This window comes from Magnolia sinica, chromosome 15 (assembly GCF_029962835.1).
Source record: "Magnolia sinica isolate HGM2019 chromosome 15, MsV1, whole genome shotgun sequence".
NCBI lineage: Eukaryota > Viridiplantae > Streptophyta > Magnoliopsida > Magnoliales > Magnoliaceae > Magnolia > Magnolia sinica.
In genome coordinates this window covers 57,806,676-57,878,764 of record NC_080587.1, presented here as the reverse complement: position 1 = coordinate 57,878,764, position 72,089 = coordinate 57,806,676, and positions in this window count along the sequence as shown.

Genomic DNA, 72,089 nt, shown 5'->3' with positions numbered 1-72,089 from the left:
CACCCACTGTTGATATTTGTGCCCACACGAGCTCTTGTTTAGGCTAATATTTGGGTCCTAGCCCTGATATGACATGGTAAAAAGGATGGCGGCATGGATATTCACATACATTAATGTAGGCCCCACTAGTTGGTCCTTGTCAAGGCCTTTAAAATAAAGACTACGACCCTATAGCATGACAACCACAACCCTTACCTCATGACGACCACGACCTTTACCTCATGAAAACCACGACCCATATAATATGACAACCACGACCCATACCCGGGTTGTGGTTGTAATGTGGTAAGGGCTGTGGTTATAATATGGTAAGGTTCGTAGTTGTCATGGGTCGTGGTTGTCATGGGTCGTAGTTATCATGTTATATGGGTCGTGGTTGTCATGTTATATGGGTCACGGTTGTTACATGTTCACTTCCTTTACTACCAAATAAAAGGATAATCATTGGTACAATAGCCTAGGGCTCAGAATGGAGTGATCCATTCTGTCCACCTTGTTTGTTAGCTCATCGTGAGCCCAAAAAGTCATGACTTGGGCAGTGTCCACTTCTAACAAACATCACAGTGAGCTTGAAAAGTTTTAACAATGGGTGTCATTTTCACCATTATTTTCTATTACGTGACCTACACGAGCTCTGGATCAGGCTAATATTTGGGCCTTAGCCCTAAAATGACACGGCAAAAAGGATGGGCAACATGGATTATACACATACATCAATGTGGGCCCCACGAGTTTGGTGCTTTCCCATGCATAAAAAAGGGTTCCGTACATATCACTTTCTTGGCATTAAATACGACGTAACTTCTTATTCCCTAAAAAAATGTACAACTACTAAAACAAGGACAAGGGCATTTTGGTCTGGGTAAATTTCGAAGGCGTGTTAGAAGGCCACCTACGGAATATTTGAAAGGTTAAATCTCTTTAGGGAATTTGACCATATATCGAGGTCAGTACCGTAAATTTCCCTTCTAAAAGAGAGAAATCCCTCTCTTCCTTCATTTTTGTTAGTGACGGACGGTGTCCGTTTGATTGAATTATGGCCCGCCATCATAGACCGTTGCTATGATCCGAACCGTCCATCTTGACAAGCTCTCAGAACTGAGCAAAACCTAGCTCTTCACACTGGTCGCTATGCACCCATGTGCACATGAGGTCCAGCGCAAGCTGAGTTGTGCACACGACTCATTTTCGAAAACGGAAACCTTCCATGACAGCCAAGCTGTCTAACCGCATGCAAAATTTTCTCTAAATCCCAGCCCTCCATTACCACTAATGCCAGCCCTCCATGCAGCCACGAAACAGTTTTCTTTAAGGCATGTATAAAGGCGTAAGGAATCCGGCCTTGCTACGAGCTAATGTGCTGGCATGATTCCATCTATTCATTTCACTTTTAGAAACCTTTTGGGGACATTTAGAACGTCGGATTTAGGGCTTCCTAGAGCCCTTTTAAAGTTGGTTAGGATATCTCGCATCCGCATGAGATATCGCCCGCGACCGAATTTCTCACACACCATCGAGTAATTCATCGCGCCCATTCAAACAGTGGGTCCCACAAGGTCTTTATGAGCCATCTGGACCATCCATCAAAGATAAATCGAAGAGCTAAATCTCATATCATGATCCACCATTGATTGGATGGGTTATCTTCTCTATTTGGCAAAAAACACCCACCAGCAGGTTTTATCGTAAATTACTGATCCAAGACGATAGATGGGTGGGTCAAGGACCCAGAAGTGCATCCATGACACTTGATCGAATCCATGCAACCAAAGCTCGAATATATTATCCCAAAATCTCATGATTTGGAGCTGAGAACTCGTAACTAATCGTTGATTAGTGTTGCATTTGAAACATCTAGAAACCGATTAATATACCCTATAAAAAGGGTTAATTTTAGGGCATCCCTTTCTAAAAATAGAAAGCCTAAGAGAGAGAGAAACGCCGCCATTCCACCACATCGAGTTGAGTTAACTCGGTCCGAGTGGCTGCAAGATTGGGTCGAGTCCAGGGCTTCACTGGTTGTTTCCAACAGAGAAAGAAGAAGGAGAGAAGAAGGAAATCTGAAAGGAGAAAGAAGGTAGAAGAAGAAGAGACAGAAAACAGAAAATAAGAGATGGAGACAGAGGGAACACGAGTCTAGTCGCACTAGGTTGACTCGTTTGAGTCACAGGTGTAATTCCACCCAAATTTGATGGATCTTTGTCGAGTTCAGACAATGTTGGAGCTGCTGGATAAGAAAGAAAGGAAGAAGAAAGGAGGAAGAAAAAAGAGGGAAGGAAGACCAAGTGACTCATCTGAGTCGACTCGTCGAGTCAACCAGGGATCGGGGCTCTGATCTGTCCATTTTGATTTGCCTAGTAAGGATTCCTATGTCCAGGCATGAATCTCTGTTCAAATCCATGGGCTGAACTCAGTTAGCACCAAGCTTAGCGAGTTACAAATAATAAAACAACCGAGTCGCTGACTCAGTAAGATGCAAGAATCTAAGGTTATTAATGAACTGAATTGGTTCTTCATCTTACTTTGTAGAACTGGCACTTCAGTTCAACTCATCAGATAATCTTTCCCGTAGTATGAACTAGATCAACCCTGAGATGTTTAGGATGGTAACTTGTGTTGAGTTGACTCAACAGAAGCACTGAGTCTTAGCTGGCCCATCTTTGGCTATTAATAATTGCCTAGGGACTTACTGTTAGATTATTGAATCATTTATACTCAGCTATAACTAACTCGATTATGAGCTGAGTTAGATAACTAGATTAATTCCCTTGTGTATGGGAGTCACCGAATTAACCAAGTTCTTGATGTTAAGATAATATAGTAAATTATCTTATAATACCTTTTGATTCAACAATGTAGCAAATGGGTCTTGATCATGCGGGATGATTTAGAACTGAGTCAATCTAAATAGGGTAAGTTAAAACTAAGAACTGTGGGAATTCTTATTTCGAGAAGATCGAAACATATATGTTAATCTCCATATAGATGTTCGATTCATTCTAAACCAAATATTAACTAATGTGCAATGATTCGATCTAGCTGGGTAATCAGGGTTGGATTCGATCTCGATCAAGTACTCACATCCTACAAACCACTTTTGGATGGAAATTCAACTTCAGAGGTGAGGATCACCCTTCAAGATTTTATACGTCTTGATAGTTTGCTTGTTTATTCATCTTTGTTCAGTTGTCTTATTAATTGCTTAATTTGATTCATTGCTCTTCTTGATTTGATTTCTTATAAACGATTGATGAATTGGAATTAAATTCAATATTTGAACATGCGATGAGATTTAAATACTTCTATTCTAATTTAAAATAAATGCTTCAAATATGCTTGTGCTATCGATATTACATGTAATTTAGTTTGTCATATGTGATTACTTGATGGAATGCTTGGAGGTCCTTGAATTAGTGGCCATTGTGTCTAATAGACTAAAAGGAATGTTTGTTGTGGATTTACCATCTTATGAATCATTTGGGCCCCTGTGGCTTTTAGGGAATAATCCCTTCTTATTCCCTTCTTATCGCATCAGAATAATGTAACACCCTGAAATTCGGGGGTCGAGCATAACTCAGCTCCCGAGTTTCAAAACATCACTTATGCAACATATTGAATGATGGATGTATGTTGTCTGTATGAGTGCATAAAACATGGAATAGATTAAGCCAAACTGCAAATATAATTCAGGGATAAGTGAAGAACGCAAGCGGAAGACTTAAAGAAATATATGTGTACATGTGCAAATCCCTGAAATACATATATATACCAGGTCATACTTACAAGTGTTACTATCAAAATATTACAAGTATCATATGACATCATCTATTCCCAAAAAGAAATCCCAGAATCCCACTCATAAGAACAAGGCTCACTAGAACCCGCCTGAAAACTGCATGAAAAAAATGCAGCCTCATCATCCTCGAACTCCTGCTCAGCCTTAGAGGTCGCATCAACATCTGCAACTAAGACAGAGTCTGGTGGGTGTTTAAACACCGCCCCAGAACGTGGGAGTGAGTGATCAACTCAGTGGAACAATAAAGCAAAGGTTAACATGTTATCAATTCAATCAAGTAGTAATGATAAAGCAGAACAATCAAACATGTCCTAAGTACTCTTGTTAGTGCAAGGATGTATGTAGAATGATGCGTGCACCTCGCCTGTACACCCTCATCGTCTTTATCTTACGTTATGCATGACATCACCTCAAGTGCTCCACCTCTTCCAGGCACATGCAATGTGATGCATGAACATGATTACCAAGTTGTTATTAGTCCTTTTCATATAGCAGGTTTGGGAAGCTAAGGTACCTTCCTCATATCAATTCCCAAACAGTGATCCATTCTAGGGTCGTCAGTCCTAGACAATCTCATACGATCATATGGTTTTAAGTCGTTATAAAGGGCTCGTCACCAATCAATGCACGCCTATCATACCTTCGTTACTACAATAAGGCTCGTCACCTCAATGCGGTATCCAGGTATGCTCAAGGTCACTACAAAGGGTTCGTCACCAATCAATGTAGGCCGACAGCACGAATATAGTGTCCCATACCACCATAATTGGCTCATGAGTTTGGTTACTCACTGGTCACTACGGGGAGGCTCGTCACCCCAGCGTAGGCCGACAGCTCGACGACGGTGTCCCATACCACCATGTCCGGCTCATGAGTCTTAGCGGATCAAGGTACCATGGTTAACAGGATTTCATCGGTAAGTTCGGTACCCTAGATTCAAGCAATAGCGTCCATATATGGTGAACATACATCGGACAATCGGGTTACTTGACGAACTCGACTAGCACGAGCGCACGTTTGGTTGAACGACATAGAGTGCGCAAACACTCCGTGTGGCCAAACCACTGCTGACAACTTTAATACGACTCGGGTTCGACAAATCGCATCCTACGTGGTGAAAGCAACCTCAGCCACGAACTCAAGGCCGATTACCGATTTCCTGGACTATTTCCTAGTCCCAAACACATTCCACTATAACAGATATTGATATCAACAATTTAGAATAGTAATAGAACAACAACTCAAATCATGTAGTATATGAGCATTTGAAGAATGTCAACTTAACATGGATTTAAATATAAGTAATACTTGAACTTAAACAACAAGGAATATGACTTGCATGTGGTAAATTATACACATCACTAGGAGTGTTGAGAATCGCTTCTCAACGCCCGCAATTAAGTTAATATGTTGCACTTTAGATCATTTAGACATTTCTACAAACACTTAGAATACATAATACAACATACATGATGTATGTTGAAATACACGCATTTGGACAATTCCTTTTGCCAAGGAGTTGACACACATACATCTAGCATAAATACACGACAAATAATCATGGCAAACACATGTGCATATTTTATACGTATACGGTAGTTCCTACATATACATAGAATACACAAATCTCAATATAACACATGCATATCAGGAACGTAAAATAAACATAGCATTTAGCATGTGAAATCTCATCCATAACAAGAATAAACCATTAACTGGCACTGAAAGCCTTGAAAATCATAACCTATACAATTAAAGTCCGCACCTTAAACCAGAAATAGAACACCGAACTGATTCAGACGATATGTCTTCGTCAACGGCGACAAGATAACCTAAAGCAAGAATAGAAATGAGCTACAACAACACATAGACTCTTCGAAGCTCTAAAACAGATTAGGGTTAGGTTAACTTACCCAAGGATGAACTTAGAATCACCGAAAGAACGATTCAAAAGTGATGGTTTAAGGATGAAGAAGAACAAGAAAGAATCTAAGATGATTCACCAACTTCTCTCTCACTTTCTCTCTCTTTTCCTCTCTCTTTCTTAGCTAGGGTTAGGAAATTCGTATGGAAAAGAGAGTTAGGGTTTTAAGGTCTCTATATAGGCCTAACATTGATGAAAATAACCCCAAGGCCAAGGTATACTTAGGTTATAACCAAAACAGGCCTCTCTCGATCCAACGGAGCACTTCCGGTGGGCCTTTTTCCACATGCGATCGGACTTAAGCTCACTGACCATGGATCTAGGTCAGGCTGAGTTTTCATACCGATCGGATCTACAGATCAGCCATGGCAGACCACACTCAATTCAACGGTCACCGAATCTCGATCAGGTCCACAAGCACAAGGACATGCCTGGGCCATCTTCCCTGATCCAAGGGTGAAATTGGGTCAGAATCCAACGGTCAGATTGCTTAAAATCGTCGCGCAAGCGACACGACTCAGATTTCATAAAATCACATTTAATTTCTCACCGTTCTCACACTCTTCACTCTGGACTTAATCAAATCGACCCAGGACATCATCTGGACTTGATTTTTGAGGTGATGGCCAAGTCCAACATGGTGACCATAACAGCCTAAGATCATCGCTATCAGACTTTCTACGCGCGGTTCAGGTCCGATCTAGAACTTCCAAAAATTCCCAAGAGCAATTGGATTTAGCGATGAATCCCAGATTTCAGAGTAACATAGCGCTAACTATTCTACAAGTTTTGAGTCATGCAGATCAAATTTAAAGTGATTGATACAAATTTTACAAGCAATCGAGTTAAGCGCTAATTACCCAAAAATAGCTTCTAAGGAAAAATAGAGGTAATACTCGGGTCTTGGCACAAAATTTTTTGGGTCATTACAAATAATCCCTTTTTATCGCATCATTAAATTGAATATTTGGCCCTTGCGGCTTTGATGGAATATTTGCCCTATGTGGCTTTAATGGATCGTCTTCGTATAACCTTACGACAGTAAGTTCTACTTGTAGAACTGTAATTTGTTAGTAGTTGATGGGATTACCTTTAAACATCCTATTTGTTAGAGTCTCATGAGCCAAGGATGGTGGTATGGGTGTAACAACTCATACTTAAAAAACCCTAAATGCTAACCTAATAATAGAATCAACACCACTAACCTTTATTATTAGTAAAAATCAGACCATCTAAACCATAGATCCAGTTAATCTTCTCACCAAAGGAAGTAGTGTAAACACTAAACAAAGGTGCAGCCCAGATCATGCTGATCATTGCATGGGCCCCACCTTTAGAACCGCACTAGCACTAGAACAACCATCAAGTCTACTATGATCTGCATTTTCAACGAAAATCCTCCTAGGATGGCCCACCTAACCATTTGAACATACGAATTCCTAATCAAGAGCGATTAGTGGGCCTTCCAAAACAAATGGATGATGTTGATTGGCTCCAATCATCATCTGGACCCCACGTTTGATCTATGCATGTGCACAGATAGCATGCACACGCCGTGCACGAGATCAAAGCATCAGGTTAAAGAAGCTTTGGCCCAGTAGAAATCCAAAAAAAAATTCAAAATCCTCAGCCATTCTCCCGCCCGACGTGGATTCAAACAAAGGCGTCCATCTGTTGCTGAGGCTGACACACCATCAGACCCCATCCTTGAAATCCAAATCGTCCATCTTCTAGATGCGGTCCCACTGACCCTAACCATGGCAAGATCCACAGTCGGAAGACCCTCAGTTAAGCTCGGTCAATGATTGATCAGGCATTGTAAAGGGGAGAGTGCTGACGAGGAGGAAAAATCCACGTCCGCTGGTGCGCTGAAAAATCCAGCCGTTGGAGAGCGTTGGACGATAGCCACGCATGCAGCAGCAGCCTCGTCACCCCTTCCATTTTCGGTTGTAGCTCCCTACTCAACAAAAAGCAAAAAGAATCATTTCCATTCTTAGCAACTACCAATCCTAGCCATCACTCGCCCTCTGGAAGCTTCATCCGAGTAATCTGAAGCATTCGGTTTAGGGCTGCCCTAAAATCTCGTAAGGAAAGACGGGATTTTGACGAGTTGCAGCTATAACTTATACCGACTCCACTTCAAGGCAGCTATTATCACCGCCGTCCATAATCACCGTGTGATGGACCCCACACACCTTTTGGGAAGGATCTGAGCCACCTAAACGGACTAGATCATTGGATTGTCCGGTCATCACAAAACTTCCATGACTAAGGTTTCAACTTCTCCATGTCAGCCAAGAACCTTTGAAGATGACCCATCCACTAATCCGAGCCGTTCATAGCATTGCTTATCCATCCTAAACGTATGACTAACCGTCACCCAGAACCATACAATAACCGAACTGAGCTTAAAGGCCTCTTAACAAGGATTCTCGATCCTTCCTTCTCTAACGATGTAATTAATCTTGTGATTAGTAACAGAAGCATCTCGAAACAGTAAGAAGCCTATTTAAAGCTTGGAAGTTTAGGGCAACTGCCAAGGAAGATCGACAAGAAAGGAAAGAGATAAGAGAGAGAGAGAGAGAGCAGCTTGAGCTAATTGCAGGCCTCTGTAGCAACTTGACTCAGCCCTCTAATGAGCAAGTTAGGGTCGTGTCTGACCCATTCATTTCCTTAGGAGATAGAGAGAGAAAGAAGGTGAGAGAGAGAGGAAGCTGATGGAACTAGTTTCCAGCTGATGTTACAACTCAACTCAGCCATTTAAGAAGGGAAATCAGAGATAGATCTAACTCGTTCCTTCGTTGAGAGGAAGAAAGTGGGAAAAGGAAATCCCCTTTTCATAGCAACAACGAACTTGGTCCGTGTTCTGGTTTTAGAACCACTGACTCAGCGTCGACTCGGCCATCCGGAGCACTAACCCGACTCGCGACAGATTCTAATCATTCCAGCTCGACTGGTAAACCCTAGCAACGTCTGTTTGCCATAGATCGAAAGGACTCAACTAGCCATGGAACAGTCCCAATCAGCAGACGAGTCCAGGTAACAGACCACTAACCCGACCAAGTTAATGATTTAGTCATTGTCGAGCCCTTAGTCTTTTGACCTGGGCAAACTCCATATTGTAGGTTCGACTTTGTAATGTCTGACTGAACCTACACCACACCATCGCCTATATTAGACGATTGCCAGGTATGGAACCCAAAATTTGTGCCTACGCTTAAAATTCCTTCTTAACTTGGTCCCGAGTTGACTCACTCGGTCTCTTAATGGGTTAAATCTAATCTAGTTCTAAGTGGACATTTACTGGAGATTTGAAATATCACCACAGATCTGGAACCCCAGTAGTCTATTACTGCAACAAATATTTTCCTAGATTGGAGACTTAACTAGTTGTGGGTTGAGGTGTCCAACTGAGTCAACTCAGTCATGACTCACTGTTATCTTGTAAACCTCTATTTAGGGACTACCTGAAATTGTCCACCTTGAAGGACACTCCTTCCTTCAACAAGTTTCAATGGGTGAGTAAAAACTAAGATTCACATTAATATTAGGCTATATGTGAGTTGGGATTAGAATTCTAGACTTACACATACTTGGTGTAAGACCCATATCCTAGACCGTACCATTCCATAGATTTCCATGGTCTTCTCGGTCGAATTTCGGCAACCTTCGACCCTTAATTAGTATTTGCTCGCGACCTTGATTCACATGCCGTCAACCCAAGTCGACTCAACCCAAGACCTTTACCATAGCAACCGTGCCGTCGCCGCGGTTCCGATGCTGCGACTCGCGTGTCGAGGCGATACCCTGGTTGGGAGATGTGGGCCAGCGTTTAGTGCGAGGAAAACGCCGTGCGTTGCAAAGCCCGAGAGAATCTCTACGACTTGTCACATTAATCAATCCCATCATATCAAGTACATGTTAAGTACACATCACCTTTCACCCTTTCCCAAGCAAGCCCCAAAAGTCAAAAAGTTCTTACAAAACCCATACTTTTCTTACAACATTTGTCACAAAAGTCAAAAAAGGGCTTTTACACCCATCACTCACCACATCAACACATCCATCACCCATCCCTCTCTCTTTATAAGTCTCTCTCTCTCATTTTCAAACTCACTCCCAAGCAAGAGAAAACCTTCATACGTCCAAGCCTCCTAAGCCCTCCAAGAGAGCCACAAGTGTGGCCCACCTTCCCACCCTCTCATCTCCCATCTCAACCATCCAAACCTCATCTCCTCCGTTGGAATCGAAGCTAAGAAGCTAAGGAAGCCAAGGGAGCAAGAAGATCAAGTGGTGAGTGCTTTGATAGGGTAGTTTTAATATTTTTAAGATGGGCTAAGTGAGGCCAACCGATCAATGATTTGGATCTCACTTTAGACCCTAAGATGTGGCCAATGGCCCACTTGGATCATCATGATCATTCCATGATGGGGCCATTCTCTATGGACCCCATCATGATGTTTATTTTTCTTGCATACCTAGGGTCATCTAGACCGTTTATTTTAGTGGAGAAGGGATCTCCACCGTTGGATTTCGATTTAATGGGCCCACATGTAATGGCCCACTTGATTTATGTTGTAGATCATTGAAGGGAGGGCCCATAGTGCCGGGGTCCCTCCATCACGCGTGTACCACTCTCTATCACTCTCTCTCCCTTTTATGTTTTTTTTGTGATGATAATGAGGTTGTGTGTGGCCCACTTGAATGGACCCCACCATGAAGTAAGTAATTTATCCAAGCCGTCTATGGGTGGGGCCCACCTTATATGTACTGTACCCACACCATCCTCCATGAGGTGGCCCACCTAAGCAGGGCCCACCTCTAATGTATTTGCTAAGTCCAGCGTCCAGGGATGCTGGACGTTTGTTGGAAAACACAAATATCAGCTTGTTTCCAAGCTTAAGGGTGGCCCACTTATTTTGGCCCCACCTTGATATATGTATTCAATCCACGCCGTCCATTCCTTTCCCAAGCTCGTTTTAGGCGTTGAGCCGAAAGATGGGACCAATCAGACTTTCAGGTGGGCCATAACATGGTAAACAGCGGGTTTACCGTTGAAATATCCCCTGTTGTTTCTATACATCGAAACAGGTCCAATATTGGACTTATTTTACTTGTTTTGAGCCATGGAGGGCCATTGGACGGGGTGGATTTACCTAATGTGGGCCCCACATGAGCAAAACCTTAAAAAAACCAGAAATTAAAAAAATAATAATAATAACAACAGCAGCAGCAGGCGCTGCTGATGTGTCAGAAGGTAGCAGGCGCTGCCTGCGAAGCTGCCAGCGGACGGGCGGACGGGCGGAGGGCAGCCACCCACGGCCCTTACCGTGGGCCCCACCATGATGTATATCTGTCATCTAACCCGTTCATTGGGTGGGCCACTCCCTAAAGTGCACCCACCCCAAAATTTAGCCTGATCCGGAGTTCAGGTGGCCCGCATCACAGGAATCAGTGATAATGAACGTCTGCTATTGAAACCCTTTTTTGGGTCCACAGAAGTTTTGGATCAGGATGAAATTTATTTTTACTCTTCATCTAGGTCTACGTGACCTTATTAACGGGTTAGATGGTGTATAAACATTATGGTGGGCCCCACGTGGGCCCACAGTGATATATGTGTTTCATTTCCACTGTCCGCCTGGACGGTGGAGCCCACTGTAATTTATGTGTTATATCCCCACCGTGGTGTGTGTGTGCGCGTGTGCGTGTGTATGTGTGTGTATATATATAATATTATATTATATGTATAATATTGTATATACTATATATAAAATATATATTATATTATATATAATATACTCGGTAGTGGGCCTTCATGTGGACCCCCATCATGAGGCAGGTGCTGCATCCAACCTGTCCATCCATTTTAAAAAGGTTATTTTATGGCATGGGCTTAGAGAATGGGCCAGATCCATAGTCCAAGTGGACCCCACCTTGGCATGTTATAAGGCCCATTAGATGAAATTGTGGCTCATTGGTTAAGGCCCATTTGATGTATTAGGGGCCCATGGGTTAAGGCCCATTAAGATGTATTGGGGCCTATGGGTTGAGGCCCATTTGATGTACATATGGGGCCCAATTGGTGTGGCCCATTTGATACACATAAGACCCATGAGATTAGGCCTATTTAATGCATTCTAAAGCCCACGGGTTATGGCCCATTGCAATGCACATAAGGCCCATTGGTGCGGCACATTGATGTGGCCCACTTGATGAATATAAGGCCCATGTGATTTGGCCCATTTGATGTATTTAAGGCCCAATGGGATGTACCTAAGGTTCATTGCAATGTGTGACCCTTGCAATGTGTGATCCCAATATGGTTTATGTAATGATGTTTATGACAGTTGTGCCTTAGGAGCAATGTTGGTTTGACGTCCACATTGCACGTTTAAATATTGGTTAAATGTCCATATTACGACTCTCCCTAGGGCCCATTGATAGGCCTATACTTGTTGTGTGTAGGTCGTCTAGGCCATCTGCGTTGTAAGGATAATGAATTACTTCATAACATGATTAGCATAGTTCCATGATTCATGATCATAGACATCATATGTATGCTTGATATGAGAAATGACTGATCATAGCATATGCCTTCGGGCAGATTGTTTGGGGGCTCCTGGATAGGCGGTGTTGCCCTACATGAGCGCACGACACGCGCAGGATTTCTGCATGACTAGATAGTGTGATTTATGCATTCGCATTGTATGACATGGTTACCGTATGCCCTAGCGACATCAGGGCCGTAGCCTCCACAGGTGTATCGTGGTTGGTAGGATTGGATACCGAAAATCTTGTTCTACATGGGGTGCTATAGATATATCTGGGTGAAAGTCCCTAAACCCTTATGGTACCAAGAGGTTGCTCCAACGTCCAGACCGAGTGGGTGCATGAGCGCTGAGTGCCCAGACGGTTGCGCTTTCCACTGTGTCGTGGTCAGTTGGAAGGGGGTGCGGCCTTACCCACCCGAGAGGGGGCAAAGCTAGGCTGAGTCTGACCAGCTCGAGGAATGGGTCCACTATTAACGAGCCGAGCCCGATATTGGCAGGCGGATAGTGAGGTCTCTTCCACTCACCTTATTGCGCGATGGGGCGGCAATCTGGTTGGGGTGTACTAGACTCCGGTGATGTTCCAGATTTTGAGTTGTATTGATATGTGGACTTAGATGAGGATTTGTATGCTTGAGTTGCATTTCACATTGCATGGCCTTGGTATGGCCGACATCATTCATGCTTTGCACCGCATGACCTTGGTACGGCTATGGTATTCTTGGCTTTCATCAGCATGTTTCGCATTACTCTGATACGGCATAACTGCATTACCACCTTGAGCACACACTTTCACCACCCTCTAAGCTTTCTATAAGCTTATGTACAATTATTGCGTACAGGTGACGTTGGATCGCAGCAGCGCTGAGGCTTGAGCACGTGGCAGATTATTTTGGAGTTTTGTTCATCATCATTGTATTTCCGTTTATGCTCATTGTACTTGTAAAGTTTTTGATCATAGTGGATATGTGATGGAGTTTTTGGTTGTTGTTTATGGGTTATGCCTTTGGTTATGCTTATTACGAATCAAACTGATGTTGAAAAAAATCCTACTCGTAGTATCCCAGGATCGGAACCTGGCAAATGGGCGCTGGGAGCCGAGAATGGGGTTCTACGGAGGCTGTCGGCGCCGGATTCGACGATCGATAATTTTGTGAGCCCGGTTTCTGAGTTTGGGGCGTGACACTTGGACTTCTAGGATCCTTGCTTTCACTCATAAGGACATTCCAACCAGCAAGAAGAATATTCATTCAAGGTGAGGAATGTCCGACATTGCTTCTTTCATTCATTTTAATCCAATTAGTTTTAAGCCTAAAGAGTAGTGAAATTTGGAATTGTGTAAATACTAATTTCACTTCCTTTTATGCTTAGTTAATATTGATAATCACTAATGGATGTTTAAAATCATATAACTCTAATTCAGTTTTATAAAATTTTGAAATATACTTCTCATGCCACATTTGAAATTGTTTGGTTATATGTACCTTCCTACTAGTTATAATATGAAGTAAGGAATCTTGTTTCCACCCATCTTATAAATTTTATTGTTGCCTCTTACATGCGCTAGACCCCATTTAGTTTAAATCTAATATGTATAGAAGAACATGAATGGTAATTGAACCCTTTCATTCTTATTTTGTATTAATGAACATGAGGAGATGCTTTATTCCTTATTACTCGAACCCCAAATTCAATGACTAGGTGGATAGAATTTAGTCTTGTATTCCATATGTCATGTTAGCAATTGCTTGATTATGTGCATATTCCCATGAGTAATGACAAGAGCTTTGAAGTTTCATTTCATTCTATTTCACATATTGTACAGTGAAGGTCATGTGTGGAATGTTATTTTACCAACAATTAGTCATACTTGACATGTTACATTTATGGGTGTTGAGGGTCAAATATTGCATATCAGACCCTATTTATTACTTGGTTTTATGCACATGACAATGCTTAATTTTCTATTTTAATCTTGTTTGCATTGTAAGGTGAATTTAAGAGCTTGGATTAAAAAGGGTACTAAAGGCACAAATTTGATGCTCAAGAATCACCAAGGCAAGGGATGGATCTTAGGAGACAAAGTTTGAAGAATTCACATACCAAAGATCTAAAGTAACCAAGTGATGAAAAAAAAAAGAATCGAAGAACGGAAGATAAGGAAGCCTGAAAATCATCATGAATTCAAGAACATAGGGTTCCTAGCATCCGTTTGGCACGAAACCCTATATCCAATCTAAGGAGTATAAAGTAACTGTACACGAAGAATTGCGGCCCTTAGATCTTTGTAAAAGTGGTCCGACAGAAAGATCAGCCATAAACCCTTGATCCTGGGGCCTATTTAATCCTTTGATATGCTTTAAATTCGGGCTTGAGTCCTTAAGTTAGATGGGAAGAGGATCGAATGGTGTGGATTTCCCGAAGACATCTCGGTGGGCCCCACATCAGAAGCACGTGCGCAGCTTGCACATGCTCTCACCTCACACCCAAAATAGGAAGTCGGTCAGCGCACGCTGACTCGACTTTCCATTGAAAATGGACACTTTCCGTTTTTCTTCCTTCTCGCGTTAACTGCGGACTGCCGTCCACTGGACGACTGGTAGGCCATCAAGATGGACCCACATGAATAATGTGGACCGTCCATTCGAATCGGACGATGGGACTGACTGAGACCTAGGTGTTTTTTTTATATCTAGGACACACCAAATAGTGATCGTTAACTTGCTGAACATCAGATTCTTCGCCGCATGATTGATCAGGTGGGCCTCATCAACAACGAGTTAAAATCATCCCTCCCGAACTGAAATTTCACCACGAACCTGATGGACGGAGTTGATTCTTCAAACTTCATAGAAAGTGGGCCCCACTATTAAAGCAACTTTCAGTTTCCGCATGTGTTACGCACGTAACAGCATCTGGAGAAATCCAGATGTTCCGGGCTGTTTGATGATCATGGTCAGGATCAGACCAATAATCCAAACCGTTCAGGCACTCCAGGAATGGATCCCGATCCTCCCCATGAAGTCAGATCAGAGAGATCTTCTCATTGGGTTCCTCCACAGCCGCCGCACGCAGGCCTGCCTTCTCAATCTCGTCACGCGGAAGACAGGAAGCTATGTTAAACACAAACCGACCTACGAACGACACGCCTATAAAGGGGTGGACGTGTGGACATGACCAGGGGACAAAACGTAGGAAGAGAGAGAGAGAGAGAGAGAGAGAGAGAGAGAGAGAGAGAGTGGAGCGGTCGTCATCTTCGAGAGTTTTTCTTTCTTCCCTTTCCTAGTTGTTTTTATTATGTTTTTTTTAGAGATTCCATTTCAATCATGTCTATGGTTAGCTAAACCTCTTAGATAGGGCTAAGAAGTGAAGCTTGTAGTGTGATGGGATGTTTTTTATGGATTTGATTCATGTTTAAGTTGAACTATCATTGATTTTATTTTGATTATAAGAAATACTTTTAGTTTTTAATGGTTTGTTGTGACTTAAATTACAATAGATTTGTGATAGCTTTGAGTATATTCTTTTCATTATTGAGATTATGAATTTAGAAAATTCTATTGTTCACCATCGTCCCCTGGGCATGGTTGGATGATGGAACCTTTCCTAACTCTCACAATTCTCTCAGATTGGTTGTGGATTGGTAAATTCTGTTGTTTGTTTTGTCTCATGGGCATGGTTTTGTGATGGAATCAATTCTTGTTCTCATACCTTTCATTCATTGAGAACTAGATCAAAAGAACTTCATATTCGATTTTTAATGAGATATCTTCCAATTGGATGAAGATAGGACTCTAATTCCAGTTGTGTTCGTGAATCAAGCATAGATCTCTCTGATCTCTACAAGTGGAACCTTGGAAACCCTAGTTTTCCACCTTTGAATTTACAAGTTTTAGTTAAATAATTCACAATTACACTCTTAAATTTTTCATATTTAGATTTTCATCTTCTTCTAGTTCTAGTTCTATTTACTCTTAGAAAACACACAAGTTCGTTCCCCATGGATTCGAACTCAATCTTACCAAGATTATTACTACATCGCGACCCTATACTTGGGGTTGTGAACAAGTTTTTAGCACCATTACTGAGGACTAACAGTTGTGTTTTTCTAAGATTAGCTAGTTTTGGGATTAGTTTAAGATTAGGTTTTTATATTTTCTAATTTTAAGATTAGGTTTTTCTTTTTTATTTTAGAAACTAACCTAACTTTCTTGTTTTATAGGAACTTGATATAGACTTTCTAAATTGGTAATCTCTTCCTAATTTTTCTGTTTTCTATTAGGGTTTGTTTTCTATTTTTAGATACTTTCTAATTTTAGGTCTTCTTTTATTTTTAGAAATTTTCCTTTTTAGAAACTAGTTTACTTTTCTAATTTGTTTTTAGAAACTTTCTAATTTTAGAATTTCTATTTTTTATTTTTAGAAATTGACTAATTTTGTTTTGTTTTGTAGGATTTTAATTAGGAACTTTTAATTTGGTAACTTCTTTCTAATTCCCTTTCTCTTTTTAGATTTCTATTTCCTTTCTCTCTTTTAGGTTTAGGTTAGAATCTGAATTGAGGGTTGATTGCCCAAGTGGGTCCGTGATAACACTCAACGTCTTTTGAGTGAAGGAGGATTGGTTGAGGGGTTATCTATCCATCATAGGATTAGACACCACTTGAGTTCCTCAGAATTAATTGAAGTGGTGGCTGCAAATCAACCGATAAATCAACATCCTTAACCTAGGGCTGAGGAAGTTCAGGATGAGAATGAGGTGCATCAAGCACCCCCGCCTCGTACTTTATGAGATTATTTACAACCGGCGGGGGTGAGTACACCCTCATGCATGGTTTTTTCAGAAAATACAGGACATATGGATATCAAGCCAAGGATAATCCAACTCCTTCCAAAATTCCATAGGCTTAAATATGAAAATTCGTATCTACACCTGAAAGAGTTTAATGAGATTATAATCACTCTATACTTTCCAAATGTGTCTGATGCCACGGTCAGGCTGAAACTCTTTCCTTTTTCTTTGAAAGAGAAAGCTAAGACGTGGTTGCATTCACTGCGTCCTTGATATATTGGCAGATGGAATGACATGACAAGGGAGTTTGTAAAGAAAATTTTCCCATACCATAAAACGAACACCCTTAGAAAGTTGATCATGAACTTCGCCTAAAAGGAAGATGAAACATTCTTCCAATGTTGAGAGTGGTTCAAGGATCTTGTCATTTCATGCGTACAAGATGGTTTTGAAACGTGGCGCATCACGAACTTTTTCTATGATGGAATGATATCTCCCATGCACCAATTAGTCGAGACAATGTGTAATGGGGAATTTATGAATAAAAGTGTCGATGATGTATGGGACTATTTTGATAAATTTGTTAAAAACACACAATCATGGGACATCTCCCCAAAATCAAGCACCATGTCTAGGCCGACTCAATCCAAAGAGAGGGGTGGAATGTATCTCCTGAAAGAGGACGATGATATAAATACTAAAGTGGCTAATCTCACCAGAAAACTCAAGGCTATGGAATTAAAGAAGGATAAGGTTAAGGAAACAGTTTGTGGTATTTGTGCTTGCAACGTTCACACAACTGAAAATTGTCCAACGATACCTGCCTTTAAAGAGGTGTTAAATGATTAATCCAATGCCGTGAACAATTACCAAAGACCTTTTAATGGACCTACCTCCAATACATACAATCCTAGTTAGAGAAATCATCCAAACTTTAGTTAGATGAATGGACAAACTGCTACCCCTCAAGGTTCTTAAACTAAATTCCAAATTAAGAGAAACCTCAAGAGGATCCAGTTCTAAAACATCTTTAAAAGAAAGAGATTTTCAATCAGGGGATGCTACAAGCCTTTCAAGACCTTACAAAAGCCATACAAGGGCTTGACACAAGGAATATGATTGGGAATAAGGGAAGCCTACCAGCTCAACCTCTTCCTAATCCAAAACCACAATACGAAGTTAGTGACCTGAGCTCTTCAAATTTGATAGAGCAAGCCAAATCTATCACCACTCTTAGGAGTGGGAAGACCATTGACAAGACTATTCTGGTTAGGGCTGAAAAGCCTAAGGACCTGGAAGAGGATAACAATGATAGATCTAACATTGCTCCATAAGAATTAGAACCAGAACTTTGAGGCAAACCAATTGCTCCATTGCCTCAATGGTTGGTTGCACCAAAACCTCTCTCTAACTCTCAGGACATTCTAGAGGTGTTGAAACAAGTGAAAGTCAATATGCCTCTACTGGATTCGGTTAAACAAATACCTTCATTTGCTAAATTTTTGAAAGACTTATGTACAATCAAAAGATGGTAAAATATTCAAAAGAAAATCTTCTTAACTGAAAAAGTGAGTGCCATCCTAAAGCAAGATGTGCCACAGAAATTCAAAGATCCCAGTAGCCCAACCATACCTTGTGTAATTGGGAACTACCGAATTTAGCACGCACTTCTTGACTTAGGAGTAAGCATAAATCTGATTTGCTACTCAGTTTACAAATAGTTAGGTTTGGGTGAATTAAAACCCACCTTAACTACATTACAACTTGCTGATCACTCAGTTCATGTACCGAGAGGGATAATTGAGGATGTGTTGGTCCAAGTTGACAGATTCTATTACCTGGTAAATTTTATCATTCTATATACGAAACCCATTAGTAATATGAGCTCTCAAATTCCTGTCATTCTTGGTTGCCCATTCCTTGCCACTTCAAATGTAATCATTAATTGTAGGAACGGAGTCATGAGTATGTCTTTCAGGAATATGACATTGGAGTTGAATATATTTTTCAACACAGGCAAATGGTTAGAGGATGATGACGATTTCTATGACATTAACATGATTGACTCTTTCGTGGAAGATAGAACTCTGATAACCTTATCTTCTGACCCTCTAAAGATGTGCTTGGCCCAGTTCCATGATTTAGATGATGATATGATTAGGGAGACGGGTGTCATGCTTGATACTGTGTCGATACTTGAACTTAACCAGTGGAGGCCACAATTTAAAGAATTACCCCAAATCGATGTAGTGCCTCTACCGTCAAACCTCAAGGCGCCGAAGCTTGATATAAAACTTTTACCCTCTAATTTGAAATATGTCTATTTAGGTCAAGATGAGACATACTCGGTGGTGATTTTATCCCACCTTAAGCAAGAACAAGAGAGTATACTCATATCTACTCTCATTGAGCATAAGGGAGTCATTGGATGGACGATTGCAGACCTCATGAGAATTGACCCTTTAATTTGTACTCACCACATTTATCTCGAGAATAATGTAAAGACTTCTCAGCAATCACAACATATACTAAATCCAAACATGAAAGAAGTGGTTAAGGCCGAGGTTCTTAAACTATTGGATGTGGGTATCATATACCCGATAACTGATCGTCAATGGGTGAGTCCAACTCAAGTAGTTTCTAAGAAGTCTAGAATCACCATCGTAGTGAATGCCAATAATGAACTTGTGCTAGCTAGAGTTACTACTAGTTGGAGAATGTACACTGACTACAGGAAATTGAATACCGTCACGAGGAAGGACCACTTTCCTTTGCCCTTCATTAATCAAATTCTGGAAAGGCTAGCTGGTCATTCATATTACTGTTTCCTTAACAGATATTCGGGCTACAATTAGATCGAGATAGCCCTTAAAGATTAAGAAAAGACCACATTCACATATCCTTTTGGCACCTTTGCTTACCGAAGGATGCCATTTGGACTGTGTAATCCTCCCGCTACCTTTCAGTGATGTATGATGAGTATTTTTCTGATGTGGTGAGACAATATCTAGAGGTCTTCATCGACGATTTCTCGGTCTTTGGTCCATCCTTCAGCGAATGCGTGGAAATTTTTAAAAATGTGCTGAAGTGATGTGAGGAAAGGAATTTAGTACTCAATTGGGAGAAGTGTCATTTTATGGTTCGTAAGGGAATTGTCCTTAGACATATCATCTCGTCCAAAGGGATCGAGGTAGATAAGGCAAAAATTGATATTATCTCTAACCTACCTCTACCCAGGAACATACGAGACGTGCGATCCTTTTTAAAACACGCCAGCTTTTATAGAAGATTTATAAAGGACTTTAGTCTCTTCTCTCGTCCTCTATATAATCTACTTCAAAAGGATGCACCATACAAGTGGATTGAGTAATGCTAAGAAGCTTTCACCAAACTTAAGGATATGTTAACCACTACACCTATCATGCAACCACCCAATTGGAACCTCCCTTTTAAACTTATGTGAGACGTGTCTGACTATGCTCTTGGGGCGATTTTAGGCCAGAAAAAAGAAAAGAAGCCCTACTTTATTCATTACACAAGTAGAACTCTAAATCCTGCCCAAGTGAACTAATTGAATATGGAAAAAGAACTCTTAGCCGTAGTGTTCGTTTTGGACAAATTTAGGTCCTACTTGATAAGATCCAAGATCATCATATACACAGATCATGTGGCACTCAAGTATCTTCTTTCTAAAAATGATGCTAAGCCCCACCTGATTAGATGGATCCTCTTACTCCAAGAATTTGATTTGGAAATAAAAGATAAAAATGGAGTAAAGAATTTAGTGGTTGATTGTCTTTCTTACCTTGATCTCCCTAATTTCCTTGAGACAACACATATCAATGACATGTTCCCTGACGAATAACTGTTCAAAGTCTCCTATTCACCTTGGTTTGCTAATATTGCTAATTATCTTGCTACAGATTTCACACCGACACATTGGATTACGGAAGATAAGAAAAAAATTCTTTTGCCGAGGTTTGTAAGTTCTTCTGGGATGATCCATATTTGTTTAAATATTACCCTAACCAAATCTTAAGGAGATGTGTGCCAGACAATGAACACTAAAGTGTCATCTCCTTCTATCACTCTCTGGCCTGTGGTGGTCACTTTTCTACTAAAATGTCCACGGCCAAAATTCTGCAGTGCGACTTTTACTGGCCCACTATGTTCAGGGACACTCATGAGTTTTGTAAAGCTTATAAGCGTTGTTAAAAATTGGGAGCATTGTCCCATCGAAAGATGATGCCTCTTAACCCTATTATGATCATTGAAGTATTTGATTGCTGGGGCATTAATTTCATGGGACCATTCCCCCAATCCTTTGGACATCTATACATTTTGCTAGCAGTAGACTATGTTACTAAATGGGTCGAAGTGATTCCATGCCAGAACAATGACCATCAAATGGTCATTAAATTCTTAAAAGAGAACATCCTTTTTCGGTTCGGAATGCCTCGAGCCATCATTAGTGATGAAGGCTCACATTTTTATAATAGGTCATTTGTGAACTTAATGAAGAAATATGGCATCTCTCACAAAGTGAGCACTTTATACCACCCACAAACAAGTGGGCAAGCTGAGGTTTTCAATAGAAAAATTAAACACATCTTAGAAAAGATGGTTAACCCTAACTGTAAGGATTGGTCAATCTGATTGACCAATGCCTTATGGGCTTACCGTATCGCATTATAACCCCTATTGGAATGTCTCCCTTTAGACTTGTCTATGGGAAAGCTTGCCACTTGCCTGTGGAGTTGGAACATAGAGCCTACTAGGCGATCAAAAATTTAAATTTCAATCTGGACAACGCTGGCTCACTACGCAAACTTCAGTTGAATGAACTTAAAGAAATCTGAAATGAAGCGTATGAGAGCTCGAGAGTTTACAAGGACAGGATGAAGGCGTTTCGTGACCAACACATTCTACGAAAATCATTTACACCCAGGTCAAAAGGTCTTCTTGTATAATTCTCGGTTACATTTCTTTCCGAGCAAACTTCAATCTCGTTAGACTGGCCCTTTCACTGTTATCAATGTTTATCCTCGGGGGGCTGTCGAGATTCAGAATCCAACCAATGGCAATGAGTTTAAAGTAAATGGACATCGATTAAAGCCATTTGTTAAAAAATAATATTCAGAGGATATGTCCATACGTCTGACTTATCCTATATATTAGTATTAACCTCCTAGTCTAACGGAGGTGTAGTTAGGTTTTCTATTTTCTGTTCTAGGATAGTTTGCTTTTTGCTATTTTAGGATAGTTGGCTTTATACTATTTATGATTGGTTGCTTTCCATTTATTCTAGGATAGTTTGCTTTTTGTTGGTTTAACTCTTGTGCTAACTCACCTTCACGCTGAGATCCTTTGAAAAAAAAGCCGCAAAACCTCTTCGTTAGGTACTATCTCTCCATAACTCTTCTTTTAATTATGTTGTCTCTTTTGTATATCTTGCATATTTCTTTTACATTGAGGACAATTTAGATTTTAGGTTGGGGATGTGAGATTAGGTTACCTAATCAGTGTTTTCTCTGTTTTAAGCAAAATTTGTAAAATTCTTGAAAATTTTCTATGCTCATCTGTTTTGAAAGCCGATAAGTTGTGTATTTAAGACTATTTTGAGTATGACAAAGATAGAAATCAAGTTTTGAATTGTTGGAGTTGGAGCAACTGAGTAATTTCTCACTTATGATTCTTACATTCACGTGGTTAAGAGGATGTTTGAGTATTATTTTATTCAAATTATTCTCTGTGAATAGTATTAGATTTTCTAATTGTTAGTATGGTGATCATTGAAAGATATTAAGAACCGAATCTAGAGAATTTTATCCACCTTAAAAAGAAGAAAAGAACCAGTTACAAAATAGGAGATCGACAAAGAGGTCGTAAAGAATGAAGAATGACTACATCTTTGAGGGGAATGAAAAATGTCTTTGAAAAGGATGTAATGTCTGAAAATAAAAAGATAAAAAGAGAAAATAAAAAAAGGACTGAATCAGTGCCTGGGTTTTCAACCAATCTTGAAGTAATGAGCATGACTAACATTATGAAAAGATAGTATTTTCACTGAGTGCATTGAAAAACTTGATTCGCGAACTAGGTGTTGACCTAATGGATAAAGGACCAATTTGATTAATTGATTATGTGATCCAGCTCCAGGTTTTCAAAACTCATTTTACTCATCTTGAGTCTACTCATGCATACTTGATCACACAAAAGATCGTTTTCTAAACAAGGTTTGAACATTGCGCATTAAACTTATTTTTCTCATACTTTGCTCGAGACTAGCGAAATGCTAGTTAGGGATTGTGTTGAGGGTCAAATATTGCATATCAAACCCTATTTATTACTTGGTTTTATGCACATGATAATGCTTAATGATCTATTTTAACCTTGTTTGCATTGGAAGGTGAATTTAAGAGCTTGGATTAAAAAGGGTATTAAAGGCATGTATTTGATGCTCAAGAATCACCAAGGCAAGGGATGGATCTTAGGAGACCAAGATTGAAGAATTCACATGCCAAAGATCCAAAGTAACCTAGTGATGAAAAAAAGAAGAATCGAAGAACTGAACATAAGGAAGCCTGAAAATCGTCCTGAATTCAAGAACACACGATTCCTGAATTCAAGAACACACGATTCCCACCATCCGTTTGGCATGAAACCTTATATCCAATCTGAGGAGCATAAAGTAACCGTACACGAAGAATTACGGCCCTTAAATCCTTTTAAAAGTGGTCCGACAGAAAGATCAGCCATAAACCCTTAATCCTGGGGCCTAATTAATATGCTTCAAATTTCGGTTCAAGCCCTTAAGTTAAATGGGAAGAGGAATGAACGGTGTGGATTTCCCAATGACATCTCGGTGGGCCCCACATGGGAAGCATGTATGCAGCTTGCAAATGCTCCTGCTTCACACCCAAAATAGGAAGTTGGTCAGTGCACGTTGACCCGACTTTACATTGAAAACAGACTCTTTCCATTTTTCTTCCTTCTCGCGTTAACTGCGGACGGTCGTCCGCTGGACGACTAGTGGGTCATCAAGATGGACCCACATGAATAATCTAGACTATCCATTCGAACTGGACGATGGGACTGACTGAGACATAGGTGTTTTGTTATCTAGGACACACCAGACAGCTATCGTTAACTCGCTAAGCATCAAATTCTTCACCACATGATTGATCAGGTGGGTTCGTCCTTCCCAAACTGAAATTTCACCACGAACTTGATGGACGAAGGTGATTCTTCAAACTTCATAGAATGTGGGCCCCACTGTTAATGCAAATTCCGATTTTCGCATGTGTTACGCATGTAACAGCATCCGGAGGAAATTGGACATCCTGGGCCATTTGATGATCATGGTCAAGATCGGACCAATGATCCAGACCATTCAGGCACACCAAGGATGGATCTCGATCCTCCCCATGAAGTCGGATCAAAGAGATTTGATCATTGGATTCCTCCACAGCCACTGCACGCAGGCCTGCCTTCGCAATCTTGTCGTGCAGAAGACAGGAAGTTGCATCAAATGCAAATCGACCTACGGACAGCACACCTATAAAGGGGTGGACGTGTGGATGTGATAAAGGGAGAAAACGCAAGAAGAAAGAGAGAGAGAGAGAGAGAGAGAGAGAGAGAGAGAGAGAGAGTGGAGCGGCCGTCATCTTCGAGAGTTTTTCTTTCCTCCCTTTCCTAGTTGTTTTTATTAAGTTTTTTTTAGAGATTCTAGTTCAATCATGTCTATGGTTGGCTAAACCTCTTAGCTAGGGCTAAGAGGTGAAGGTTGTAGTGTGATGAGATGTTTTCTATGTCTTTGATTCATGTTTAAGTTGAACTATCTTTGATTTTAGTTTGATTATAAGAAATACTTTTAGTTTTTAATGGTTTGTTGTGACTTAAATTATAATAGATCTGTGATAGCTTTGAGTATGTTCTTTTCATTATTGAGATTGTGAATTTAGGAAACCCTGTTGTTCACCATCGTCCCTTGGGCATGGTTGGATGATGGAGCCTTTCCTAACTCTCACAATTCTCTCAGATTGGTTGTGATCGGTAAATTTTGTTATTTGCTTTGTCTCATGGGCATGGTTTTGTGATGGAATCAATTCTAGTTTCTCATACCTTTCATGCATTGACAACTAAATCAAAGGAAGTTCATATTTGATTTTTAATGAGATATCTTTCAATTGGATGAAGATGGGACTCTGATTCCAGTTGTGTTCGTGAATCAAGCATAGATCTCCCTGATCTCTACAAGTGGAACCTTAGAAACCTTAGTTTCCCACCTTTGAATTTACAAGTTTTAGTTAAATAATTCACAATTACTCTCTTAAAATTTTTAAATTTAGATTTTCATCTTCTTCTAGTTCTAGTTCTAGTTGCTCTCAGAAAACACACAAGTTCAGTCCTTGTGGATTCATCCTCGGTTTTACCGAGATTATTACTACATCGCGACCCTACACTTGGGGTTGTGAACAATGGGCCCTCATTTGGACCTAGAGAAAGTGAAAGGATTTATGTTGAGCTCATGTATGATGTTTGATATCCTATTAAAAGCCCTCAAGCTTTGACAATGTTGATGAGGGCATTCTTGTTAATCCTATGGAGTGTTCATGGGTATCATGGTGTATGACATCCACGCATGACATATGAGTTTTTCCAAGTGCTCAATGTAAGTCACGCTCTGTTCGATTTATTGAAAGTTCTATCACTTCAGATAACTCATAGTGCATATATATTTGTGTCACTTAGGGCGCTCTCTTTTTATGAGGCTTTTCCAATATTAGACTATCCTCGGGCGTACCCAGTGTATTTTTCCAGGAGACAGGATATCCTTGGGTGCACTCACCTACATGGTCTTTTCTGGGTGGCTAGTTCTCCTTGGGTGTACCTTTGTGTACTTTTCTAGGTAACTATCTCTCCTTGGGCAACCCTTTATTTTAACAGCTGGATGTGCATCCCCAGATCTGTGACTTGATCATACATTCATACATCCATACATTTATATACAAGTTCATGTTATCCTCATTATGATTGAATATATTGGTTTAAACTATTTTGGAATGAATTGATATGCATGAATCCTTGTGGGAAATTCCCATTGAGTGGTTGCACCAAATAGACACAGGTATGATAGCGAAAGGTGACACCTATAATGGGATTCCTGGTACAGCTAAGGAGAAGTATGGTGAGGAGGACCTGTACAATGATGTAGTCGAGTCGTCGGAGCTCCACTAAATGCTTAGGATTTACTGTTTCTTTATATTACAGACTCTATATTTTGTTTATCTTTGACTATTGTAATTAAATCCCTTGTTGAGGGATCTCACTTTATTTCTTTGCTTCCATTCACGTATGTTGAACACTTTTTATTAGTTTATACAACAGTTACCTTTTAATGTTATGAAATATATTAGTAAGTAGACATATGATAGTTTCGTTTTATGGTGTAAACCTCGGGTCCTTATACTCGAGCGATCATCCTCAGGTTATGAGAATCAGGCTGTTACAATGGGAAACTATGCCCGAGCTGTCGGCCTATGCTGGGTGACGAACCTCCCATAATGACCTTTGAGCTTTTAAAAAATGGCTGTTTGAAATTGAAATAATAATGGTTTGACTAATCATGCATTTTAATAGCATACAGACTTTACCAGGTGGTTGATGTAAGACACAATGTTTCTTGAGTCCTTATGGGCTGTACCATAGAGTATTTTACCCTGTGATCCCAAGTTGATATCACGTGCGTTCTTACCACTATGGGCTGTCCTTTTCGCATGGACTTTTTCAGATATTTAGTCCTCCTTAGGATGTACCTGTGTATACTTTTCCATGAGACTAGTTCACCTTGGGTATCCTCATTGTATCGTCTTTTCCGGATGGCTAGTTCTCCTTAGGGTGTACCTTTAAGTACTTTTCCTGATGGCTAGTTCTCCTTGGGCAACCTTTTTGCCAGCTGGATGTGCATCCCCAGGTCTATGAGCATGTGCATGCATTCATGCATTTAAACAAGAATACCTTTATGAAATTTATTCAATGTATGTGTATCTAATAAACTCTGTCTTATTAATATGATGGTCATTGTGAAATATTCATTATAGATTATTCCTGATAACTATGCTTACTTATCTTGATGATATGATAAATCTTGGGGGTTATACCTCACTGGAATAACCATTGACATTATCAAACCGTATTCAGTGTGTAGGAGACACAAATGCTGGTGTTCACATGGAATAGGAGGAGCCATATGATCTTGTGACTCTCTATTCTTGATTTCATTTGTATTTAATTTGTACTGTCATGTTTCTTAAAAACTTAAGACATTGATTTGTATAAGTTTTCGGGCAACCACTCGAATATTTGATTTTATATATTGGGACTCCCTCTTATGATTTGTTTTTATTCTACTATATTGCTAACTCTGGTAAAGGAAAAAAATATATGTGAAATTTGGGATATCTTCAAAGGTTAATACTTGGGTTTTCAAAAAATTAGAGTATACTCGGGTTTCGGGAGCCGGGGTGTTACAGAAGCAGTTAAGAAGAAATGACGAAGGGGAAGGTACTTCTACATGTGCACTGGTTGCTCGGGGACGACAATCTGAGTGAAAGAAGGGTAAGTTGTGATTAAAGTCTAAGTCGAAGGGCAAAGGAAAGTTAAAAGTGTTGGAATTATAGCAAGATGGGACATATAAGAAAGACTGTATAAATTTTAAAATCCAGAAGGAGGAGAAATCAAATGATTCATTGAAGGAAGCCGATTAAGCGGAATTAGGTGAAGGATCGAGTGGTTGTAATGTGTTGTCAATGTCTATGACTGGTTGCTTCTATCAGAGTGGATTTTGGATACGAGGGCATCATACCATGTATGTCCTCATTAAAGTTGGTTCACCATATATAGAAAATATGATGGTGGCTTGGTTCTTATGGGTAATGATCATGCATGTAAGATAATTGAAATTTATTCAGTTCTTATCAAGATGTGTGATGAGGTGGAGCGTACTTTGACAAATGTAAGACACGTTCTGAAATTAAAGAAGAATTTAATCTATTTAAGAGCTCTAGATGCACTCGGGTACAAATTCACCGATTATGAAGGTGTCTTGAAACTTTCTAAGGGGACACTCAGTTTTATAAAGGCACAGTGGAGTGAAAACCTTTATAGGTTGATTGAGAATACTATATCGAGTGTAGCTACAATGGATTCCACGTTAGCATGTTTGTGGAACGCGCGCTTAAGCCACATAAGCAAACGTGGTATGAATGTACTTCTCGATCATGGTTTAATTCTTAGTTTTAAAATTTTTGATTTAGATATATATGAGCATTGCGTATACGGAAAGAAAAATAATCAAGGTCGAGTTTTAAACTGAAAAACATGTTAGTAAATGACAACTTAATTATATGCATTCGGATATATGGGGGTCATCGCCTGTTATTTCTAGAGGAGGGTTGTCATTATTTGTTACATTCATTGTAAGTTTATTTCATGAAAGGCGAACATGACAAAAGTTGAAAATTCTGAGGACAACAACATCAGAGAATTTACTTTTAGGGAGTTTAATCAGTATTGCAAATATGAGGGGATCGTGGGGCATAACACAGTGAGGCATACACCAAAGTAGAATGATGTAGCTGAACGTATGAATCTGACTCTTTTAGAAAGAATTCGAAGTATGTTGAGTAATGTTGGGTTGGGTAAGGACCTATTGGTTGAGGCTATAAACACAACTTGCCATTTAGTGAATTGATATACATCTACATCGATTGATTGTAAAATTCTAAAGGAACTATGGAGTAGTCAGGAAGCTCATTACTTGGGTCTGTGCATATTTGATTATGATGCTTACTCGCATGTGCCATCAGTTTATAGACATAAGCCAGATCAAAGAGCTAAAAACATGTACTTTCGTCGGCTATGGTGATTGGGTGAGAGGATACGAACTATATGATCATATTTCACGCAAGATTATATTTAGTCAGGACGTCAAGTTCGATAAAGGTTCCTTATTTTGGAAGGATGAGTAAAAGGAATGGGAAAAATTAGTAATTAATATTGAAATACTTTAAGAAGTTAAGTCATAGACAGAGGTACAGGAAGAGGTAGTGCCACCACCTGTTAGGAGAAATTTACCAAGTAGTGTATCGTTGAGATACATGGATGACTCAAATGTTGCATTTGCTCTCATTATAGATTATGAAGATCTGTCTACCTTACAAGAAACACTAGAAGACAGATGCTAAAAAGTGGATGAAAGCGATGCATAATGAGATGGACTCTCTTTACAAGAATAAAACATGAGAGCTGGTGGAGCTACTTCGTATTGCCATTAGTTACCCAATACAAATTGCAGTTGAAATATCTAGATGTGAAAACTATATTTCTACATGAGGAAGTAGAAGAGCATATTACATGAAGAAACCTAACGGGTTTGAGGTGAAGGTAAAAGAGAATATGATTTGCAGGTTAAAGAGATCGTTGTACAACTTTAAACAGTCGTGTAACGCCCTGAAATTCGGGGGTCGAGCATAACTCAACTCCCGAGTTCCAAAACATCACTTATGCAACATAATTAATGAATGATGTATGTTGACTGTATTAGCACATAAACATGGGATAGATTAAGCCAAAACGCAGATATGATTCAGGGGTAAGTGAATAAAGCAAGCGGAAGACTTATAGTAAAATATGTGTACAAGTGTAAGTCCCTGAATTACATATACAACCAGATCGTGTAAAAGTGTTATTTATCAAAATTATAAGTACAAGTTACATCATTTCAGTTCCCAAAATAATCATCCCATAGATCCCGCCAAAGATCGAGGCTCGCTAGAACCCGTCTGAAAACTACATATAGGAGAAGGCGGCCTCGTCGTCATCCAGCTCCCGCTCTGCCTCGACGTCGCATCCACATCTGCAACATCGGGGCCTAAGACAGAGTCCGGTGGGTGTGTAACACCGCCGAAACGTGGGAGTGAGTGATCAACTCGGTGGAACAATAAGGCATGGTTAACATGCTTATCGTTCAATCAAACAAGAATGATAAAGCAGACAATTAAATAAATCCTAAGTACTCTTGTTAATGCGGTATGAATGCAATATGATGCGTGCCCTCACGCGTACACCCTCGGCGTCTTCATCTTACGTTACGCATGACATCGCCTCAAAGTGCGCCACATCTACAAAGCACATGCAAATGCGGTGCATGGATATGATTACCAAGTTGTTATTAGTCCAATTCATACAGCAGATTGGGAAGCTAAGATACCTTCCTCATATCACCATCCAACAGTGATCCATACTAGGGTCGTCAATCCTAGACATCTCATACGATCATATAGTTGAGGTCGTAGCAAAGGGCTCGTCACCAATCAATGCACGCCTTTCATGCCCTTACTACCACGATCGGCTCGTCACCTCCTTGCGGTATCCGGTATGCTCGAGGTCACTACAAAGGGCTCGTCACCAATCAATGTAGGCCGACAAAGACGAATATAGTGTCCCATACCACCATAATCGGCTCACGAGTTTAGTTGCTCACCTTTGGTCACTACGGGAGGCTCGTCACCCCAGCGTAGGCCGACGGCTCGACCACGGTGTCCCATACCACCATGTCCGGCTCATGAGTCTTAGCGGATCGGTACCATGGTTATTAGGATTTCACTGGTAAGTTCGGTACCCTAGATTCAAGCAGTAGCGTCCATACATGGTTAACATACACCTGGACAATCGGGTTAGTTGACGAACTCGACTAGCACGAGCGCACGTTGAATTGAGCGACATAGAGTGCGCAAACACTCCGCGTGGCCAAACCACTGCGCCAACTCTAATACGACTCGGGTTCGTCTAATGCATCTCACGTGGCGAAAGCAATCTCAACCACGACCAAAGGGTCAATTACCGATTTCTGGACTAAGGCATAGTCCCAAACATCCTACACTACGACAGATATTCATATGGAATGTAAAACAGTAATGGAACAACCACTCAAATCATGGTGCATACACATCTGAAGAATATCAATCTAACATAAATGTAAGCATAGGAATGCTTGAATTTAAATAACTTGGAATGTAAATGCATAAGGGAAATCATGCGCATCCATAGAAGTATTGAGAATCACTTCTCAACGCCGCATTTAGTGTAATCAATTACACGTAGATCATTCATGCATTTCTACAAACACTTAGCATTCATGGAACAACATACATGACGCATGTTGAAATACGTGCACTTAGACAATTCCTTCTTCCAAGGAGTTGTCATACATGCATCTAGCATACATACATGACCAAAAATCATGGCAAACATAAGTGCGTATTTTATACGTATACGGTACTTTATAAATACACTTAGAATACACAAATCTCAATATAGCACATGCATATCGGAAAGCAATGTAAACATAACATTTGACATGTGAAATCTCATCCATAACAAGAATAAATCACTAACCGGGATTGAAAGCCTTGAAAACCATAACCTATACACTTAAAGTCCGCACCTTAAGCAAAGAAAGAACACCGAACCTGATTTAGACGAGTTGTCTTCGTCAACGGCGCAAGAATACCCTAAAATAAGGATAGAAATGAGATACAACAACACCAAGTCTAATCTAAGCTCTAACACAGGTTAGGGTTAGGTTAACTTACCCCAAAAGAACTCAAAAATCAGAGGAACGATTCAAAGTGAAGATTCAAAGGTGAAGAAGAACAAGGAAGAATCAAGGTGATTCACCAACCAATCTCTCTCACTTCCTCTCTCTTTTCCACTCTCTTTCCAAGCTAGGGTTAGAGAAAATTCGTATGGAAATGAGAGCTAGGGTTTAAGGACTATATATAGGCCTTAAAATGATGGAAATAACCCGTGGTCAAGGTATACTTAGGTTATAACCAAAGTACGCCTTTCTCGATCCAACGAAGCACTTCGGTGGGCCTATAACCACGAAAGGTCGGACTTAAGCTCACCGACCATGGATCTAGGTCAGCTGAGTTTTCATACCGACGGCTCTTCAGATCGGCCGTGGCGGACCACACTCAATTCAACGGTCACGAAACTCGATCGAGTCCACAAGCACTAGGATATGCCTGGCCAACCATCCTGATCGGAGGGTGAAATTGGGTCAGAATCCAAAATCCAGAATGCTTAAAATCGTCGCCAAGCGACAACACGACTCAATTTCATAAAAAGCTTATTAAATTCCAACCGTTCTCACACTCTTCACTCCGAACTCAACCAAATCGACCCAAATCCGATCGACTTGATTTTCGAGGTGAAGACCAAGCCCAACTCAATGACCGCAATAGCCTAAGATCATCGCCATCGGACTTTCGACGCGCGTCCAGGTCGATCCAGATCTTCTAAAAATTCCCTAGAACAACCGGATTTAGCGATGGATCCCAGATTCCGAGTAACGTAGCGCTCACTAATCTACACGTTTAGAGCCATGCAGATACAATTTATAGTGATTGATGCGAATTTCACAAGCAATCAAGTAGAGCGCTAATTACCCCAAAAACAACTACTTAAGGAAAGATTAGCACAAAAATTCCAAGGTCGTTACAATCTACCCCCTTAAAGAAAATTTCGTCCTCGAAATTCATACCTTCATATAATCCTCGAGGATCGGAGGGTAGGTCTTCCTGACCTCAGCTTCAGATTCCCAAGTAGCCTCTTCCACACCATGATGCGTCCATAACACCTTCACGAGAGGGATAACCTTGCTACGCAGCACCTGCTCCTTTCTATCCAGAATACGTGTCGGTCGCAGTACATAAGTGGCATCCTCACTTAACTGCACTTGCTCCCAACTAATAATATGCGAAGGATCAGGAACGTATTCTTCAGCATAGAAACGTGAAATACGTTATGCACGCCCGCAAGAGGTGTGGGCAAAGCAAGGCGGTAAGCTACCGCTCCCACTCGATCCGAACTTGAAATGGACCAATAAATCTCGGCGTCGGCTTCCCTTCTTACCGAACCGCAAAACTCCCTTCATAGGAGAGACCTTGAGAAAAACATGATCTCCCACTACGAACTCAAGCGGTCGACGCCTCGTATCAACATAACTCTTCTGCTACTCTGGGCTATCTGAAGTCGACGTCGAATGATGTCAACCTTCTCTCAAGTCACCTGCACAACTTCGGGCCAAGCAAACTACGCTCACCAATTTCGCCCAACAATGTGGTGCTCGCACGGCGACCATACAACGCCTCGAAGGGAGCCATGCCGATACTCGCGAAACTATTATTATACGCGAACTCTGCATACAAGACAATCATCCCAACTGTCTTTGAAATCCAAAACACAAGCTCGCAACATATCCTCCAGGACTTGATTCACGCGCTCCGTCTGCCCATCTGTTTGCGGATGAAACGCGATGCTGAACTTCAATTTCACACCCATCGCTTCCTGGATACGAGTCCAGAAGATAGATGTAAAACGCGTGTCTCTATCCAGACACAATCTCTAGGGAACTCCATGCAGACGCACTATCTCCTTGATATACAACCTAGCCAACTCGTCTGCAGAGTAAGTGACTATGATTGGTAAGAAATGCGCCGACTTCGTTAATCGATCGACGATCACCCAAATAGAGTCAAATCCCTTTCTCGTCCTCGGCAACCCGGAAATAAAATCCATAGAGATGAAATCCCACTTCCATTCAGCTATGGGCATGGGCTGAAGCAGTCCAGGAGGTCGGCTCTGCCTTGACCTGTTGGCACGTGAGACAACGAGAAACAAATTCAGCAATCTGGACCTTCATATTGTCCCACCAATAAGACCTCTTCATATCCTCTGATACATCTTCGTGCTACTGGATGCATCGCAAGCTTAGAACTATGGGCTAACTCGAGAACCTCCTGTCTCAAGTCAGGGATGTCAGGAACACATAACCGGCCACGAAAACGTAGGCCCCCATCGGAACTAACACTCCAGTCGGAGCTCTCATTTGTACCAACCCGCTGCCTCAACTTCACCAAAAGCTCATCATCTATCTGAGCTGCAACGATCCTCTCGTCGATAACGGGCTGTACACGAATGTGTGGGATAACCTCATACGGCTCAACCACCGTAAGCTTCTGCTCAAAATCGCGCACGAACTCCAACATCTCCCACTCTGCTATCATCCGCGGAGCCGCAAACTCCAAAGCCTTCTTGCGACTCAACGCATCCGCCACAAGGTTCGCCTTACCAGGATGGTAAGAAACATCGAACTTGAAGTCCTTCAATGTTTCCATCCATCTGCTGCCTCATATTCAAATCACGCTGCGTGAAAATATACTTAAGGCTCTTGTGGTCGCAAAGAGCTCGAACTCCTCACCATAGAGGTAATGTCTCCAAAGCTTTAATGCGAAGATGACATGTGTTATTCCATGTCGTGCGTAGGGTAATTCTCTTCGTGTTTCCTTAATCGACGCGAAGCATAAGCAATCACCCCTGTCCTTCTGCATAAGACACAACCGAGACCAACGCGAGAGGCGTCGGTATATATAATATACTTAACCCCTTGCTCGCAATACTAGCACAGGGGCGGACGTCAACTTGTTCTTCAGCTTGAAAAGCTAACTCCGCTGCTCACTCCAAGCAAACTTCAAATCTTTCGGTGTAGCTGCGACAACGGTCCGGCAATCTTCGAGAAGTCTGAATAAAGCGTCGATAATATCCTGCAAGGCAAAGAAAACTCCTCACCTCGATAACCGAACCGGGCTTCCTGCACTGCACCTACCTTGGCAAGGTCGACGGCTATACCTTCCTTGGACACCACATGTCCCAGAACTTGACTTCCTCTTTCCGGAAATCACACTTCTTGAACTGTGCGAAAAGCCGATGCTCCCTAAGAGTACCCAAAACCGCTCTTAAGTGCTCCTCGTGCTCTGCCCGGCTCGCCGAATAAATCAAGATGTCATCAATAAATACAATGACGAATCGAAACAGGAAAGGCCGAAACACCCTGTTCATCAGATCCATGAACACGGCCGGTGCGTTCGTCAGACCAAACGACATCACAAGGAACTCATAATGACCGAAGCTGGTCCTGAAAGCGGTCTTCTGCACGTCCCCATCCTTGACGCGCAACTGATGATACCCTGACTGCAGATCAACCTTCGAAAAGTACCGTGCCTCCTTCAACTGATCAAACAGATCATCAATCCTGGGCAAGGGGTACTTATTCTTCACAGTTACCAAATTCAACCTGCGATAATCAATACACAATCGCAAGGAACCATCCTTCTTCTTCACAAACAAAACAGGTGCTCCCCAAGGAGACACACTGGGCCGAATAAAACCCAATTCTAGCAAACCATCTATCTGCTTCCTCAACTCCTCCATTTCACTCGGAGGCATCCGATAGGTGGGTAAAAATATGGGCGCCGCACCAGGCATAAGATCGATAGCAAAATCAATCTCACGCTGAGGAGGTAATCCAGGAATCGACTCAAACACATCTTCAAACTCCTGAACTACCGGCGTACTAACCAACGCCGACTCGGCCGAACTCTCCAACAGAGAAGAATAAAAATCAATACGAATAGGGTAACTGACCTGAACTGGGAAAGTAACAATCTCGCCCTCAGGTCCATGGATCGTCACTGATCTCGCTTCACAATCAATCTCAGCTCGCATCCTCGTGAGCCAATCCATACCCATAATAACATCGTAGTGATAAAGCGGTGCGACTAGCAAATCAACACGGATCGATCCACTTCCATGATCAATCACAACACAACACTAAAAACAAACCACATGCATTCCATTAACCAAAATCGTCGCAATACAAGTAGTGCAGCAATACATGAATCACGACTAGGAAAGCATGAAAACAACAACATCTAACACTACAAACAACCACAACTACTACAACCACTAACAGCTACCACACTACAACAGCTCCAACTACAAGCCAACAACGGCTACACACAGAAAGAAACACCAAACAAAGCAAAGACGGCCACGACGATGCTACTCGTCGGAGTCAGGAGACGGAGGCGGAGCACCCTTATCCTGCAAGCAACACAGGATAGACTTCAAAGTCCGGGACATCTTCTTGAACTTGTGCTTAACCAAGCCTCGAAGATCAACCATCTCCTGGCGTAAAGCAGCTTGCCCTTCTTCAAGCCGTGTAAGACGGGCATCTCTGGCACCTGCGCTGCGCCCTGCTCTGGCACCACGGGAGGAGAGCGATCACTCGAATCCGTGCCTCAATCTCTTCCTCGTCTTGCTCTGCTTCTTCCTAGACTCCGCACCGCCTTCAGGATAACTCTCATCATCACCACTCTCAGACCCGGCCTCACCCTCGGAGGCAAGCCGACGAACCAACCTCCATCGGCTTAAGGGTCCTCAAGTTGATATAGCGAACGGGACCGGCTTCTCGGCTCCAAGCCTATAGCCAAACTCATGTGCGATCTTGCAAATGAGGCGGCCAAAGGGAAGAGACTCGGTCCGTCTACTCGAACGAGCGATGAGAATAATCTGACGCAGGACGTACGTCGGCACACACAACTTCGCATCCTGCCCCACCTGATATAGAAAATCTACCATCAGGCGCGTACACTCGCTGCGGTTGCTCCACCTGGGATACACATTGAACGTAAAGATGTGGTGAAGCAAACGGAAGTCGTCCGTCATGAAAGAAGCCAGAAGACTCCTATTCGGCTGCCATTCGACCAGACGACCACACAAGGATCGGGTGCGACGATCCCTCTCGCGCACACTGTCCACATTCTTCTCGCTGGCATGCACTTCCCCAAGTGGCACCTTCAAGAGTCGGGATATCAAAGCAACATTGACAATTCCAACTCGACCGCTACCACAGGGAATCTTGAACTGCAGAGGATCCAACGAAGGCTCCAGAATGTTGGCATAGAAGGCCCGAACAGTGCTAGCATTCGCGCCATACTCGCCTTCGAACAAGGGACCCCAACCAGCCCCTTCTAGGCGCTCCAACAAGAAGAACTCACCAAAGAGCCACGGATCAACATGAGCCTCAAAAAGGACTCTACGCCCCTCATAGACTCCATGCGACAATTCCGCCAACAAGGTCCTACTGACAGGAGCTCAAGGATCGAGGTCCCGCTTCGTCTGGAACTCGCGCGTGGTGGACGTGCTAGCAGCGGCACCTCTCGGCCTCCGTGCACGGGTTGGGCGGCTCGGCCCGGCTTCGTCCACGGGCGCTCTCTTCTTCCCCATCAAGGAAAGAAGGGAAGAAATGGAAAAGATGGCCGTCACAATCTCAAAGAGGGCCATGAGAAATGAGAGAAAGAGAGAAATAGGAAGATGGTGAAGCTTCCACACAACTATGAGCCAAAAAGGGAATGAAAGGGCTCAAATGAGAGGGAAAAAAATGGAGAAATCAGCAATGGAATAGAAGATTTGAGAATGGGGTGATGGGTTTGCACGAAAATGGAAGGAAGATGAAGATTTGGGAGAGATTTGAGAGAGTTTAGAGAGGTTTTGGAAGAAAAGGAAAGCTTGGAGGTGGGTGTTGTGAAGGAAATAGATGGAAGGAAGGGTTTTAAAATGGAAACCGTGGAGGGGTGGGCCACACAAGCCTCATGGACGATCGGCCCGCGTCGGGCGAGCCCTCGCCGAACCGGCGATGGCATCGCCGGTCTCTGGACATATCGGCGATGCCTCACCGATTTGGCGAGGTCCTCCTGGTCCTCCTTGGTCCAAATGATGTGGTCCCCCCCTGGGTCCCACAGAAAATGCCCCGATTGGCCCCTTGTGTAGTTTGAAGCCTATCGGGTCATTCTGACAGAAATTCAGCGATTTCTGGAAGGTTTAAAAATGAATAATGGGAAGGTAGACCATCTACACTCATTAATAGAGGGTCTAGAACAGGTTTCGGTTCGCTGTGTGTGATCAGGTAAGGGTACAGACTCGATCTCGCAAAGGTTTTCAGAAAACTTTCGCCGATAGAAACTACGGAGCACAAACACAAAGCGATGATAGACCCGCACCCAATTACACTATAGTGGCGACAACGTGCGGTGTGTGACCATAACCCAGGTCCGGTTTAATCCAGATCATGCTCTGATACCAACTTGTAACGCCCTGAAATTCGGGGGTCGAGCATAACTCGGCTCCCGAGTTCCAAAACATCACTTATGCAACATAATTAATGAGAGATGTATGTTGATTGTATTAGCACATAAACATGGGATAGATTAAGCCAAAACGCAGATATGATTCAGGGGTAAGTGAATAAAGCAAGCGGAAGACTTATAGTAAAATATGTGTACAAGTGTAAGTCCCCTGAATTACATATACAACCAGATCGTGTAAAAGTGTTATTTATCAAAATTATAAGTACAAGTTACATCATTTCGTTCCCAAAATAATCATCCCATAGATCCCGCGCAATGCACGAGGCTCGCTAGAACCCGTTTGAAAACTATATAAAAGGCAGCCTCGTCGTCATCCGGCTCCCGCTCGCCTCGGCGTCGCATCCACATCGTAACATCGGGGCCTAAGAGCAGTCCGGTGGGTGTGTAACACCGCCCCAAACGTGGGAGTGAGTGATCAACTCGGTGGAACAATAAGGCACTGGTTATATGTTATCGTTCAATCAAACAGTAATGATAAAGCGGGACAATTAAATAAATCCTAAGTACTCTTGTTAATGCAAGGATGAATGCAAAATGATGCGTGCCCTCACGCATACACCCTCGGCGTCTTCATCTTACGTTACGCATGACATCGCCTCAAAGTGCGCCACATCTACAAAGCACATGCAAATGCGGTGCATGGATATGATTACCAAGTTGTTATTAGTCCAATTCATACAAGATTGGGAAGCTAAGATACCTTCCTCATATCACCATCCAACAGTGATCCATACTAGGGTCGTCAATCCTAGACATCTCATACGATCATATAGTTGAGGTCGTAGCAAAGGGCTCGTCACCAATCAATGCACGCCTTTCATGCCCTTACTACCACAGATCGGCTCGTCACCTCCTTGCGGTATCCAGGTATGCTCGAGGTCACTACAAAGGGCTCGTCACCAATCAATGTAGGCCGCCAGCACGAATATAGTGTCCCATACCACCACAATCGGCTCACGAGTTTAGTTGCTCACTGGTCACTACGAGGAGGCTCGTCACCCCAGCGTAGGCCGACGGCTCGACCACGGTGTCCCATACCACCATGTCCGGCTCATGAGTCTTAGCGTATCGGTACCATGGTTATTAGGATTTCACGGTAAGTTCGGTACCCTAGATTCAAGCAAGGCGTCCATACATGGTTAACATACACGGACAATCGGGTTAGTTGACGAACTCGACTAGACGAGCGCACGTTGAATTGAACGACATAGAGTGCGCAAACACTCGCGTGGCCAAACCAGCCGCCAACTCTAATACGACTCGGGTTCGTCTAATGCGTCTCACGTGGCGAAAGCAATCTCAACCACGACCAATGGGTCAATTACCGATTTCCTGGACTAAGGCATAGTCCCAAACCTCCTACACTACGACAGATATGCATCTGGAATGTACAACAGGAATGGAACAACCACTCAAATCATGGTGCATACACATCTGAAGAATATCAATTTAACATAAATGTAAGCATAGGAATGCTTGAATTTAAATAACTTGGAATGTAAATGCATAAGGAAATCATGCGCATCCATAGAAGTATTGAGAATCACTTCTCAACGCCCGCATTTAGTGTAATCAAGTTACACGTAGATCATTCATGCATTTTTACAAACACTTAGCATTCATGGAACAACATACATGACGCATGTTGAAATACGTGCACTTAGACAATTCCTTCTTCCAAGGAGTTGTCATACATGCATCTAGCATACATACATGACCAAAAATCATGGCAAACATAAGTGCGTATTTTATACGTATACGGTACTTTATAAATACACTTAGAATACACAAATCTCAATATAGCACATGCATATCGGAAAGCAATGTAAACATAACATTTGACATGTGAAATCTCATCCATAACAAGAATAAATCACTAATTTAGAAAGCCTTGAAAACCATAACCTATACACTTAAAGTCCGCACCTTAAGCAAAGAAAGAACGGCCCCTGATTTAGACGAGTTGTCTTAGTCAACGGCGCATTAATAAACTAAAATAATTATAGATATTTGATAAATCAAAACCATGTCTTATCTTAGCTATAACACATGTTAGTGTTAGGTTAACTTACCCCAAAAGAACTCAGAATCGTCAGAGGAACGATTCAAAGTGAAGATTCAAAGGTGAAGAAGAACAAGGAAGAATCAAGGTGATTCACCAACCAATCTCTCTCACTTCCTCTCTCTTTTCCACTCTCTTTCCAAGCTAGGGTTAGAGAAAATTCGTATGGAAATGAGAGCTAGGGTTTAAGGACTATATATAGGCCTTAAAATGATGGAAATAACCCGTGGTCAAGGTATACTTAGGTTATAACCAAAGTACGCCTTTCTCGATCCAACGAAGCACTTCGGTGGGCCTATAACCACGAAAGGTCGGACTTAAGCTCACCGACCATGGATCTAGGTCAGGAGTTTTCGTACCGCTTCAGATCACCCGTGGCGGACCACACTCAATTCAACGGTCACAAAATCATCAAGTCCACAAGCACTAGGATATGCATGGGCCAAATCCTGATTCGAGGGTGAAATTGGGTCGAGAATCCAACGGTCGAATGCTTAAAATCGTCGCGCGCGACACGACTCAATTTCATAAAAGCTTATTAAATTCCAACCGTTCTCACACTCTTCACTCCGAACTCAACCAAATCGACCCAGAACATCAGATCGACTTGATTTTCGAGGTGAAGACCAAGCCCAACTCAGTGACCGCAACAGCCTAAGATCATCACCATCGGACTTTCGACGCGCGGTCTAGGTCCGATCCAGATCTTCCAAAAATTCCCTAGAACAACTGGATTTAGCGATGGATCCCAGATTTCAGAGTAACGTAGCGCTCACTAATCTACACGTTTAGAGCCATGCAGATACAATTTATAGTGATTGATGCGAATTTCACAAGCAATCAAGTAGAGCGCTAATTACCCCAAAAACAACTACTTAAGGAAAGATTAGCACAAAAATTCCAAGGTCGTTACAAGTCGTCTAGACGATGGTATAAAAAAATTGATTCTTTCATGTTTAGCCAATAGTTTATCAAAACGAATTCGATTATTGTATTTATTTCAGATCATTTAGTGACGGGTTTTTTATTATTAATCGAGTGCCTTTAATCTATGTTAGAACAGGGTTTTCGATTCAATCGACAGTTGTGTTGATTTGATCAAGAAAATCCCATAAATTCATGTTTTCTCATTGGATGTTTTTGGACATTGTTGATTCGATTGACAGCTGTGTCGATTCAATCGATGGTCTATTGAGTCGTGTCAATTTGATTGACAGTTTGATCGGTAGTGCATGTAAGTTCTACGTAAGTGCAGGTTTTGTTTCTAATTATGTATGGGGTGTATAAATACTATGTTAATTGTGGGATTATGTTAATCACACAAGGGCTTAACGCAGAGAGAGGGTTTTAAAGAGAGAGATATAAGGTTTTCCATGAAAAATTTATGTATTCTCTTTATCTATTGCATAGTTTGATTTTGTTTGAGGTTTCTTATGTACCTAACAAGTCGTGTTAGGGATTGTTGCATTCCTAACATGGTCGTTTGTTCACAGTTAACTCCCAATTAGTAGTAATAGATGCATAGATGACTAGATGTCACGAAAGGGTAAATAGGAGAGGAGGCTGGCTCATATCACCTATGAGTACATGTTGATTAAGAAATTGTTACAAAAAAATTAATGTTACAATGTACCTACCTATACAGTTATTTTTGATAATTAGGTGACATCCAGCATTGTGAACAATTTGATTTATCATGAAAGTACTAAACACATCGAAGTCGACCATCACTTCATATATAAGGTCTTTAGTGGCAAAATCTCTACACCATACATCCGATCTCATGATCAATTTGCTGATGTGTTTAGAAACATTTCAATTCGCACTAATAAATTGTTCCATATTATTCCACAACCATTTCAGAATTTAGACATTCTCCTCGATCGATTGATTATAAGTACTAGAACTTTCAGCGGGTTTCTTTGTGGTCAAATATATTTAATTTTTCTTCACCGTTACAAACACTTAGATGGACTTAGACCACTAGAGATAGCTTGTTTCATTTAATTCAATAGAGGTGATCTTAACCGCTAAAAAATCAAATGAATTTATGAATTCAGATTTCATATCACTTTTCATCTTCATCATAATAAGTGAAAAAGACAATACCATAGGTCTTACACAAACACAGGCTAACCTAGCACAATTGATGAATACCTTACTTGTACTCTTCAAATAATGCACACGCCATCCTTGGAGAGAGAGAGAGAGAGAGAGAGAGAGAGAGAGAGAGAGAGATCAACCCACATGTCCACACTTTCTAACCAGCTATAGATAAAGTTGATCACAAGCATGGCATCCAGTACTGGCAAGCATCCAACAATCTTCTAATAATCACACAAGAAGTGAGATTATGTGGACTTCATTTGCCTACTCATTCATGGACATTACAAAAAGGCGAGCAAAAAAAAAATATAGGTTCCGTAAAGATTTTCTGCAAGAGAGAAAAAAATACTAAAAGATAAAAGATGGAGAAAGAAGAAGCAAATAGGAGAAAGAAAATGATTAAATCATAAACAAAGATTCCCTAAGGCCATATAAAAGCATAGAGAAAGAGAAAATATAAGAGAAGAAGAGAGAGAAGAAAAGAGAAAGTTTAGAGAAGAGAGGGAGTTAAATTAGGATAGAGATCCCTGGTCTTCCTCTTTTATGTCAATAAATTTTTACAATAACAAAAGTGCTTTTAATAACAAAAGCAAGAATTTCCATCATGTCCTAGACAATTATTAACAAAAGAACAAATATAAAAATAAATCTAAGTGAGTTTAAGTGGACTGTATATTGATATGGCCTACATCCAAATCCATTAATCATAAGTAACTATTGGCACACCATCTCGGATAAGTTTACATAGGTCACTTGATATACTGGGCGTGGGGTTTGTCGACGAGGGTCTTGTTCATATACCTTGAATTATGCAGATTTTTTTAAAACATTATCCAAATCTTAACAATTTACCACATACTTTTTTTCCTAAGAGTTTTAAGGTCGAATAAATCTCTTTTTTTGCTAGACGAATCATCCAAAAATCTAAATTTTCTAAAACGGGAGTTCACATAGTTCGAAAGGATTACTACCATCGGATATGTTGACAAGGTATCTTTCAAACAATATCAAAATATAAACCCAATTGTAGTTAGGTGCCATTAGAATATTAAAGGACTGAAAAAACAATTTGGGCTCATATTTAGAAAGCTAAATTGAACTCTGTTACTCTCACACATATAAGTCATACTCTTATTCCCAAATCATCATTAAGTTATATCTACTCATTAGTCTTTGATACAAAACCCATCTCCTCACATAAGAAAATTTCAAAACCTATTCTTGCGAGAGCATTTCTGTCACTCGTCTTGTGGGTCACCTTTCATTCATAGAACTTAGGAGTAGCACCAATATATAACAAGATAAAAGAAAGTAAACTTAGATGGTTTGGTGATGTAGGACCGATGCATGAACTCAAATATTGTGTGAGATCAATCAACAAAATTAACTTAATTAATTTTAAAAAAATATATAAAACTTGCTATCATCATCACAAATACTAAAATCCCAAGAGAAGATCATGCATAATTCTAGCGTAGGTTACCAAGCATTATCATACAAGACTATTAAATAAGAAAAACTAGGATCTAATGGATGTAGGGACATCCAAATAGCATACGATAAAGCCTATTTCAAAGGAGAAGATTTAATACTACAGAAGGTGAAATTATGGTTTAGAAAAATTGGGGAAAACTTTGAATTAGGGTTAATGGGGGTAAATTGAGTAGAAGGGTTAAAGGGTTTAGGTACTAGGAGAAGACAATTAGGGTTTTGGAGAGAGGGAATGTAAGGATTTGGGCTTAATTGAATAATATAAAGAATTAGGGTTTGGTAGTTTGAGAAAATAGGAAGATTTGAGATTTATAAGTTTAGGGTTAGGGTTTGAATGTATAAGGGATGAAGATCGGGAGGACGTTGATAGCTTGGGATGAAGGAGAAAAAAATCGAAGAATATGGAAGAATACCTCGATAGTTAATGAAGGGATAAGAATGTGGTGGATAGATGAAAGTCTCACACCTTCAAATGTGAGACTTTCATCTATCACATGAAGATTAAGTTCGCACCAATCATCATTCCAAATCACATGAAGATGGGAGAATGAAGCAATGAGTTTTTCTCTTTTTTCTATAATATATATATATATATATATATATATATATATATATATATATATATATATATATATATATATATATAAAAGCCTTATAAGGAATCATAATCGGAGTAGGAAACAAATCCCGCACTTACGGTATCCTCAATTTCAACCATTTCTTATGAATTTTGATGAAAACAACCCTAGTGTAATAAAAAATCAACTAAAATCACTCATAAGGTGTCCAAAAATAAAGTAATCATAAACTAAATCCTAAAAGATAATAATGTATAAAATGATTAATACGATCCATGATTAATGGCCTGATCATGTGATCTATGCGATCCAACGGTGCGATCGCCACGTCTCTCAAATCCGACGGTCCAAATCACTCCCTAAAGAAACGCATGTGTATCTTCCCAATGTAGGGTCTTTCAAATGCTCACATATGCACATGGGGTCTTAAACCTAATCATGGGTACTCGCTAAGCCACAAAGAAATTGATGCGCCTGGCCTCCTCCTCTATATGTACTCAAAGGTATACATGAAGTGATGTCCTCAGCATTTGGTCATGTGCAATAGAGATCTAGAACTACACTTGTTGGGAATGAGTGCAAGATGAAGGCTTAAAAAAAGGTAAGGGAAAAGACCAAAGTGATATGGGTTGAGGTAATAAGAAAAGACTTGATAACATATGTTTAATTAAAGTTATAACCTTTGTTGGAGTGTAATTGTAAAATAGGATTTGTGTAACCAACCTCAATTAGGTGGGATAAGGCTTAGATGATAATGATTTATGGACCACTTTACACATGCCTATCAACATTCAAAACACACAAAATTGGTGTAGTTGAATGGATTACTAAATTCTCTTTTCAAATTAGTTTAAAATTATGCATTTTAGAGAAGCATTGTGACCAAATTACAAATAGAGTATTAAATTATGATGAAAATTAGGGTTTCTTTTAATAGTGTCATCATGGGGGTAAATAGTCTACAATTTAGAAAAGGTTTCCATGGTGAGTTCTAGAGTTAGAAACAGACCATGGTTGGATTAGTCTGTGGTCGAAGTTAGTTTTTAGCTTGGTTGGAATGCTACCATAGTTTTAAATGATTGGATTTTGGTTGGTAAAAATATTTGCCTTGTTAAACAAGTTTTAAACCATTCCAACGCTACGGTGGAGGTGTAATTGTTAGACAAGTTTTACACAATAAATGTATAACCATTTTTTTTTTTTTTTTTTTGGTGAACCAGACCATTGCATGTATAGGTCCCAACATGGATGGGCCGGTCATCCACAAAAAATCTCCTGCATTGGAAGAGAGGAGATGCATGGGACGTTATGAGCCCTTCCCCTTGTCCCTTTTTCCTTTGAATGTGGATCCAACTCGGCAAGAATTGTAAACTCATGGTGACTCGAAGTGAGTTTCAGCTTGGGAATCGAAAATATGAACTCTTTCACGTGAGGTTGAGACAACAGAGAATTTCATTCACACACATGGCGGTGGACCCCACATTGTCAGGCAACTCTCTCCCTTGCTTGCTGATTTCACTACCACCCCTGCAGCCGCAGGTGGAATCCACGTGGCAAAACATATTAGACTGGAATCGTCTAATATACATTAGCACGTCAAACACTCACTCTCTGTGGGGCCCATCATATCGTATATGTGAATCCACTCCGTCCATCAGATGAAAACCCTCATTTGAACTGTAGATATAAAAGATCATCCTAAAAACATATCCTAGAGTCTATATAAACGGCAACCATGTAAAATTGCTCCTAAAACATTCAGGTAAAGGTGAGGCCGTCTAAGTTTTGAATCTGGCTGATTTTTGCATCTGCATTTCATCCTTTTATGTAACACCTAATTAAGGGATCTAATAATAGATATACACTATGGTGGACCCCAGCCAAATCTATGGTTGGCATTCCATTCCCAGTGTTTCCCCAGTTCCTGCAATCAAGGACAAACGGAAATATACTGCTAATATACTACTGGTGGGCTCCAAAGAACTTGGAGTATTCTACGCCCTGCCTAGAACAGGTGTCGTTGACGTTTGATCCTCCTGGACCACCGGTACGTGATACTTTTGGTAATAGTTGCTGCAATTGGTAAATGACCCTGAAACTCTACCTGCATGGATGCCATACGTGTAAGGAAAGTATGTGGTTTGAAAGAGGGAACGGATTGGCTATGCTTTGTGGGCTCCACCATGATGTATGTGCTTCATCCATTCAGTTCATCCATTTTTACAGATCATTTTAGTGCGTGATCCCAAAATTGATGGGAATATAATCTCAGGTGGACCACACCACAGAAAACAATAGTGATTGGATATCCACCATTAAAATCCTCCTAAGGCCCACTGTACTGTACTGTTCATTTGACATCCAATCTGTTGATTAGGTCATTCAGACCTAGATGAAGGGAAAAAACAAAGATCAACTTGATCCAGAACTTTTATGGCCCCAAAAATATTTTAATGGTCGAAGTTCATTCAACATTGTTTCTTGTAATGTGGTCCACTTGATATTGGGATATACTCAGCTTTTTTGTCTCATACTATAAAATGATTTAGAAAATTAGATGGACGGCATGGATGAAGCACATACATCATGGTGGGGCCCACGGAGCACCGACCATCAACCATTGGCAGGTGGCAGGGGTAGTAGCCAATCCGTTTCAGGTTTGGAAAGGAGTTGCCCAATGGTCCACATTCAACGTGCGTGGCCACTCGATGTGCCGATCAACCGGATTTACCTAAAGTGGACATCTGGGGTAGATTGACCTGATAAATCCCTCAGATCTTGCACATGTACCTGCGAGTAAGATAATCTTACTCGAAAAACTACAACGTTTTTGTGGACATGGATTGCACGTAAAGTTAGGTGGGCCCACCATGATGTTTGTGAGAAATTTAGCCTGCCCATCCAATTTTCCGGATAACGTCAATACATGGGTCTAAAAATGACGCAGATCCAAAATTCAAGTGGGCTGTACGGTGTGACAGAAAAAGAAGGGTAGGGAAATGCCAACCATTAAAACCTGGCTGGGTCCACTATAATGTTTATATATCATCCATACCGTTCATAAGATTATAACTACTGGATGAACCGTGAAAACAATAATGTTAGCCTAATCCAAATACGAACGCTTAAACTCTTTTCTATCATGCGGCTCACTTGAGGTAAATCCTATTGATCTGCACCACGTCAAGTGGCTACGCTGGAACGTTGAATGTGGGCCCTTGGGCAACTCTTTTCCAAACCATATAGCTTTTCCTAACAAGCGGGGCAATGAATCTGCCTAGTTTTTCATGGTATATCCTTCGGACACCAATCAATATGGACGGTTTGGAATCTAGGCACTTTACACGTTAGCATTTATATGACGCTTGTGCTTTGCCAATGTAGATGGGTGGCTTCAAATAAATGAAGAATTCAATGACATTTATTGACTTGGTCATTTTCTTAAACCGCCCAAATAAAAAAGGGACCCAAATTGCCTGCGACTAACTGGTCAGTCCAGTTCTCTAAATAGACTAGGCCTCCGAGAGGCCCACCATGATGTATGGGTTTATCCACACAGTTTATCTATTTTTTCGTATCATTCTAGTATAGTAGAAAGAAAATAAAGAGTTAGATCCAAGGCTAGAGTGGACTACACGACGGATGCAAAAGTGATAATGACACCAACCGTTGAAGCATTCTTAGGGCCCACCTTAATGTTTATTTGCAATCTAACCTGTTCATGATGTCACATGGACCTGAATGAATGTAAAACACAAATATAAGCTTGATCAAAAACTTCTATGGATTCAAAAAGTTTTTAATTGTGAACATTTAATCCCAACTCTTGTGGTCCACTTAAGCATAGAATTTGCTTTATTTTTGGATTTATATCAAAAAAATAATATGGAAAAAAAAATTAAAAAAATAAATAGATGGACGGTGTGAATAAATTCATAGATTGTGGTGACGCCCATGGAATCCCAGCCTGTTTGAGCTTCGAACAGGCGGGGTACTAACTAATGGGTGTCCGTCGCAGACAATTGGCGTCCCTTTCTTTTTGGGCGGTTGAAGAAGAAATCACCGACTCAATGGACGAAGGAGGGTTCTCTAGATTCCCATTTATTTGAAGCCAGCCATCTGTATTCGCAAAACACAAGCGCTACACAAGAGCTACCGTTAAACGTGCCTAAAATCCAGACCGTCGATCAGAAGATGTCAATAAACGTAGTCCTTGGCCCCAAAAAAATGCCTATAAACATAAAATTGATGGGTATCGTACGGACATCTAAAGATAAAATTTCAACCGTCCAAATTTCACCAGGAAAAGAAAATTCAGACTCCAAATCTTCTCCTATCAGTGTGATTTTCGGGTCATGCTTTATCCAAAATGGGGCAACGAATTTGGACTGTCCAGATTTCTATACATGTATGCCACATATACAGTGGATGACGCCTTCTGATGTCATGCAGTGTATCTGCCCCACCACAAGATCCGACGCAGCGTGATCTAACCGGATGGTGGGCCCCACAATCGACAAAAGGTGGAAACAGGGAAACCGCGTGGAATCTCACGTTATACCAACCTCAACGACCTATATATAAGTCGCAGGATTGGTTTGCCATTTCAAAAGCAGAGCTGGTGCGTCCATTTTTCAGTCCCTCACATCCTGTCTGTCCAAAATGGCCGGCATCGCCATTGATCAACATGTTATCGGCGTGACCGTAGACCATGTACAAGCACCGTTCATCGCAAATTCTGGGCCCACCCCATCACCATCGGAGGCTGCCAAAAACCAGAAGATGAGACAGAAGGCCATCATCAAGGCCGCGGCATCTACGGTCGTGATTGCAGCTTGTGGGACACTCAACTCCCATGATAGAATTCTTGAGAACCCAATCTACGACTGTTTATCAAAGGCCCACACCTTTGTAAACTTCATGGCATTCACTTTTGGCATTGCCCTACTTCTTTTCTCAGTGGTACTCCCCGATCTATCTGATTGGACGGTTGAGATGGCAGCAGCCGCCGCAAAAAAGATGATGATGAGTACAGCTTTTGGGTCACTTCTACAGCTTGGTCTCATGTTTGGAACGTATTTGGATCGATCAGTAGCCTAATGATAGATCTGGACCGTTTATCAGGTGGGTCCCACTGAACATGCCCTGGCCCAAAAATCAGGCACACCAATTCATCCTACATATCTGCTCTGCCTGGTGATTTGAGGACACTGATTTCTCGGCCGGGGCGTATTTCATGGGGCCCACCTGATAAATGGTCCACACTTCTTTTCCTTGTTCCCAAACAACCCTATAAGAGTAAGGTTTGAGATTTTCTTTTGCTTGGTTTTATGGTAATTGTAATATAGATAGGGGTTTATCTGTATTATTCTGTTTGTTTTAATGGTATTTAGACATGAGTACAGGTTGGGTGCCTGGTGTAGTTCAGTATACGTGGTACACGTGGATGAAATCCAAGCCACTGAATTAGCATTTCCTGCTGTGAATGGATCCTGATGGTTGGATGATTAAGACCCTTTCCTTGGTTCCATACAAATGAACACTGAAGGAAAAAGAAAAACATGGCTCCCCCATTAAGTGAGGAGAGGCCCATTTATTAGACGGTTAGAATAACAAATTAAAAATAAATTCGTCAGGTTCTGATCAGCAGCTGAGCCCACACACATGCATGGTTCAGATCATCGTACACGTACCACGTGTGTGAGGTGGGTAATCCATTCACGTTAGGGCATGAGCGTTTTCGTTTGAGTGGGCCTACGGTTCTAACATGCCAAAAACCGTCGGCCCTGTGGGCCCTACGTTGAAGTTAACAAATAACGTACAAAAGGCATCCAACAAAGAAATTGTTAAGAATGAACAAATAACATCCACTGATCATATGTGGTCCCCACCTTGAATGGTACATGTTGAGATATAGAGTTTCGAAAACTGTAAGCCCCGTATCCTAGACCGTACCTTTCCTTAAGCTTCCGCGGTCTTCCCGGTCGAATTCCGGCAACCTTCGACCCTTAACCGGTATTTACGCGCTCCTTAAACAATGTCTCAAGTGTAACAGATTTTCAGAGCAATCGATCTCCAGGATAGAACGATTATGACCTGGTCTTAATGATGCATGCACTCACTATACGCAAGGTTGAACCACTTGCAATTTTAACCCAAATTTGAAAATATTTAAACAATACTTTGAATTTAAAGAGAAATCCTGATTTTCTGATACATCTTAAAACCAAAAAGTAGAAATCTATTTATAGACTTTGAGAAAACACTCTTAAGGGTATAGAGATACCCTTTCAAAAAGGGATGTGACAATTCGGTTTAAACCCAATTGGTGCCGCTCTTTAGCTTAAAAAGACAACTTTTCAAAACAAAATATAAAATATTACAATCCTTTGAATTTGCATGAAAATTCACACCTGTAGAATACGTGCGCACCTATGGCCACTACCGGTTGATTTAATATACAACAATCCCCCACATGTTTTAAAATTTTTGACATTTCGAATTAAGATGGAAGAGTTGTGCAATGATGCCGGTGTTACCATAGACTTGAACCGACATTAGAATAAACACGATAGGTATACAGGAATCAGGTGACACCATAGTCTTGAACTTGATTCCTTTTGATGTAGATCGCAAGTACATGTCACTCATACAACTTTTCCGCTACAAGTGATTCTGCGGTTCGGTGCGTCATGCACCATTACCTAGATTTTATGAGTGCTCTACAGAATTCGCATAATTATCTGTAACGCCCCGTGTTTTCAAGACTCGAGTACATGACCCGTGTCCCAAAAATCCAAGTGTTAACCTTAAAGGATGGTCAGGTATAATAATTTTCTTTTATCAGAGTAAGCAGATGAGCGTAGAGTGGACAAGTAACATAAAGGAAAATTTCAAATTTCATTTAGAATATACCAGTGCTGAATTTCATGAGTACTCTAGAGAATTCGCCTAGATTCTCATAAGAAGCGGCCTCTGGCTCCACACTTATATTGGTGAATTCCATCAAGTGTACGCGGTAATTGAATACACCACCAAATATATTGCTGTGGATTCATTAAGAATTCAAAAAATCATCTTTTTTTTATTGTTGCTCGCCCTGCTACACCATAAAAAGGACTCATTTATATCAGTGCAATCGTTTACCTCGTGTCTTGTTATTTACCCATTAAACATATCGCATAAATCTATACTTGCATAGGTTAGGTTGCCAACACTATTAGTTCATATATTAGGCTCAACCTCATTTCCTTCGATATATCATTGACTAATCTTTTAGATAGTCTTTTGGTCAGAGGATTTGTGACCCGTAGGCCTTTTACCTCCACCCGTCATTGATCTATCAGACTTTCGCCTATTACAAAAAATTAACCATTGTTATCTTCCATAGAAGTTAGGCCATATCTTACTTCCAATGTGTTGATTATCCTTTCAGACTAGGTATGGATCATCATCTCGATAAGCTAGTTCTTACACCACCCATACCCCTTCTTACAACTTTTGCAAAAAAGTCAAAAAGTTCTTACACCCCCATCCCTCTCTCTCCCATCCATCACTCCATCACCCATAATTCTCTCTCTCTCTCTCCCTTACAAGTCTCTCTCTCATTCCATACTCTCCCATAAGCAAGTCCCATACGTATGAGTCCCCCATGGTGAGAAAATGGCATTTGTGAGGCCCACCTTTCTTACCCCTTCATCTCTCATCTCAACCATCCATTTCTCATCTTCCTCTATCAAAGAGTAGCACAAGGAGCTAAGGAAGCCAAGGGAGCAAGAAGATCTAGTGGTGGGTGTTTTGATAGGATAGTTTTGATGTTTTTAAGATGGGCCAAGTGCGACCAACCGATCAATGGTTGGATCTCACTTTGGACCCTAAGATGTGGCCAATGGCCCACTTGGATTATCATGATCGTTCCATGATGGGGCCATTCTCCATGGACCCCATCATGATGTTTATTTCCTTGCATGTTTTGGGTCATCTAGACCGTCTAATTTAGTGGAGAAGGGATCTCCACCGTTGGATTTAATTTTAATGGACCCACATGTAAGGGGACCCACTTGATGTATGATTTAGTGCAAAGGAGGGCCCATAGTGCCGGGGTTCCTCCATCACACGGTCTCACTCTCTATCTCTCTCCCTTTTATTTTATTTATTTATTTATTTTTTTATGTTAATGAGGTTATGTGGGCCGCTTGAATGGACTCCACCATGTAGTATGTATTTTATTTAAGTGGGGCCCACCTTATATGTGTACTACCCACACCAATCATCAGTGGTGGCCCACCTGAGCAGGCCACCTTGTATGGCAGACCGTCCAGCGTCTCTGGACGCTGGACGTTTAATTGAGAAAACACAAATGCTAGCTTGGTTCAAGGCTTTGGGTGGCCCACTCATGTAGGCCCCACCTTGATGTATGTATTAAATCCATGCCGTTCATTCCTTTCCCAAGATGGTTTTAGGCGTTGAGCCAGAAGATGAGACCAATCAGACTTCCAGGCGGGCCATAACACGGCAGACAGTGGGCATACCATTGAAACATCCTCTATCACTTCTATACACTGAAACAGGCTCAATATTGGGCTTGTTTTGACTGTCGTGAGGCATGGAGAGCCATTGGACGGAGTAAATTTGCAAGATGCGGACCCCACTTGTAAAATCCATGAGAAAACATAAAAATCAAAAAAAAATCGCAGCAGCAAATCCGCCTGGCAGCAGCAGAATAGCCGTCGCGCATTTCAATGACGGACGGCTTGCCACATCGTATACCAATCACTACCGTAGTTGTGGGCCCCACATTGATGTTTATTTGTCATCTAATCCATTCATACAAAGGCCCTAACGCCGCGGATCACTCCCCAAAGTCAGCCGATCCAAGACTCGTGGCCCACACCGTAGTGAACAAAGTGGGATTGAACCACTATCATTGAAATCCCATTTTGGGCCACGGAAGTTTAGGATCAGCATGAAATTTGTTTTGCCCTTAACCTGGTCCGTGCGACCTTATCAACGGTTGGATGAAATATAAACATTATGGTGGGCCCCACATGGAGCCCACAAGGATGTATGTATTTTATCTCCACCGTCCGCCCGGACGGTGGAGCCCACCGTGATGAGTGTGGGGGCCCACTGTGCTGCTGGCGAGGAGCCCCCTGTGATGCGTGCGTGTGTGTGTGTCTATATATATATATATGTATATATATATATATATATATATATATATATATATAGATATATATAATATTATATTTCATGTAATATTATATGTATTATGCATATGTATATTTTATACTATATTATATATATATATATATATATATATATATATATATATATATATATGTATATAAATATTTTACTTACTTATGTTGAGGCCCATGATTGAGGCCCACTTTGATATATAGGTAAGGCCTACCTCAGTTGCTTGTGGCCCATGAATGAGGCCCACTTTGATGTATATGTAAGGTCCATGGGTCGAGGCTCATTTAATGTATTAGGAGCCCATGGGTCGAGGCCCATTAAGTTGTAATGGGGCTAATGGGTTGAGGCCCATTTGATGCACGTATGGGGCCCAACTGGCGAGGCCCATTTGATACATATAAGGCCCATAAGATTAGGCCCATTTGATGCACTCTAAGGCCCACGGGTTATTGCCCATTGCAATGAACATAAGGCCCATTGGTGCGGCCCATTGATGTGACCCACTTAATGAATATAAGGCCCATGTGATTTGGCCCATTTGATATATTTAAAGCCCAATGGGATGTACCTAAGGTTCATTGCAATGTGTAGTTCCAACATGATTTATGTAATGATGTTTACGTCAGGGCTATGCCTTGGGAGCAATGGTGGTTTGACGTCCACATTGCAAATATAGTGTGGTTAAATGTCCGCATTATGACTTTCCCTAGGGCCCATTGTTAGGCTCGTACGTCTGATGTGTAGGCCGTCTAGGCCCATCTTTGTTATGATTATCATCCATCCTATATAACATGCTTAGTTCCATGATTCATGATCATATGCATCATACGTATGCTTGATATGAGAAATGACTGATCATAGCATATGTCTTCGGACAGATTGTCTAGGGGCCTTGTACAGGGGTGTTACCCTACATGAGCGCACGATACGCGCATGATTGCTGCATGACTGGATAGTGTGATTCATGCATTCGCATTGAGTGATATGGTTACTATACGCCCTAGCGACATCAGGGCCGTAGCCTCCACAGACGTATCGTGGTTGGCAGGATTGGATACCGAAAATACTGTTCTACATGGGGTGCGATAGATATCCCTGGGTGAAAGTCCCTAAACCCTTATGGTACCAGGAGGTTGCTCCAACGTCTAGACCGAGTGGATGCATGAGCGCTGAGTGCCGATTACCAGACGGTTGCGCTTTCTACTGTGTCGTGGTCGATTAGAAGGGGGTGCAGCCTTACCCGCCCGAGAGTATGGGGCAATGCTAGGATGAGTCTGACCAGCTCGAGGAATGGGTCCGCTATTGACGAGCCGAGCCCGATATTGGCAGGCGGATAGTGAGGTCTTTTCCACTCACCTTAGTGCGCGCGATGGGGCGGCAATCTGGCTTGGAGTGTACTAGACCCCGGTGATATTCCAGATTTAAGCCGTATTGACATGTGGACTTAGACAAGGATTTATATGCTTGACTTGCATTTCGCATTGCATGGCCTTGGTATGGCCGACATCATTCCTTGCACCGCATGGCCTTGGTACGGCTATAGTATTCTTGGCATTCATCGGCTTGTTCCGCATTACTCTGATACTGTATAGCTGCATTACCACCTTGAGCATACACTTTCACCACCCTCTAAGCTTTCTATAAGCTTATGTACAACTGTTGCGTGCAGGTGACGTTGGATCGCAGCAGCGTTGAGGCTTAGGCGCGTGGCAGATCATTTTTGGAGTTTTGTTCATCTTCATTGTATTTCCCTTATGCTCATTGTACTTGTAAAGTTTTTGATTATAGTAGAAATGTGATGGAGTTTTTGGTTGTTGTGTGTGGGTTATGCCTTTGGTTATGCTTATTACGAATTAAACTGATGTTGAAAATCCTCCTTGTAGCATCCCAGGATCGGAATCTGACGAATGGGCGCTAGGAGCCGAGAATGGGGTTCTACGGAGGCTGTCGGCGCCAGATTCGGCGATCGGGAATTTTGTGAGCCCGGTCTCCGAGTTTGGGGCGTGACAAAAACTATTTAGATAAATTAAAATTAAAATTAAAATAAGAAAATAGAAAACTTATTAGTTTATAGAAGTCGAGGTATGATGTGAGTCACTCGGCTTGAAATTGAATTTGCTTTCTTGGACAACGTCCCAAGTGTAACAAGTTTCCAGGACAATTGACCTCCAAGATACAACGACTATGACCCGGTCCCAGCGGTGCACTCACTGTACATAGGATTGAACCACTTATAGTCTTAACCCGAATTAGAAAATACTTAAATACATTTTTTAAAGAGAAATCCTGATTTTCTGATACATCTTAAAACCAAAAAGTAGAAATCTATTTATAGACTTTGAGAAAACACTCTTAAGGGTATAGAGATACCCTTTCAAAAAGGGATGTGACAATTCGGTTTAAACCCAATTGGTGCGGCTGTTAAACTTAGGAAGACAACTTTTTAAAACAAAATATGAAAAGGTACAACCCTTCGGATTTGCATGAAAAGATACATCCGTATGGCACGTGCGCACCTATGGCCACTACCGGTTGATTTAAAATACAACAATCCCCCTCATGTTTTAAAATTTATGACATTTCGGGTTAAAATGGAAGAGTTGTGCAATGGTGTCGGTGTCACCATAGACTTGAATCAATATTACAGTAAGCAAGACAGGTTTAAAGGAATTAGGTGACACCATAGTCTTGAACCTGATTTTTTTTTATGTAAATCGCAAGTACATGCCACTCACATAACTTTTTCACTACAAGTGATTCTGCAGTTCAGTGCATTTCGATCGTGCACCATTACCTGGATTTCATGAGTATTCTAGAGAATTCGTATAGATTCTCGTAAGAAGCGGTCTCTACCTCCACATCCATATTGGTGAATTCCATCAAGTGTACACAACAATGGGATACACTACCAAATATATATCTATGGATTCATTAAGAGTTCAAAAACTCACCATTTTTCATTGCTACTCGCACTACTACACCATAAAAGGGACTCATTTATATTAATGTAATCGTCTACCTCATGCATCATTAGCTGAATTTCATGAGTACTCTAGAGAATTCGCCTAGATTCTCATAAGAAGCGGCCTCTGGCTCCACACTTATATTGGTGAATTCCATCAAGTGTACGCGGTAATTGAATACACCACCAAATATATTGCTGTGGATTCATTAAGAATTCAAAAAATCATCTTTTTTTTTATTGTTGCTCGCACTGCTACACCATAAAAAGGACTCATTTATATCAGTGCAATCGTTTACCTCGTGTCTTGTTATTTACCCATTAAACATATCGCATAAATCTATACTTGCATAGGTTAGGTTGCCAACACTATTAGTTCATATATTAGGCTCAACCTCATTTCCTTCGATGTATCATTGACTAATCTTTTAGATAGTCTTTTGGTCAGAGGATTTGTGACCCGTAGGCCTTTTACCTCCACCCGTCATTGATCTATCAGACTTTCGCCTATTACGAAAAATTAACCATTGTTATCTTCCATAGAAGTTAGGCCATATCTTACTTCCAATGTGTTGATTATCCTTTCAGACTAGGTATGGATCATCATCTCGATAAGCTATTGGCTTTACCAACAATGTCACGCCCCAAATTCGGAAATCGGATTCACAGGAATCCCGATCGCCGAATCCGGTGTCAACAACCTCCGTAGTACCCCATTCTCGGCTCCCAACGCCCATATGCCAGGTTCCTATCTTGGGATCCTACAAGGAGAATTTTTTTTATATACATTTATCTCGTAAGAAGCATAACCACAAGTTTACCCAAATCACAAAAGCAACATCATCATCACATATCCATTAATATAAACATTTGAATACAATGCTGTAAGGGAAATACATATGTCAAAAATCAAAGCTCCAGAAGACGCTGCGAACTCCAAGCTCCACGCTGCTGCAACCTAACGCCACCTGCACGCATCTATCATGCATAAGCTTATAGAAAGCTTAGTGGGTGGTGAAAGTGTGTGCACAAGATAAGCGCCGAGTATGCAATATAATGTCATAAATCATACAATATCGAAATAGGCGGAAATACTGACAAGATCATGAATCATACGATATCAGAGTAAATAGAAATATAATGATAAGATCATGCATCATACGATATCAAAGTAAGCAAAAATATACTGATAAGGTCCATGAGTGTCATCAGTTGTACCAAGGCTATGCGATGCAAGGCATGAATGCAAATGACCATATCAATGCATAAACATGGCAACCTAAAATGTTAAATGTTGCGGATGCAATATCATATGCGGTGCGAATGAAATGAACAAGCTGGAGTGAATTCGGGATGATAGTACGTAGTATCGTAGGCTATGGGATCCATCACAAGGGAATTCTATCCAAACCAATCCTATACCTAAATTTGGATAGTTAGACTCAATGTAGTAAACTCCTAATCTCAAGTTAGTTGCGCGCCCCAACGAAATCCTGGCTGTTGCGAAGGTACACGTAACAAATAGTTGCGCACCACCAGCCCGAGTGAATAGTGAATAAATGAATGAGTATGCAACTTCTGCTTAATAAGTCCACATATCAGTATTGTTCATCTCTGGGATCATCATCGGGGTCTAGTACACTCTACATGCAAATCGCCGCCTACTGACGCCGACCATCCAAGTGAAAGAGACCTCACTATCCACTTGACCAGTAGTCAGCCAATATTTATCCAGCACGTCGATAGTGGACCCATTCATGAGCTGGTCAAACTCAGCCTAGCTATGCCCCCTACTTTCGGGCGGGTAAGGCCACACCCCTCCCAACCGACCATGACACAGTGGGAGACGCGGCTTCCTAGTATTCGGCACTCTGGCGCTCATATATCCACTCGGTATCGACGTTGAGGCGTCTCCTGGCCTCGAAGGTTTAGAGACTTTCACACACGGACATCCAAAGTGTTCAGATGTTCGAACCAAACATTTTCGGTGTCCCATCTAGTCATCCACAACATGCCTGTGGAGGTCATAACCCTGATGTTGATAGGGCGTATAGTAATCATAATCATACAATGTAGATGCATGAGTCATGTAGTCCAATCATGCATCAATCCTGCGCATACCGTGCGCTCATATGGGATAACTCCACCTATCAGGGAGTCCCATAAATTATCTATACTATGACGTATGCAATGATCAATCACATTTCACAGTAACATGCAGATGATGCATATGGGCATGAATCATGATGCTATGCTGTCACATACTCATAATCGGTATCAATAACTTGCATCAACAATCGGCCTCGACAATGTGGACATTTAACCAACATTGCCCCCAATGAATGACCCTCATAGAGCCTAACATATAGTGGACTCATGGCCTCACACAAGAGCCTAATATACAACACCATGGGTCTCATTTAAGAGCTTAATACACATCACGATGGGTTCCATTGCCTGGCCCTCAAATGCACCACAATGGGCCTCATCACATGGGCTTCATATACATCACACTATGCCTTAAACACGAGCTAAATACACATCAAAATGGGCCTTAAATACGGGCCGCATATACATTACATTGGGCCTCAAACATGGGCCGAATGCACATCACAATGGGCCTCAAATATGGGTCGCATATTCATCACATTGGGCCTCAAACACAGGCTGAATGCACATTACAATGGGCCTCAAATATGAGCCATATATACCCCACATTAGGCCTTGTTAATCGGCCTAATAATCGGAATCGGCAATCGGCCACGACAATCGGAATCGTCCATCGGCCACAACAGTCGGAATCGACAATCGGCCATGACAATTGGAATTGGCAATCGGCCTCGACAATCGGAATCGGTAATCGGCCATGAAAATCGAAATCGGTAATTGGCCATGACAATCGGAATCGACAAACGACCACGAAAATCGAAACCGGCAATTGGCCACGAAAATCAGAACCGGTAATCGGTCATGAAAATCGACAATCGACCATGAAAATCAGAATCGACAATTGGTCATGAAAATCGAAATCAACAATCGGTCACGACAATTAGAATCGGCAATCGACCACGACAATCGGAATCGACCATCGACCATGAAGTCGGAATCGGCCATCGGCCATGAAAATCGGAAACACCAATCGACCATGATAATTAGAATCGGCAATTGGCCATGATAATTAGCCTTGATCACTAATCGGCAATCGGCCACGACAATCGGAATCGATCGATAATCGGCCTCGATAATTGGAATCGGCAAATCAGTCACATCAATCGAAATCGGCCACGACAAGAGGAATCGGCAATTGGCCATGAAAATCGAAATCGGCAGTTGGCCATGATAATCGGCCTCGATCACTAATCAGCAATCGGCCACGACAATCGGAATCGATCGATAATCGGAATCGGTAAGAATGAGTCTAACAAGGCCTAATGGAAGGTCATAATGTGGACATTCAACCATCATTGCTTATCAATGTGGACATTTAACAAACATTGCTCCCAGAGTGGCCCATATAATCATCATTACATACATCATGGCAAAATCACTTATCTTAACCGGCCTTGAATATGCAACAGGTGGGCCCTGCACTTGGGCCTCATATACATTACATTAGCCCCTCATATACATCACGTCGGGCCTCGCCAAAGGTCACGAACACATCACAGTGGGCCTCCTCACGTAAGCCATATATACATCAATGCGGGCCTCTCCAAATGGGCCACAAATGCATCATAATGGGCCTCATATTTGTGCCCAGGTGGACCCCATCATATAGGCCTCAAATACAAGGCAGGTGGGCCCTATCACATGGGCCTCAAATACAAGGCAGATGGGCCCTCTCACATGGGCCTTAAATATACATTATGATGGCCTCAAGTGGGCTTAGATTATACCAAAAATTATTTCAATAGTTGTAGGTGTATCATGTGTATCACTGTACACTATCATTCCATGGGGCAAATGGCCCACTAATGATGATCGGTACTGTCCAAACATTGTCCAGGTAAATCAACATCATCCAAATACTTCCCATGTAAATCAGCACCATCCAAATATTGTCTAGCACCATCCAGCACTATCTGAACGGTGTGAATGATAAATACATCATGGTGGTGTCCCAACGTCCTACGTCCAGATGAACGGTGTGGGATCAAAACATACATCATAGTGGGTCTTTCAACGGATGGACGGCGTGGATTACAAAACATATATCATGGTAGGGTCCTCACAGATGAGTGGACAGTGTGGATTTAAATCCATACGTTAGTGGGTCCCACAGGACTTGGGACGTCAAGACAGCAGCTAGTGTGAGGTACCCAGCCATTCCGTCCAGCAAGTGGGTCCCACATGGGGCCCACCACATACAGACATACATATATATATATATATATATATATATATATATATATGCATATACAATATAATATTATATTATTAATATATACATTTTATATATTTGCAGGGGGGTGAAGGGTGCAGCGTCCAGATTTACTGGATTAACGGTGTGGATATAAAATAGAGACATCAGGGTGGGTCCCACATGCGTGGCCCACCAGGGATGTGGATCTACCTCACGTCCAGATGCACGGTGAGGAGAATCCATATATTAAGGTGGGTCCCACACTCGTGGCCCACCAAAGATTTGAATCTTCATTGCAGTCTCCAGCCTGAGGACGAACTCACCAAAAGAACGGACGGTTGATATGCAACACAAACATCAAGGTGGCTACTCCAAGCTCCTGCCCGTCCTAGCTAAAAGGATGGACGGTGTGGATGGAAAACATCCATCATGGGTCCACATACTGCACTCAGCATGTCACCAAGGTGGGCCCCACGTGCACTTTCAAAACGGTCGGACGGTTTGGATTAAACACAACCTCATGATGGGCCACTTGCTGACGTCAATGCAATGGCCCACCGTTCCCAAATGGACAGACAGACGCTTGGATATACAACAGATACATCAAGGTGGGGTCCCACCTCCACACGTGTCACACGTGTGGAGTGGGTCCCACGAGCAGGGATGGAGTATAAAACACATGCATTCGTGCTGGCCCCACAGCACATGCTGCATCAGTACAGCAACCTGCTGCTGTGAGGGACCCTCCGTCCCATGCTTCTGGACGGTGAGGCAAAACACATCAAGGCCCACGTTCCATGAACATGAACGGTGTGGATCTAACACATAACTCATGGGTGGGTCTCACAGAACTTGGTGGCGTCACTACAGGTATGTGGTAAACCAGCCAATCTGCTATCTCATCAGGTGGGTCCCACGTGGAGCCCACCAGAATATAATAATATTATATATGTACTATTATTTTATTATTATTATTATTTTAAAAAAAAATAAATAAATAAATAAACACATACATCCAGTGGGCGTCCAGCGTCCAGAGGGTTGGAGGTCTGCCCAACGAACGGACTGGATTCACATGCATCAAGGTGGACCCCACCAGCATTTGCTGGGTTTAAATCTAGTAGCCATGGGCTGCGTAAGATCCACCATCCAGATGGATAGTGGGGATATACAGCTCATCCATCAATGGGTGGGGTCCACGTCAGAGTGGCCCACTGTTTTGGATCAAAGTGATATTTATTTATTTATTCCTCTACGTCCAGCCCTGCTGATTGGCTGGACGGTACCAGCAGCAACGGCTGGGCCACAGCAGACCGGGCCCACACCTTCAGTGGCCCCACCATGCGGACGGTGTGGATGCGACCCACAAATCAATGGGGTCCACGTGTAGCCTCCCAGCTTAGGATAAAAGCTGATATTTGTGTTTTACCTCCGTCCAAATCCAGGTCGTCGAAATGGACAGCAAGGTGGGACCGTTGGACCGGGCTAGACGTTGTATCCAACGCATACAAGGTGGGTCCCACTCAGGTGGACGGCGTGGATCATCACACAATATCAATGGTGGGCCATCAAACCAAGGAAAGAGAGAGAGAGAGAGAGAGAGAGAGAGAGAGAGAGAGAGAGAGAGAGAGAGAGAGAGAGAGACCCCTCTACTATGGGTCCCTTTAAATACAACGCATACAACAAGTGGGTCCCATTACAAGTGGGCCCTAAATCAAAACTGAGATGATGAACACCCACCTATCAGCCTTCTCTTTAGCTTCTTGGACTCGTATGCTCCATGGCTTCGATCTCGATGGAGGATGATGAAGTTTTGATGGTGTGAATGAGAGATCTTGGGATAGGAAGGTGGGCCACACCCTTAACTCTCTCATGAGAAGCTTGGACAGTTGCTCCCATGGGAGTTACTTAGAATGAGAGAGAAATGACAGAGAGGAGAGTGGTGAGGTGGAGTGATGGGATGAGATGGCATGGTGCTTGTTGACTTATGGTAAGAAATGAATGGGATGGGTATGGGTTGTGTAAGAGAGAGTTGACTTGGGGAATGGGAGAGGGATGAGCTAGGTAAGGTTGTGTACTTGACATTAATTGATGGATTGATGTGATGTGTTGTAGAGATTCCCTCGGTATTCCCAAAGCGCGGCGTTTTTCTTAAAATAAATGCGGGCGACGGTGCGGTCGCTAGGGTACAAGTTTCGGGTCGAACCGACTTCGGTATGCAGGACTCGGCTTAGGATTGCACGCAAACATCGGATACAGGCCGAAGGTTGCCAAAATTTGACCAGGTGGACCGTGGAAGCCTACAAAACGGTAGGAGCTAGGATACGGGCCTCACAAACAAGCTACATATAGACTAGCCTCTGGTTAGGCGAATTCCTCCTTTTGCTCCTTAATCAAGTTTTCGACAATCAGCTGTAAACTCTTTGACTATTCATATCTCAAACTAACGCATATTAAACTCTTTTCTAATTTCATAGAGTCAATAATTACGAATTCATCATGCCACAAATACTAAGCATCATTTTTATTATGATAGTTGTCGTATTACCAGCTTTGAATACAACCAACTTTCTTAGCCATAAATGTACTCTTACCATTCAACCAACTTCATTAACCCACCATTTCAGCCAACTGGTGATAAAGTCAATCAAATTTATTATATTTGCAGTACAAAGAGACTGGAGTAATCTGTCATGCATACACATATGACAACTAAAAAAGAGTATAACCTTCATGTAATCATATTGTAACACTATTTTATTACATGTTCCTTAACCTATGAAAGGTCGGCAAATTTATCGATTAGTGATTAGAATTCAATACAATTAATGGATATTTGGCAACTGAATATGAAGGAGAAATGTCCAAGTTCATTATCAAGTATCTTGATCGACAGATTGAATAATGGGCTCCATAGTTGCATAAGTTTGGCTATTAAATACATTTATTGATGATAAAGCAACATAGTTCATCAAATGAACTTATAGTCTCGTATGAATACCAATCTCAGCTGTCCAAATCTGGCCTCCAATAATAATAGAATATAGCCTAAAAATCTCATTGATCCAAAATTCATCTTATGAATTCAGACAGCTAACAATATTCTTTCTAACCATTCATTTGATGACTACTAATTTGATCATTAAAACATGCAATCAGGTTAATTCTAGGCACCTTGTCTCTAAGACCTACATATCAACATAAAACATGTGCATATTGATCCATCACATTCAACATATAGTTTCCTTAGTGCAAATCTTAAATTTTTAATGCATGTATTGTTAATACACGTATGTTAACTTCCATAGATACAATCCCACCTTTTCTTCTTCTTTTTTAAAAAATTATTATTTTTTATGCCAAGTAAAAACCAATTCTGTACCCACCATTTTTTATTTATGGGTAGGATGAATTGCCCTATTTATGAGATGCATGCCACATTTTAAGGCGTATGACTTGCCACAAGTTGGTGTGTTACCTAATAATGATCAATGCATTAGGAAAGCACAACATTACCATACTGTTGAAAATATGTTGTATACATGAGCATGTGTATGATCTTGGCAAATCATTTTTCTTTTTAAATAATAGGCCATTATGAAACTTGAAGAGTCAATAGATGGTCCTATCCACATAACATGTGAATCGTTTTACACTAAACCTAAGTACGTGTGGCCATAGTGCACTTAGCTACACTATCATATCTCTAAATAATTTTCCAAACTCAAATTCGATTTCAAAATTGTCGGGAATTAGAGTTTGGAAAACTATTTGGATAAAATAAAATTAAAATTAAAATGAGAAAATAGAAAACTTATCGGTTTATAGAAGTCAAGGCCTGATGTGAGTCACTGGGCTTGAAATCGAATTTGCTCCTCTTGAACAATGTCTCAAGTACAACAGGTTTCTATAGCAATTGACCTCCGGGATATAACGACTATGACCCGGACCCTATAATACCTCATACTTTTCAGTACTCGAGCGTTACCACGATGACCTAATTTAGTAAAAGCAAACTCAAATTTACATGAACATCCACACTATGTAAGTTAAATCTGACCCTTGGGAGTGATTTAGGACCATGAGTCAATGCATCCGTCCATCGATTATCAAGATGGACCATTATACTACCAGAGAAATCTACTCTTATGGTTTCAAACACCCTGATGGACAAATCGAACCGCCCATTGCCAATATCAAACGCTAGATCCTCAAATCTGTCGTCCATCAGGCTATGGACCAAGAACTTTTAATCCGCATTAGTCATAACTTAAACACATAAGTAAACTACCATGTTTACTCTAAATGTGGTGGGGAATGCTAGGGACCACTGACGGTCAGGTTTGGAATCGATCTGACCGTCGAATGGATGGGAATCATAGTTTAAACCTAAAAAATAAACGTTGTGTGACCCATCTGGTTAAAATGACATCAGTTTAAAATATATAGTGGCCCTGGATGGCTCACTAGTTAGATGAATGGTTCTGATCACAAGAGTGGACCACAGATCATCGCGAATCGATAGTGGTTGGTACTTAATGGCCATAATTCAGATGAAATGGACCACCTAAGTCATGGATCTACTTCATTCTTTGGACTGGGCCATAACACGGGCGAACAAAATAGATGAACGGAGTTGATTAAACCACAAACATCATGGTGGACCCCACACGTGAGTGCGTGTGCATGGTTAAAGCACACTCAAGGTGCATCGGATCGGGGAGCCTGGTCAAACCGGGTTTGACCCGACTATACCCGAAAGAGCCCTTTTGAATTTTTCCCACCTACGAGCCACTTACAGACAACGTCCGTTTCTGGTCACGAGATGACCCACCATTGGCCACTAATCAAATGATTTGGACCGTCCATCTTTGATAACGGGAGATTTAGATCGAACCCCCAGAGTTTCACACATGGTATCGCACATAAAGCTACACAATCACGAGCGTAAGCGGGCTGAGTGCAACCATTCTTTTTTCAAAAATAGAAAATTTCCATTTTTTCTTGCCTTTACACGCCGGCAATCTACGTGCATTGCCTCCTGACCATCCCAGCCATTCATTACAATCCATCTCAGCCCTTTAAAGTAGGTCTTCCCTCGGCTATGCTTGAGGCTTTCTCTCGCCGCCACTGTTGAAGCCAAACACTTAAGAGCTGTTAATCGCCATCCATTTAGTGGGTCTCACAAGTCCCTGGGGACCAATCCGGTCCTTCCAGGCACTTCAGATTGGATGATGATCCGTCTAATGAAAAACTACCATGGACCAACCCATCATCTTCTTCGTTGGCTGGGAAAATCCACCAGCTTTCGGTGGGCCCCATTTACTAATCTAAGATGTCCATCATATGGGTCATCATGCCAAAAACTCATCCATGTGGATGCCTTGTAGCCATGCACATAGGATCCCACGTGACTTACATTTTTTCAGGGTGTTTTAGTTTGAGCAAAAGCTTGGGCTGTAGCTAATCAACGGATTAACATTCGAGGCCTCTAGAAGATCCGTTAGGACCTATAAGAGGCCACCTCTTAGGGCCACCTAGCTCCAAAGAAAAAAAAGGAAAGAAAAGAAAGCGAGGGAGAGAGAGAATCGTGCGGCATTGAGTCCGCCACAACTCATCACAAGTCAGGTTGCTGGACTGTTTGAGTCCATACCCTATGGGATCATAAGGAAAGAAGAAGTAGGTGGAGAGTAGAAAGTAAGAGGGAATGGGGGAGAGGGAGAGGACGTTGTCCTCTTTTTTCATGCTGACCGCACCTTCAATCGTGGTGCTGTTGAGTCTGGACCTAGTCCACAGCTCCACAAACTTCAAGAAGAAGGAGAAGAAAGGAAAGAAAGAAGCAGGAAGAGAGATGAGGAAGAAGCATAAAGAATGTCATGCTCAAGGCATTGTATTAGGTGGTCGAGGTAAGATAGTTGCTGGGTCATTCTAACTCATTGAATTGGAGAGTTCTGGAGGTGGTTCACGTCCAGAACTTGTCAAAATCCAGAGAATGAGAAGAGAGAGAGGGAGAGAGAGAGAGAGAGAGAGGGAGAGAGAGAGAGTGTTGTGAGTTGGGTTGATGGGCTAACCGAGATCAATTCCAACTGGGTCTGCCTCAACCAAACAGGTGCACCGACGGGCTAAGCTGACTCGCTGACTTGACCCAGTCGAGTATTCAACAAGATCAGAGGCCTTGTTTTAGGTCAGGGTTGCTACTGGGTGTTCTAGCAAAAGAAGAGTAAGGAAGGGGAAGAAGAAGAAAAGAAAGAGAGAGAGAGAGAGAGAGAGAGAGAGAGAGAGAGAGAGAGGGATTTTGGAGTATCGCTGGCTGCCGAGTTGACTCGGCTGAAACCGAGTCAAGCCAAGTCAAGTTGGGTTTGGGCCTGATCTAGACATTGCTGGACATTCCAAGAAAAATTAGAGAAAAGTAGAAGAAAAGAAAGAAAGAAAGGAGAAGAGAAGGAAAGAGACAGAGGTAGCTTGGGTCGGGGCTGTTGTTGAGTTGAGACCGAGTCGACTCACCATCCAACCTAGCTACTATTACTTCAGTGGGTAGTAGTTGAACCCATGCCTTACTAGTTGACCCATGTCCAAGTTGCCAAGTTAACCTACCAAGTCAAGGTAAGACGAGACCTAGTTTAGTCGTTTTGTTATCGAGTTAACTCAGTGGGTTTTCACCGAGTCCAATGTTTTATAGATAGCTGATTTTTAGCAATTTCCTTAACATTTTGACCAGGTCGCAAATGCACAAGTAACAGACAGGTTTGAGTCGATCGGGTTGCATTCGTGTTACCTAGTGGGCCACGCTCAACAAGGTTGTTTGATCGAGGTGAGGATTCACCCTTTGAGCTTCCCACTTAATTTCATCAATCTGGACATAGATGATGATATGATTTCTTTCATTAAGTTATTTACCTCAATATGTGAATATATTAATTCATTACGCACTTGATGCCTATGTTAGATAATGAACATGTCTCTCTAAATATAACAAGTATAAATGATTTGATGATAACATACTATCTTTGGTTGTACATTTGTTAATTAATTGCATGTTTGCTGCTTGTGATTAAGTGATGGGATGAATGGAGCCTTTCATGAACTTACAATCTTGTGGTCTATATCTGACTTATGCAGCTTCGATCGCACATCTCCCTTATATAGCTTGGATCGCATATTGCCTTATATGGCTTGGATCACATATATTGCCCTACGTGGCTTGGATTGCTTATTTGCCCTTCGTGGCTTTGATGGAACATTGACGCCCTTTTGTGGCTTCATATTCGCATATATTGTTGATTTTTGGGTCACTATGCGGAGTTCGTTATAATTTTCAAGTGGAGCTGAAGTTCATTTATTGATTTTCTAGCCATCTTGCGGAGTTCATCCGATTTCTGAATGACGTTGGAGTTCCCATGTTGATTCTCTCTTCATCTTACGGAGTTCATTCGTACCATAATTTCTGGGTGAAGTTGAAGTTTGCTTATCGATTTTCTAGTCATCTTGCGGAGTTCACATACGATATGATTTCCAGGTGAAGTAGAAGTTTGTATGTTGGTTTCTAGCCATCTTGCAGTGTTCAGTTGTATTGTGATTCCGGGTGGAGCTGAAATTCACTTATCGATTTTCTAACCATCTTGCAGTGTTCACGTAGGATATGATTTTCGGGTGGTCTAGAGTTTGTATGTTGATTATCTCTTCATCTTGTGGAGTTTAGTCGTACCATGATTTTCGGGTGGAGCTGAAGTTCGCTTATTGATTTTCTAGCCATCTTGCGAAGTTCACATACGATATGATTTTCGGATGAAGTAGATATTTGTATGTTGACTCTCCCTTCATCTTGTGGAGTTCAGTCGTATCATAATTTTCAGGTGGAGTTGAAGTTCACTTATCGATTTTTTAACCATCTTTCAGAGTTCACGTACGATATGATTTCCGAGTGAAGTAGATATTTAAAAGTTAATTTTCTATTCACCTTGTGGAGTTTACTTGTACCATGATTTCTAGGTGGAGCTGAAGTTCGCTTATCAATTTTCTAGCCATCTTGCGGTGTTCACGTATAATGTGACTTCTGAGTGCAATAGAAAGTTGTATGACTAAGTACTTGACTATTTGGACATATTCACTTGCATTACGATTGCTACTATATTTCCTTAATGTTGAAATTTTATTGATTGGCTTAATTTTGAGTATTTGATCATGAATATGAATTGCGCTACTTAATATATCCATTCTTATGACTTGCGATCTATTCTGGATTATGAATTATGAGTGTGTAATCTTAAAGGGTACTCCTCACTGCGATAGCCATTGACGCTATCAAACCGTATCAGTTGATGTAGGTGTAGAGCAAGCCGATATTGAAGTGGGGTAGATATGTTTGAAAGGTTTTAGAAGTTGAGGCCACCAACCTTCTCAAGAGCACCAGATCCAGTTCTAGCAGAACACTAGCTGAATAGAATGACCAAGAGATGAAACCACTAGGTTGTTTGGATGCCAAGAAGGTTGTTCTCACCACTTATGCCTTGGAAGGAGAGGCAGATATATGCTGGGAAAACATACTAAAAAGAGTCCCATCTGATTATGAGTGGACCTGGACTGAGTTTAAGAAGAGGTTCAATGAAAAATACTTTCCTCCGTACTATTACTATGAGAAAATATCTGAGTTTCTCAAGTTGGAACAAGGGAATATGACAGTGTCTCAATATGAAGTACACCTTGACGAATTGTCATGATATGCACCGAAGGCCGTTAAGGACGAGGAATATAAATTGCAAAAGTTTAAGGAAGGTCTTTGACCTGAAATTTAGTCGAGATTATGCACCTTCGACTTTACTGATTTCGCTGATATTATGGACAAAGCTATGCGAATAGAAAAGGGCTTCGAGCGTATGGCCAAAACACGTACTCTTATTCGAGGTTCAGCAACTAAAGCTAGGTCGGCGCCATCTGCATCTCATATGACTGAGAAGAGGGTGAAATTAATGTCTCATCCAACTCATTCTTCGGGGTTTGGGTAAGCTTTATAGCTATTGTGGAAGGCCAGGTCACTTCTTAAAGCAGTGTTTTAAGAGACAACGATATGAGGGGATCTTCCCTTTAGTACAACAACTTTAGCCACCGATTCAGGCTTCTTCTAATCCTGCTCAAGCCTCGCGACCTCAAGCACATGAACGAGGAACTCATCGCATGTACACCTTGGGTACACTGAACCTTAAGCAAGCTCACCAAGGTATGATCTTTACACATCTTCCTTAGTAGTTACAGAGTAGTTAGTAATGATTATGAATTTTATGAATGCGTAATAAAGTGACTAACTGACTATAACAATTAGAAATAAATGAATTATAGATTTTAAAATAATACCTAGATAGTCGAAGTGCATTATGAAATCGTAACGAGCCATCTAGGCTTATTCCTTATAGAAATAGGAAATCAAATAACATATCCTAAATGAATAGAAAGGTCGGGAACACGAACCGACGGAACCATGTTTAAACGAAGTATACGTGATTTGACTCAAATTCAAAATCCTTATGATTAAAATGATCTCAATGCCCTGATCAAGCAGAAGATCAATACTCACTAGGATTAAGAAGGATACGAGTAAACTCACTGCCCGGCCAGGCAGAAGTTTAGCATATCAGGTTCAGACCTACTATAACCATCCCTCCGTGTTTGCTCGAATAATGAAAACAAAAATATTCTTTACCTTATATAGTAAGAAGCTATTCTCAATTATATTCATAATAGGGGAAATGAATTTTGGGACGAAATTCGTTTAAGGGGGCTAGATTGTAACACCCCATACTTTTCAATATTCGGGCGTTACCATGATGACCTAATTTAATAAACACAAACTTAAATTTACATGAACATCCACACTATGTAGCTTAAATCTAACCCTTAGGAGTGATTTGGGACCATGAGTTAATGCATCCATCCATCGATTATCAAGATGGACCATTATACTACCAGAGAAAGCTACACTTATGGTTTCAAACACCCTGATGGACAAATCGAACCGCCCATTGCCAATATCAAATGCTAGATCCTCAAATCCGTCATCCATCAGGCCATGGACCAAGAACTTTTGATCCACACTAATCATAACTTAAACACATAAGTAAACTACCATGTTTCCTAGAAATATGGTGGGGAATGCAGGGACCACTAACGGTCAGGTTTGGAATCGATCTGACCGTTGAATGGATGGGAATCATAGTTTGAACCCAAAAAATAAATGTTGTGTGACCCATTTGGTTAAAATGACATCAATTTAAAATATTTAATGGCCCTGGGTGGCTCACTAGTTAGATGAACGGTTGTGATCCCGGGAGTAAACCACAGACCATCACAAATCGATAGTGGTTGGCACTTAATGGCCATAATTCAAATGATATGGCCCACCTATGTTATGGATCTACTTCATTCTTTGGACTGAGCAATAATTCGGGTGGACAAAACAGATGAACGGAGTGGATTGAACCACAAACATCATGGTGGACCCCACATGTGAGTGCGTGTGCATGGTTGGAGTACACCCAAGGGGCATCGGATCGGGGAGCTCGGTCAAACCGGGTTTGACCCGACTATACCTAAAGGAGGAAGGGTCTTCTTCCCTTTTGAATTTTTCTCGCCCACGAGCAGCTTGCGAATAGTGTCCATTTCTGGTCACGAGATGGCCCACCATTGGTCAAGGTGGGCCTCATGGATGGGCCACAAATACATCAAGGTGGGCCTGACGAATGGGCCACAAAATACGTCAAGGTGGGCCTTAAGTGGGAGCTTGGATTAAATCTAAAATCATTTCAATAGTTGCAGGTGCAACATGTGCATCACTGTACACTTTCAATCCATGGGGCACATGGCCCACTAATGATGATCAGCACTGTCCAAACATTGTCCAGATAAATCAACACCATCGAAACATTTCCCATGTAAATCAGCACCATCCAAACGTTGTACAACACCGTCCAAACATTATCCAGCACCGTCCAGACAGTCTGGACGGAGTGGATGAAACAAATACATCACTAGTGGTGTCCACCGTCCAGACAATGGACGATGTGGAATATCACACATATCATGGTGGTGTCCACGGGACTCGCTGACATCCCACGCCAATAATACACTAGCCAATCTGGTTCTTAGCAGTGAGTCCCACC